The sequence below is a fragment of the Giraffa tippelskirchi genome, chromosome 12, assembly GCF_054371585.1.
Source record: "Giraffa tippelskirchi isolate mGirTip1 chromosome 12, T2T-mGirTip1v1.2.pri, whole genome shotgun sequence".
Taxonomy (NCBI): domain Eukaryota; kingdom Metazoa; phylum Chordata; class Mammalia; order Artiodactyla; family Giraffidae; genus Giraffa; species Giraffa tippelskirchi.
The window spans coordinates 98088179-98160267 of record NC_137286.1 but is presented as its reverse complement, the minus strand read 5'-3'; the positions used below and the strand labels follow the sequence as shown (position 1 = coordinate 98160267).

The 72089-nt window shown below is 39.6% G+C and overlaps 2 long non-coding RNA genes across 2 annotated transcripts; both read right to left on the bottom strand.

Annotated features, from left to right (window-relative positions):
* Positions 1 to 2865: 2865 nt before the first annotated feature.
* LOC145529421 (uncharacterized) lies at positions 2866 to 11539 on the bottom strand. The gene is made up of 6 exons (XR_014071206.1): positions 10900 to 11539; positions 8015 to 10121; positions 7063 to 7305; positions 5324 to 5507; positions 3757 to 3833; positions 2866 to 3125 (listed from the first exon to the last, which is right to left on the bottom strand). It is a non-coding gene; the product is annotated as an uncharacterized LOC145529421 (long non-coding RNA).
* Positions 11540 to 45296: 33757 nt separating this feature from the next.
* Positions 45297 to 65909, bottom strand: LOC145530449 (uncharacterized). The gene is made up of 4 exons (XR_014071780.1): positions 64862 to 65909; positions 55383 to 55572; positions 51267 to 51403; positions 45297 to 45765 (listed from the first exon to the last, which is right to left on the bottom strand). It is a non-coding gene; the product is annotated as an uncharacterized LOC145530449 (long non-coding RNA).
* Between the last annotated feature and the right edge of the window lie 6180 nt (positions 65910 to 72089).

The following is a 72089-nucleotide window of genomic DNA, read 5'->3' as shown; positions in this document are numbered from 1 at the left end:
AAGCAAAGAAGAGCTCATCTGTAATTCCAGAGATCGTCTGGTCTGGCTCTCAGTCCTTCCATGTCCTTTGATAAAAGCCAGTGAATCTACACAGACACTTGTTCATGATTGTTCACAGCAGTATTATTCATCATAGCCAAAAGGAGGAACAAACTGCATGTCCATCAGCTGATGAATAGATAAAATATAGAGATTCTTTGTTTGTGGCATATTGTGATATATTTCATACTGAATGAAATAATATTTAAGCATAACAAGGAATGGGGTATTAATGCATGTTACAACATGGGTGAGACTTGAAAGCATCATGTTAAGTTAAAAAAAAACAGACACACAAAACCCCCACCTATTATATGACTTCATTTATATGAAATGTCCAGAATAGGCAAATCTATAGACACATAGGGAGTGTATTAGTGGTTACCTAGGACTGGGTGACTTAGGGTAAATGGAAGTGACTATTAGGAGGTACAAGGTTTCTTTTCAGGGTGCTGAATATATTATAAAATTGTGTAGTGTATAGTTGTGTGAATATACTAAAAACCATTGAGTTTAGCACTATAAATGGGTGAATTTTATGTTATGTGAATTATATCTCAATAAAACTATTTCCCCAAAAAAAGCAATGGAAAAACTACAGTTCAGCTGAGATGAGAGACTGTTAATAGCTCAGGCTCTTTAAAGGGGAAAGCTTGGGTCTCCTTATCAGGCAAGGGACTATGGCCAGCCAGTATTATTGTTTTATGGCAAAAATATATGGTATTTTATTTTGTTGCTCAAATTGTTTTTCTTTGGCCATTGTAATTGTCCCATGCCTCCATCCTTTTGTTTTTTGAGCACTGCTTCACTTTCTGACTCTAGACAAGCTCAGGTTCTTCTTGTGTGATTTTCAGTGCCATTTTCATTTGATCTAATTACAGATATAATTGAGTTTATAGCTATTATATTGATATTTGCTCTCTATTTTCTCATCTGTTTTGTGTCATTCATTATCCCTTTCTTGCTTGTTTTGAGTTTAGCAAGTATTTTTTTTATTATTTGATTTTCTCCTCTATTAGTTCTTCAGTTATATTATCTGTTATGATTTTATTGGTTGCTCTTGAAATTACAATACATATCTTTGATTCATTGGAGTCTGCTTTAGATTAGTATTTTACCATTCCTCAAAGAGTAAGAAGCTTACGAAAATTCAAGTTCTGTTTCTCCTTCCCTCCCCTGTGCTGCTTTCATTATATGTTACTTTCACATACGTTATAAATCTCATAAAATTGTTGTTGTTTTAAGGAGCCAATATTTATTTCTATTTGTCCATATATCATTTCAGGTATATTTCATTCTTTCTTACAGTCCCTTGTTTCTTTTTGGTAACATTTTTCTGAAAATTTCTCTTTATTATTTCTTGTGTGTATACCTCCTGGCAACAGATGCCTTGAGTTTTTTTTGTTGGTTAGTTTCTTTGTTTGTAGGCTTGAAAACATCTTTATTTTGGTTTAAGTTTTGAAGGATACATATACTTAATGCAGAACTGTAGGTTGACAGATTTTTAAAGTTTCAGTGTTATAAAGATGTCATCCTACTGTGTTCTGACTTCCATGATTTTTTTGTGTGTGTATATTTTTCCTTTCTCAAGGATTATGTCTAGAGAGTTTAATAATATTCTTGACCAGCTGTTGTAGTTGTTTATATAGGATCCCAACTCTTCCATGATAAACATAACTGGAACTCATCTCTTCTTGGCTTTTGCTTTAATCATGACATAAGCCACTTATGTACTGTAATACAACTTTGTCTTGCTCTTGAGAGCTTAAAAAGGAATGTATTTGAAATGCCTCCATTAAGTGTCAGTTCAGTTCAGTCACTCAGTCATGTTCTACTCTTTGCGACCCCACGGACTGTAGCACGCCAGGCCTCTCTGTCCATCGCCAACTCCCAGAGCTTGCTCAAACTCATATCCATCAAGTTGGTGATGCCATCCAACCATCTTATCCTCTGTTGTCCCCTTCTCCTCCCGCCCTTAATCTTTCCCAGCATCAGGGTCTTTTCCAATGAGTCAGTTCTTCACATCAGGTGGCCAAAGTATTGGAGTTTCAGCTTCAGTGTCAGTCCTTCCAAAGACTATTCAGGACTGATTTTCTTTAGGATTGACTAGTTTGACCTCCTTGCAGTCAAAGGGACTCTCAAGAGTCTTCTCCAACTACTCTCTATCAAGCTGAAGAAAATTCCTTCTATTCTTTTCTATCAGAGAATTATTTTTAATCATAAATAGATGTTAAAATATTTCATTCACATTTTCCAAATCTGTAGAGACGTTATCATACATGGTTTTTCTCTTTTATTTCACTGTTATAGTAATTTCCACTGATTGATTTTATAGAGTTCAGCATTCTTTGCATTTCTCAGATTAGCCATGCTGAGAAATCTTGTTGATCATGACATGTTCATTTTTAGAGCTTAGTTTTTGGGTTATATTTACCTGGTGTATTTTTTCCATTATTTATTCTTATAATTTATGTATATTTTGTTCATATATTTCTATAGTAGACAACATATTACTGGATTTTTTAAAGTCCAATCTGGAAAACTGTTAACCCTATATTATGAATATTGGGAGGATATCTTTTTGTTTTCAAAACTCCTGGAAAATATGTGGACTCTAGTCCTCCCAGTGAGGTCTATAAGTCCTGATGACCCAAAGTCTTAGCAAAGTAAGAAATCTTCATCCTGATCCTCAGTGAAAACATTCCTCTGAGGCTTCAGTACACACTTCCTTCCCCTTGAGATTCAGGGGGAAGTTGTATCTCAGACCTGCTTTTCTTTGTCATAGAGAAACTACTCATGATTCAGAGAGTAGTTGGGAGGCAAAAATTTAGGATGCCGGTGTTGTCTAAAATTTATTTTAGATTCATATTACCTCCAAAATGCAAAATAATACTTGTTTTTTGTATAAACTTTGGAAAACACCAGATACACAGAGAAGAAATTGATAATACCTACAATCCAGAGATAATCAGTGCGCATCACTCACTTGGGGACTTGGTGTCTTTTTAACTTGAAAGTATCAAAGGAAGTTATTTAGGCAACAACCAAGACTTGTCCTCTTTTCTGTCTGAGTTTTGAAGGGTAGTCTTAAAAAAAAAAAAATCATTAAAAAATAAATAAATAAATGGTGTCTACAGGGGCCAGATTTCTCCCCCCAATTCCTCCAAGAGCCTGTTCTACCAGGCCCAGGACTCCATGCCCACATGTACCTAAATGACCCACAGTAACCAAAACACAGGAAGGAGCCAGGATCCTGCAGTCTGCCCACCCTTTGCCCACACCCTCTGTCCCCTGCACCACATATCCCCTGCCACAGCCCTCCCTGGGCCCCAGTGATGCTCCCTCCCCTGGTGGCTCAGATAGTGAGGAATCTGCCTGCAATGCAGGAGACCCAGTTTCAATCCCTGGGTCAGGAAGTTCCCTTGGAGAAGGTAATGACAACCACTCCAGTGTTCTTGCCTGGAGAATTCCATGGACAGAGGAGCCTGGCTGGCTATAGTTCATGGAGTTGCAAAGAGTGGGACATGACTGAGTGACTAACACTTTTACATTCACCAAGAATAGTAGCCAATTTTATGCAGTTCTAAGCAACAGATGGGCTTCCCTGCCAGCTCAGAGGTAAAGAATCTGCCTGCCAATGCAGGAAACATGGGTTTGATCCTTGGGTTGGGAAACTCCGCTGGAGGAGGAAGCGGCAACCCATTCCAGTATTCTTGCCTGGAAAATCCCAAGGACGGAGGAGCCTGGAGGGCTACAGTTCACGGGGTCGCAAAGAGTCGGACATGACTTAGCGACTAAAAAAGAACAACAAAGCAATGAACATCCCATCAGCATTACTGCATGGCCATACTAATAATTTACATTATAAGACATATCCCAATTGTAGAGACACTAAAATGTGAAAAAGAGTCTGTTAAAGTTGATGAAATACAGTCAGATATTTAAACTGAAAAGTAGCAAGTAGACTAGAAAGCTACTTAAGTTTTTCCATCTTTATCTTTTTATCGATTTACCCTTCTGTTTTATTTATAAATAGAAAAATGCCTCAATAATATTGTATTGGTAAAATTTGAGTGGTTTTAACTTTCTTCTTTACATTTTTAGCATACTGTAATGTTTTTAATATTGAATATGTATTATATAAAACTAATAAAGTTATTGTTCTTAAAAGCACAGCAATCGGAAAGCAAGCAAAAGCTCTAATAGCAGCAAGGTTAGAGGGAAGCTACTGAAATTTGAGTAAATTATTTTGGACTTTATACTACTCTTGTGTTTATAAAGTAGACACTTTGGAAATGTACTTTACACTTTTGATCCATAGAAAACTATTCCTATACCTCTATCAAAGTAGGAAAAAAAAAAGTAGAGTTCACATCTTTAGATGGTCATTCAACATTTAGAAAGATGCAAACACAAACAGCCAAGGAATATGTTTGAGGATTTAGGAAATGTGGAGAAGAAAGAGGAGACTAAGGTATGAAAACCACAAAATATTAATGAAACTACTCTGAAATACTGAAACGCATAAAACAGGAAGTTGAAAGATACAGGTCAGAGGGCAAATGTGGGAAGTTGGGACAAGATACTCCTCAGTTTATTGAACAAACAAGTGATTCTTGCAGTAAAAAAAAAAAAAAAAAAATCAGGGAATAAAAAAAACACATTCTAATTAGTATTTTCAGAGACGCCATAGTTATTGGTGGATTTTCCTCAACTTATTTATTATCAGTCAGTCTTCTAATTTTGAGAAGAAAAATATTGTTAACAACAAAAACACATTTTCTTCTCTCTCTCATAAATTCTCTCACACCACCGCCCTCCCCCACTCCCCACTACATTTCACCCCCACACAAACTCTACCAGCCCATCTTCTTCCTCCACAGGGCTTCTTTTCCTGCTCAGATTCTGATTTTTTCTCTGTCATATAACATTATAAGGAACATGTCTCATGAAGAGCTCTAAAATATGAGTTCTTTAGGTATCTATTTAGATTTGGTTTGGCAAAAGCAGTTTCTTTCGATTTTCTCTCCCATAGATCTAAGGAAGGTAGCTTTATGTCTCCACTGAGGCACTATGTACAAATATTTATATAACATAACATTAAATTTTAAAACATTGAGTGTATGTATTTTGCTAATATGTGCCAAGCATAGTGCTAAGTCCTTCATTTACTTTGTAGGAGTGGAAAACAGACCTAGACAGATTTAAACAAACAAGCCCCGTGTGGCAGAAACTCTTATGTCCATGTGTTCATGTATATTTTCCCAGCCTCCATTGCAGTTACCTTGGACATGTTGTCTGATGAAAAGTGACTAGTTCTGGGCAATAGTTACACATCCAAAGGGCCTTCCGTCCACACGCTCTCTTCCCCTTCATCTGCCAGCAGGAGGATGAGGGGGTATCCTTACAGCCGTTAAGATGGGAGCAGCCTGGATCCCTAGTGGTTGGTTGGAGGGGAGCCAACTCCTCTGCGATGACAGCAAGAAACAAGCCGTTACTGCACACGGACCCTGAGATTTAGGGCAGTTTTATATCGCCAAAACTAAGCTAATGACTGTGACTAATGTACCCACCACTGCACAGCTAGTATCTACAGAGGATGCAGGACTTGAAACTGCTCCAGGTTCATTGTCTATGCTGAGAGAAAGATAAACCGGGGAGGAAGGAAGGCACTGACTTGCTGTGAAAATAAAGACAACCAGCCCCATCTTACTGGAATGGCAGCAAGATGCAGTAGTTAAGACAGACCTGACGTGCCTACCACTTACTAGTGTGTTATCACAGGCAACTTACTTACCTTTTCTGAGCCTGACATCCTGCACAGTGAAGATAAAAATAAGCACAGGGAGTGGCATACAGTAGATAATTTAGCAGTCAAATGTTATTTATGATGATTATCTACCCCTACCCTTGATAGAATGAGAAGAAAATCAATGATTATAAATAGAGAAATGTCATGCTTAGTAGCCACACATTGATGTTTGTTTTGTAGTACATAAGAGAATGACTGAAAATTGTATGTGAAAATTAATGTTAAAAAAAAGCATAATTGAGAGAAATAGGACCATTTTGTGTCTTTTACCAGGGCTACATAAAGCCTTGTAATATCTACACAAATTTAGATAATGTAATAAAATGAATGCATCTCACACTGGAATAATTGTGAATCATTATTTTCAAAAGCAATGGGGCAATTATCAAATGGGAAAAAAATCTTAAAATTATCCTGCTACTCTATTGTAATATCAATATGGAATTTATGAAGCACAGCCTTTTTAGGCAGCAGTGGAACATTTGAAAATGTGGCTCTCACAGTGGAGAACTTTTTAAGAGAGGCTTGAAATAATTAGAATTCCAGAGATGTGTTCAAAATGAACATTAATTACTTGATATTCAACTTGTATTACCTTATGTTCATAATAAGAAGTGATTTGGAGTTCTGGAATACAAAGGTGCTTCATGAAATCTCTTTTTATTTTCTAACTAATCACAGTGAGCCTGAAGCAATTTATTATTCTTTTTACTTATGTAACCTCTGCTTCCCCGGCCACCACTGCAGGATGGCAGTGTTTCAAATGGGAGGGTAAGGGGGGGTTGGGGAGGTTCTGTTGTGGGAAGCTTGGTCTCAGGCTCTGCGGGTCTCTGTCACAGAGAACTCTTGATCAGAGCAGCCTGCTTAGATGACATGGCCCCGAATTCTAACTATGGCCTTTATGACCTTCCCAAGTGACTCTCTAGCCCAGTTTACACCATTTAATCCCAGTGAATTTACTCTTGACGTTAAGGGTTTGATGACTGTGTCATCTGCATCAAAAATGGGAACCCTTGATTTCCCATGTGTACATTCTTGGGAGAACAATGAACTACAGTATCTGAAATGTCACAATCCTGGAAAATCTATAAATTATAATCTCCTGAGGGATGATTAAGTATTTTCTCCGTATTCACAACCTGTGGTCTGTTGGGTTTGTGTTTTCCTGTATCAGGATTTGGCCCTCAGTAAGCAGAGCTGCTACTACTTACCTCATCGAAGTATCCCAGGCAGACAGAACTTATTATTTCCAAGAAAGTGCTAACTTGAAATATGTGGTTTTGATGTTTGTTATTATTTTGAATTTTTCTCAGTTTTAGGTTCCTCATTTGTAAACTGAGTGTAAAAATACCAGTCACAAAATTTGCACACCGCACATTGGGAGTACAAAAAAAGTTAAGTTCTCTGTTTTCCAAATCTAATTTTATTTTGCTGTGGATACTCCCATCCTGTTGCTGTAAAAATAAATAAATAAATTAGTAGAAAACAAAACACCACCCCCAAATTCTAAACTTTCTCATTAATGATAAATTCATCTCTTTCAGGCTGAAATAATTTCTTTCCAACTAACAAATCTCTTGTGGATATTGGCTCTATTCAAACTTTGAATCTTCCAGAAGAGTTGTTCTGCTTCTTTTGAGTTTTCCCTCCCCTTTCTTCTTTACAAGGTATCACTTAGGTGACAGGGGCCGTTTCTGTGCTCTGAGAGACTGACTGTAGAAACAGTCAATGGCAAGACCGTGTATTAAAAATAGAACTCTGACCCACATCCTGCAGCAGCCTGCCCAAGAGACCAACCTGGGTTGGTTTACTGCAGCAGTTTATCTGCAGTAAATGGCTCAGGAGGATAGCCTGCTGTTAAGCCAGACCTGAAGGAAGCCTAGTTGTTATTCCTAGTGACAGCCCAAGAAGCTAAACAGTATTTTCTAACAATCCACCCAAGTGGCCAGGACTTGATTAATAAATGACATGTTCTTTAACTTTTGTCACTGCTTCAAATATAGGATCAACTAGAGAAAGCCAAGTATGCACCTAACCAGCCACAAAGGACACCCAACTTCACTTAGCCTCATTACAGCACACCCAAGCCAACAGCCTCTGTCTAATCAGGGCATACCCAAAGCCTTCCCTTTCTTCCACTATGAAGGTTTCCTACTTCTTTACCTGGTGTTGTTCAGTTCAGTTCAGTCACTCAGTCGTGACCGACTCTTTGCGACCCCATGGACTGCAGCACGTCAGGCCTCCCTGTCCATCACCAACTCCCAGAGCTTGCTCAAATTCATGTGCGGTGTGTCCATTGACTCGGTGATGCCATCGAACCACCTCATCCTCTGTTGTCTCCTTCTCCTCCTGCCTTCAATCTTTCCCAGCATTAGGGTCTTTTCAAATGAGTCTGTTCTTCAGATCAGGTGGCCAAAGGATTGGAGTTTCACCTTCAGCATCAGTCTTTCCAATGAATATTCAGGACTGATCTCCTTTAGGATTGACTGGTTCAATCTCCTTGCAGTCCAAGAAACTCTCAGGAGTCTTCTCCAACACCACAGTTCAAAAGCATCAATTCTTCAGTGCTTAGCTTTCTTTATGGCCCAACTCTCACATCCATACATAACTACTGAAAAAACCAAAGCTTTGACTAGACAGAACTTTGTTGGCAAAGTAATGTCTCTGCTTTTTAGTATGCTGTCTAAGTGGTCAGAGCTTTTCTTCCAAGGAGCAAACATCTTTTAATTTCATGGCTGCAGACACCATCTGCAGTGATTTTGGAGCCCCCCAAAATAGAGTCTCTCTCTCTTTCCATTGTTTCCCCATCTATTAGCCATGAAGTGTTGGGATAGATGCCATGAGCTTGGTTTTCTGAATGTTGAGTTTTAAGCCAGCTTTTTCACTTTCCTCTTTAACTTTCATCAAGAGGCTCTTCAGTTCTTCTTCACTTTCTGCCATAAGGGTGGTGTCATCTGCATATCTGAGGTTATTGATATTTCTCCCAGCGATCTTGATTCCAGCTTGTGCTTCATCCAGCACGGCATTTCACATGATGTACTCTGCATATAAGTTAAATAAGCAGGGTGACAATATACCGGGTGTTAAATAAGCAGTTAAATATACCAGGTGTTAAATATAGCTGGTGTTAAATATACCAGTTGTTAAATATATCTGGTGGTAAATATACCAGTTAAATATACGAGGTGTTAAATTAGCAGGGTGACAATATTCCAGGTGTTGAGACCCTGTCAAAGTGCATGTGACAGTGGGTGGCTGACTCCCTTGCTAGAGCAAGCTCTGAATGAACAGCTATTGATTTCCCATTTAGTTAGCCTTTGTTTATTTCCGCAGCTCCCACAGCATCAGTGAGGAGTGACCAATCTCATGCCATCCTTTTTGTTGGGCACCCACTTCCCTCCTGCTAAGACATACTGAAAGTCTCTGGACATTACTCTTTACCTCGCTGCCTCTGCCTGTGCTGGTGTACTTGGAAGTCTGTGCATTTGGCATAGTGGGGACCAGCTGAGTTGGCCTCACCCTGGCTCTTTGGCGTGCAGATCTCTGGATTTGTAGTGAACTACCCTACCTAGTGCCTGCCGAAGCTGTGTGCCCCACAGTCTCTGCCGTGGACTCTCTCACCCCTCTCCTCAGTTAGGCTCCCAACTCTCAGGTACCTGACCACAATCCCTAGTGTGTGTGTCTGTCACATAAGAGCTAAGAAGGACGGAGGGACCTTCTCCTGACCTCTCTCTGCTGAAACATGCCACACTACTGTTTTATTCTGTCACGCTTGCACGCTGGCTTGAAGGCACCCTGCTAAGCAGTTTCTGAACAGAAAGTGAGAAAAGGTCCCCTTTACTTTTGTTGCTTCTTTGTACTATCTGTGCTTCTTTTCTTTTCCTTTGTTTTCACTCCAAGGATCAGGTCCACAGAGGTTGATGACCTACTTTCCAAGTCCTGGTTATACCCTGTCCTTTGTGGCTCGCAAATCTCTTCTCTCCCTTGCACAATCGGCCTGAGATGACCTTCCCCCGGTGTTACAGCCTCATTTTTCAACCTGTGAACTTCTCACCTATAGGTGGTTCATTCACTTCTCTTCCTTGAGGGCAATAAGCCTTGTGATATGCATTAACAGGGGAAGGCATGCAGACAAATAAACTTGTGTACAGGTAAGGGATACTATACTAGGAAATATTATAAAGATCTTATCTCATCACTTCTCTTCTGTTTATTCCATAGTGTGGTAGTGAAGATCAACTGTGGTCAAGTACGAGGAAATACTTTGCAGCTATAAAGGGAAGGCAAACATGAATTTGTTCTTATTATTTGAATCAGAACTTAGTCACTTGCTCTTGTCATTAAAAGAGTTTTGCCTCCTTGTTTATTGAAAAAGGATTCCTACTTATTTCTATCATTTTTAAGGAGAGAGAGTTCAGTTTAAACCTAGACTCCCCCCCTCCCCCGCCTCTGTGCTGGTCAAATGTGTGAATTTATATCAGTTTTCTTGAATTCAGTAGTTTCTCATGGTCATTTTCATTTTCACCAATAGAAACAAAAATGTGAGTTCCAAAGATTTTCACTGGATATTTTTTCCTGATAGGTTAGAGATAGGAAAAGTCCTCAGGGTAGTCAGAGAAAATCTCATCTGCTAGCTGGCAGTATTTCCTCACAAGGTCTGGAACTGAGGTTAAACCTTGAGGATGCTGACTGTGCTTGTCCATAAATATACAGGAAAGGAAGAATATTTCACAGTCCTTAAAGAGGGTCCAAGAGAGCTGAATTCCACCCAATAAGTGAGGACAGTCTGTGCTGATGGTGAATAAAAACTAGAACTGATATTTACATAACACTGTATAGTTTACAGTTTTTTATTTGCTATGTCTTATTTGAGCAAATAAAAATCTTCTGAGAGCAATATTATTATCATTTCCACTTTATCGATACAGCCAGACTCATCCTAATTTGTTATATTTTGACTATTACTATAGTTCAATGTGATCTTTTTTTTTTAGCCAGTTCCTTTACTTTTAAATGTGTGCATCTAGGGGAATGCCAACTCTGCTCACCTTGAAATTGAGAAGGTGGGAGAATTTCTTGTTCCACCTTGAAATCCTTCAACCTGGGGCAGCTGTGAAGATGAATAGGATTCCTATCAGCTTCCATCGTCAAAGCTTACAACACGTGAAAAACTAATTTATAGTCAACATATCCACCAATAAAATCCATAAATACGTAATTTGGAGACAATGTTTCTATGGCAATGTAGTATTTACCCAAGCAGTAATTATGGCAGCACAAATGTGTTAATGGCTAGTTAGAGAAATCACACCTGCTACTAAGTGGGTTGCAGTTACTCACTATCTTTTCTTTGCCAAATTTTATTGCTCAGATTATATGCTCTTTGCGGGTGAATTCATCATCACCACTTTTATCATTTATTATCTACTGAGTGCATGTAATGGGCAAAGGGGGTGATTTTTGTCAGGTTTTAAATGGAAGGAAAAAAAATTGGCTTTGGGAGTGGAAAGCTTTGCCAAACACAAGGGCTGGTGTGGACAAAGGAAACATGAAGCTGGACTGTATGGAGCAAATGAAGAAACTGAAAAGAGTGATTTAATGTGAAAGGTCACTGGGAAAGAAACTTCTTGTGTAATTGAGAGTAGAAAAGAAAAGAAGTAGGAAGTAGTATGAAGGGAGTAGGAAGCCGTATAAAGGAAGTAGGAAGTAGTAGAGAGGGAGTAGGAAGTAGTATAAAGGAAGTAGGAAGTAGAATAAAGGAAGTAGGAAGTAGTATAAAGGAAAAAGCATGAACAAGGAAAAGGAAAAAAGGGAGACCAAAGCAGAATATGAGAGAGAGATCATTCATCCATTCACTATTTAAACAAGAACTGAAAATCTGTTATGAATCTGGGAACTCTGAGAAGTTAACATCTTTTGATGGGGAAACTGAGGTCCACGAAGTTTAAATGAGTTCACAGACACTAAACTGCTGATGTTAACTTTGAATCACAGCTTCAATTCTGAGATTTGTGTTCTTTCTACCATGCTAATATCATGTTGCTATACCTCATGGAGGCCTTGTTTTTATCATTTTTCTTATAGATTTTTACATTTCTTGAATTGAAAAAAACTAAAAAGAAGTAGATATATGGAGTTCTACGTGCTAGAGAGGTTGAAAGCATTGCTAAATTTGGTTGGAATGAGGTCATACTGAAAATAACTTTTTTACAGTTATTTCACAATGTATATGTAAGTCAAACTATTACATTGCACAATTATATTTTTAAAGTATATTTCAGTGAAGCTGGAAATAAAAAAAGAAAATAATTTTCAACACCAAGTGGTGGAAGTGTTAGAAATAGGGTTGTGATGTGTTGAGGACAACCTTGAATTACTGGACAAGACAATCCAGACACCTGATTATCATTTGGTTTTGTTTTCTTCTCCTTTGATTCATTTGTAGGCATGTTGGCTTTTGGAGAAAATTCTTATTAGCTGCATATTTTGATTTAATAATTATTTTGTTTTCAATCATTTAGTATGAGGATGGCTTATTAAATCACAAAGCTAATACTTAGTATTTGTATGAGATAACTCTTGACAAAGTATTATCTGAATAGAGTCATTTTGTTAGTTGATGAAATGTTCTCCCAAATAAAGTGTTCTCAACCTTAATGCAGTGTGTCAACCTGACAAATTAACAAACCACATCAAATAATAAAACACTGAAAGTGCCAACTTGATCTTCACAGCAAATTGTCCAAAAAGATTTGGTAATTTTTAACACAAGTCAGTATGTTCTGTATTCTATAAATGACCTTCAAGCAGAAATAAACTTTCCATCTGAACTTCCTTAAGTAATTTTAAGAATAGTTCAAAAAGGGCCTAATAGCAAAATGAAATGGGAAGACATTTGTCTAAACAAATCTCCATTGTCTAAACAAATCTCCATGTCTAAACAAAGCTCCATTTCTCTTATATTTTTATAAATAAAGAGAAAGTATTGTCTGCTCCATTTACATTATTTGTGTGTGTATCATTATTTTATTGTCTATGACAACCCTATGCTGGTCAGAAGCAAAGCTCAACTCCTTTGGATCAAAGTGTGCCTTATACATGTGGCTCCTTTGCACATGAACACTTGGGGATCCTTTATCAATTATGATTATGGATAATCATGAAAAATATGTAACATTTCCAAGTAATTCTCCACATTCTGTGTTTGGTTGCTAGTGTCTTTGTAACAGTAAGAAAAGTTAACTAGATGTTGCAGAGGTATTTTTGTCCCAGATGCAAAATTTTCTTCAACACATTACATACTTATTAAGTATCTTCTATGCACTTGGTGCTGTGCATCCTGAGGTTGGAAATCCACGGGATATTATTTTTAATTGCTTAAGGAAGATTTACAGTCTCATTTAGGAGGTGCATCCAAAGAAAAGGAAACAAAGAGGTAATTGTTCAATCAACATGTATTCAAACGCTGAGCTATGTGACTCAGACAGTATGTACCCCAGAGATCAGAGGAAGGGGAGGTCAAGTTGAATTCGACTGATTTATGAAGTGAGCCTTAAAGAATTCTGAGCAGTGAACTTAGGACATACTAATGGGCTTAATGAATATTAGTTGAATGAATGGATAAAGTAGGAACAAGGAGCAATGGTGGGAAGGGCAAGAGCAGCCCCAGGAAGGTGCCTTCCTTTCCATGCTGACTGTCAGTATGTGGATTTTCACTGCTCAGGAATCTTTATTTCCTCCAAATAATTGCTCTGTCTGCTCTTTTATTTCCAACAAATTTGCAAGCCTTCTACCTCCTGCTCAAAAGCCCTCCAATTATTCCTATATGTCTAGTGGTTTAACTTTTAGGAGTCCCCTCTATGCTCTCTTCCTTCCCTTCACAGGGACTGAACTTGTAAAACACAGTGATTATCCCAGCTCCACAGAGAAGGAAATTGAAACTCAGATGTAAGGAAGCCAGCTGGGAAGTCTCTGCACTGACTGTGCCCACATCTCCAAATTATTATTTTTTAGTGGAAGATCACTGGAAAAAAGTTGTTTCTGCAGTAATATAAGTTTGAGAACCACTGCATACTCTCATCTGTGTAGGTTTTATAAAGCACATTCCTGTGTTACAGTCTCTGAGACACTCAGGAGTCCTGTTAGAGTGTGTTTAATGCAGCATTTATGATTACAAATCTTTTTATCCTGTCATCAATTATCATTGTTTCCCAGAACATCCGAGCATATATTTCAACTTTCTTCACCTTTAAACATGGGCTCTAGCATCTCTTCAAATCTTAGCCTTCACCCTCCTTTCCTACCATTATAGACACTCCTCTTTTTTTTTTTTTTTTTGCTGCACTAGGTCTTCATTGCAGTGCTCAGGCTTTAGAGCACAGGCTCAACAGTCCTGGTGCACAGGCTTTGGTTGCCCCACAGCCCGTGGAATCCTCCTGGACCAGGGATCAAACCCATGTCCCCTGCACTGGCAGATGGACTTCCAACCACTGAACCATCAGGGAAGTCCAGACACTCCTGTCTTAAAAGTGCTCCCTCCTGTGCTAATGTATCTGACTCCTTTTCCAAGATATGATGGGGTGAATTGCGCCCTCTCAAAATGTATATGTTGAAGTCCTAGCCCCCAGTACCTCAGAATGTGACCTTATTTGAAAATAGGGTCACTGCAGATGTAAGTGGTTACATTCAGATAAGCTCATTTTGGAGTCAGGGGACCTAACCTGCAATATCAGTGGGATCCTTATTTAAAGGGGAAATGTGGACACAGAAGTGCAAACAGGAAGAATGGCACATGGAAACGAAGGCAGAGACTGGGATGATGCTTTTGCAAGCCAGCTTCCATCGGAGCTCAGCTGGTAAAGAATCCGCCTGCAGTGCGGAAGACCTGGGTTCGATCCCTGGGTTGGGAAGATCCACTGGAGAAGGGAAAGGCTACCCATTCCAGTATTCTGGCCTAGAGAAGTCCATGGGGTCGCAAAGAATTGGACAGGACTGAGCAACTTTCCCTTTTTAAGCCAAGAAATGGCAGCAATGGTGTCAAATCACTGGACATTAGGAGAGTTTCAGAACAGACCCATGGGAACCAACCCTGCCTGCCCAGCACCTTGATCTCAGACTTCTGGCCTCCAGAACTGCAAGGCAGTCAATTTCAGTTATTTAATCTTACCCCAATTTGAGGTACTTTTTACAGCAGTCTGAGGATACTCTACATGCGGTGTTTCCCATGCTCACTTCTCCAGAGCGTTCCTCTCTGCCTTTCCATTCCTCCACTCTTAACGTCTGAATTCCCCAGGCCTCAGCACCAACATCTGCTCCTCACTGACTCTTCCCTTGACTTCCCCAGAACAACACATTGCCCCCCAGCCTGTATTCCCACAGCACTTTGTTTATTTCTCTGTTGGTTTGTAACCCCCTTGGAAATGGTCTTTTTCCTCTTTGTATTCACAGCACTTAACAGAATGACAGTCACCCTTAGTTAGGCTCCCAGTATATATGTTTGAGGGAACGGCTGAATGACTAATGAATCGTGGTGCTTGTTCTCCTGACTTACTGTGTGTCACAAAGCAGTGGAGTGGTGGTCATGATGGTCTGGTCTGAGATGGCACAAGTAGCTTTTGATGGAGTAAGTCCAAGTGTAGGATAAAGTGTTCATTAGCATCTCTTTGCAATGCTTTGCTAGAGGCTCAGATGAGATCAGCATGTTATGAGCACATTATGATGTGGTTCTACTGTGGGTGCCATTAGGTCCAAGTATCCTGGCTCCCAGCATAAAGCTTCAGTTTCATACTGAACCCTGGGGGGATGAAGCTGTGTCTCATGGGGCAAATACTTCATGATTTCAATTGGAACATTCAGGACCCTTAATACCTGTGATGGCTCTGTGAGATGTAGGAAGTTTTAATTAAAACCTTTGCTATGGATTTATCTGCTTCCTACCAAAACAGGAAAAAATCCTGGTTTTCATAGTTATATTGAAAGGAAATTTATCAAAATTTTATTGTTACTATTTCAGAAATGAATTTCTGATTAGAACATTGATGATTTATATATAATTGTGTCTTGTTATTTTACTCTGATGTTCATGCCTATTTTGTTTTGAGAAGTATATTTTGCCAAATTTGTAAATTTACAAAACAAAGCACCCATTTTGTTTCAGGATACTACATTTTACTCCTAGGGTAACTACCTGTCCTCATTTTCCAAGGATGGTCCAGTTTAGCATGGAAATCCCTGCATCCCTCAGCTGTGGGTAGTCTTGCACAGTTGGTTGCTCTGTCTGCACCCCAAATTTTGAATTTTTGTGTAGCTTAGCTACAGCTTCAATTCAAAAGTATGTGTGAGAACTTCTGTTGCATTATACACTGCGAGAGACAGAGAGATGAAATGCAGACGTTACCTTTAAGCTTCAAACCTAGTGAGCATAATGTTGGCCACATACACTGAAAGTCATAAGAGAAACATGACACACAATTGGACCAAGAAAGAAATAGCTTTCTGATAGGTTGTGACTATATTTTTCAGTCGACAATATGTTATCCCCATTCTATATAAAGTAAATGAGGCTCAGAGTGGATTTGACTTTGAACGTGCAGAACCAGAGGCAGTGTGACTGCTGCGTACTGAGGCCTTGTTATTTCCACCTCTGATTCCTAAGGAGCATGTGTGACCGCAAACAAAAGCTTCTGATATTAAGATTTCCTAAATAAACAAATTATAAATAAGGCATTTATAAAAATCACTACATTTAGGGGGTAAAGTTTACATATAGATGTATGTATATATATATATATATATATAATTTGAAAACATATATAACAAAATGTGTTGTGTGTCTATGTAAGTTTTCAGGCTGTTAGGGTCTCTGGACTTGGCTTTATAACCTTGTACAGGATAGTTCATTCTCCCCATGTGATTTTCCCTATCTGTAAAATGGGGATAAAAATACCTGACTTGTTTGGTTGTTGTGATATAACTGAATTGATCTTTGTAATGTTGCTGGCACAGTGCCTGGAACATCGTATATATTCAATAAATACTAGTTATCTTCCCTTCACTTCAGACTATCAGGGCATAAAAGAAAACGGTAAAAAGTGTTTGACTGTGGGCTACGAGCTGTAAGGGCTTCCCCGGTAGCTCAGCTGGTATAGAATCCACCCGCAATGCAGGAGACCTGGGTTTGATTCCTGGGTCAAGAAGATTCCCTGGAGAAGGGATAGGCAACCCACTCTGGTATAGAATCCGCCTGCAATGTGAGAGACCTGGATTCCATCCTCGGGTTGGAAAGATTCCCTGGAGGAGGGCATAGCAACCCACTCCAGCAGTACTCTTGCCTGGAGAATCCCATGGACAGAGGAGTCTGGCAGGCTACAGTCCATGGGGTTGCAAAGAGTTGGACATAACTGAGCGACTAAGTACACTCACAAAAGCTGTAAAGATCATTGCAATTTAACTTGTTCTTATTATAAAACTGGATTATTCAGAGTCAAAAATGCAAAAATTAAATTATTCTGAGCACAATAAGATGCAGCTTTCAATTATCCAGGATGATGAAGTAGAGGTTTAAATGGATAATCAAAAACAAAAGACTAGTACTTAACAGAATAAGGAGATTAGACTGCATTATATTCATATATTATTATCTTTTTTAACTCTGATAATCACCAATTAACATACAGTTTGTTTCCAGAGAGGAGACAACAGAGAACAGTGAGCAAACAGACGATGTCTCCTCAGCTGAAGCTCCTCCTCTCTGCCCAGAGGGGCCTTCCAGCTCGCTCGCACAGAGGGCTATAGAGGGTGACCGGGTGGGCTGCTCTTTGGGGTCCTCCCATGGAGAAAGTGAAAGTGAAAGTTGCTCAGTCATGTCCGACTCTTTGAGAGCCCATGGACTATACAGTCCATAGAATTCTCCAGGCCAGAATACTGGAATGGGTAGCCTTTCCCTTCTTCAGGGAATCTTCCCACCCCAAGGATCGAACCCAGGTCTCCCGCATTGCGGCGGATTCTTTCCCAGCTGAGCCACAAGGGAAGCCCAAGAATACTGGAGTGGGTAGCCTAGCCCTTCTCCAGCAGATCTTCCCGATCCAGGAATCAAACCGGGGTCTCCTGCATTGCAGGCAGATTCTTTACCAACTGAGCTATCAGGGAAGCCCTGCCATGGAAAGGTTTCAGCTTAACTCACAGCCAGCTGTGTCAGTTCAACAGAACCTGACTGGGCTCTGGCTTGTTGGCTCTCAGTTCCTTCTCTCCTTTGTCTCTGTTCTGCTCTGTACTATAGGAAACAATGTTTCCAGGCTCCCCAAATTACTTGGCTTTCAGGTAGCTTTGACTAGTGGGACCCGTGGGAGTCCCTGGAGAAGCTGGAAGGTGAAAGGAGGGGGAAAGGGAGAGTATTCCTGTTTCCCTCTGCCCTGGGTGGGTCTCCAGAGCTGGCAGTGGCTGCATCTTCCTCATAGTTTCTATTCCTGCCAGGAGGGCCTCTCTCTTAGCTCCCAAATGCCACCCTCTCCCACAGTTCTGTTTCCTGTAGGCAGCCAGCCTGCTCTTGGACCCTGAAAACACCAACCCTGCCTATTGTCACTCCAGTCTTCAGGGGTCACAGTAATTTCTTGATGCTGCTGTTTCAAGTTTTATCACAGTCCCCGGTCTGTCTTCTCAACTTTTCATCACTTTTGTGACCAGTTTCTTGTATTCAGTTCCCTTTGTTGAAGGACCCGGAGAGGATTCTGTGCTCTGACTGGTGAAATGCGTCTGGTGATACACTGGGAGAGGCCCCTTATACTGGCGGGAAGTGAATGGTTGGGATCAGCATCTCATTCCCACACCAGCTCCCACCGCACCTTCTTCACTTTACCCTACAGGGCCCCATTCTCCTCCCAGCTCTGGGAGACGTTATGTTCCTTTCTGCTGGGTGGATATAGAACAAATATGTCCCTTTTGTTTTTAAAAATTACCAACAGTTGGCCATGCTGCACGAACAGCAGAAGGCTGAGTATTAATAACAGAATTCAGTGAAGTAATCACATTAAACTTACAACAAAATGAGGATGCCATGTATTAATGGTATGCAGAAACATCACTGCCCTGCTCTGGGACTGGTGGGGCATATGACTGCTTAGAAATGGCTGCTGGCTAACTGACACTATTTGTTTTACTTTCACAAAACCTAGCCAATATTTCCTAGGGTTTTTGCTTTAATCGCCTTAGTTTTCTGGTCTTCGTAAAACAGCATCGATGCTTAGATTTGTTCCTTACTTCGCTGTCCATTTTTGGTTTTGTTACAGACAGACACTCACTGAGTACACTGTTCTGGTGCTGACGCCCTACCTTGAATGTGTGTGTGTGGTTCTTTTCCTCCACAAGTAAGAAGGGCCCTGAAGCACAGAGGAGCAGCCACCATGTCAGAGTTTCTGCCAGGCTTAGAGAAAGACACATTTAGGCTGTTGATGTCACAGGCATTATCTCATTTAATCTTCACAATAGTCTTGCAAAGCAGGTAATATTAGTATGTCTAGCTTAAACTTCTGAGAGGTTAAGTAATAACCTTACCCAAAATCATATACCCCGTAAGTCATAGAAGTAGGATAATACCCCAGATTTGTCTGATCCCAATAAAATATGCTCTTAATTTGTATAGGAAGCATGGCCTCAATGCAGGTGAAAGTTACAAAGTTACATAAAAGATAGTTTCCAGATAAAATAAAAAGAATCTAAGAAAGAGTGGGTATATGCATACATATAACCAATTCACTTTGCTGTACACCTGAAACTAATACAATATTTTAAATCAACTGTATGACAATAGAATTTTTTTAAAAATAGTTAAAATTTGTAAACTACCCATCCCTTCCCAACCTGAAAAACAAAAAACAAAACAAAACAGCTCTTTTCCTTTTATTGTCCCTGCCAAATATCCTCCCCAAGTCTTACTCTCCCAAGTGATCCCAACAGATACAGTACCACTTAGCACCTGAAATCAGATAATTAACATACATCTTTATGTGCAATTACTTCCTCCAATGAAGTAGAAGGTGCATGATAATATACTTCGGGTGGAAAGCAATTCTTCGTGAACTGTATCTGATTCCACACCTCTGTAGTAGATACAACCGTGTTTCTGACTTTCTCTTCCCTTGTCCTTTTCAGAAGCAATCTCCCAAAGAGGGGCGAGCTGTCAGCAGACCCACGCTGTTCAGCTATTCTCAAAATCCACTACTGAAGTCAGTTTCTTTCCTCGCTCCTATTCAGAGGCTTGCCTGCTAATTCTAAAGAGGAGAAGGTGGAGGGCTATGAATCCTTTCAATTACTTGCTTCTGGGTGAACACGGTTCAGGGAATGCTAATGGTACCTTCTCTAAATACCCTTTCCAGGAGACAGCATGAACAAAAGTCTGAATTCTCGTCCTCAGGGGCTCCGGTCATGCTTGCCAACGTGTAGATTCAAAGGACACTCTCCCCCAACACCTGCAGAGCTGTCCCCTACTATCTCAAGTTCAACTCCATCGTCCATAAAGACTTTTTCCCAAGCTAAAAGAGTTTTCTTTATTGATGTGTTTTTCTCTCACCTCTCTTTTTCTAACTGTTTCTGCAACATTCTAAAATGTCCATGTGATGAAAATCCTGTTCTCTAGGGTTACAGTTATTTTTCCTTTTTAGTCCATCAATAAAATAAGATTAAAAAGCAAAATTATATTATTTAAAGTCAGTTAGTGAGGCAGTTCTCTTAGAAATACATTCTTTTCCCGTTCCAACTTTAAACTGCTGAATATACTTCTGGGATTCTAGTTAAATTTTGGTTTTTAATCCTAAAATCTTAAATTTGTAGAATTGGGGTGGGAGATCATTTCTGAGAGAGATGGGCCTTTTCCCTTTAGTATCAGGATGAAACTGCAAACCATCTTCCTTGAAGAGGAGATAGGGAAGTCAGTATTAGCTTTTCCTCCTCCCTTTTATTTCTCCTTCCTTCATTTTTACATCTGTCTTATTTCCTTTTCCTTTCCATGTTTATTCCCCTCCCCTTTCTATTAATACTTGATCACATTCTGCAAGAACATTGTTAATTAAAACACTTTTAAAAGGACAATGACATATAGCAGCAAATCTGTCGTACATGACTATTAAATTATGATTCTTCAAACATAATTTCGCAATAATGTATTTGTAAGACTGGATGAGTCAAAAGTACTGTCTTATTAGGACAAATTTTTTAAAATATTAAATCATAACACAGGTCAAACTTTAAAAGTTTAAGCCACCATTTACATAACCCGTAGAAAACTTGGTAGAACAAGGATATACAGCTGAGTTTAAGGCAAGGGAGTGGTGGGTTTCATCAAACATTTCTCTCTGTTTCAAAATCTAATGTGTCTTATGAAGAACTGAGTTTCCCTGTGATCGTATTCCCATTGTTTTCCTTGAAAAACAGTCTTCTCTGTTTTATTTGGTTAATAAATAGGTACCTCCTGGCTAGTAAAAAAAGAGTAAAGATTCTTGACAGCTGGCCATCCCTCAAGTAATTAGTGTCCTTACACTGCAGATGAATTGTCTACTCGGAATATGGAGGTGGGAGTCTGCCCACCAGGGACTGTCACTCATTTCTGTGACAGGTTTTGCACGTAGAATGAGTACCAGTCCTGGTGCTATAGCCTCTCTAGTTTCCTTCATGCGAGTCAGCCATCAGCAGAACCAACCTTCCACCTGGGGCTGCGCCAGTAGCCATAGGACACACTGAATGGGCCTGTGAGAACTGGAACTGATTTAGACATGGGCAGAATATTTCAGCAGCCACCCTTCCTTCTGAGTGCCCTTTTTCTCCCCATTTTACAGACCCAGGGTGTCTGTCTTTATTTTCTCCAGTTTGAACTCTTCTAGGTAGTATCCTCCTCCTCTCATCAATCCAAATTCATTTGACCTAGGCACCACGTCTCAGGGACCTTATTGGGAATCTATGAAGTCAGCTGAGTCTGTGAACTAACAATAATATTACCCCTTGTAAATAACACAGTTTGACTTTGATTCATTTAACCAAATATTTATTGACACCTACTGTGTATCAGACAGTGTGGTAAAATTGAATATAGCAATAACTCAGAAGATATGGGCTCTGACCTCATGGATCTGAAGTCAAGGGTGAACAGGAAACATGAAATACAGACAATATGAGATGAGTTCTGATAAGGAATAGTGGCCAGAGTGTATGACTAGTGGACCCAGGCTTGTGGAGTCAAGAGGGCTTCCTGGAGGCAACATCTTCTGAGTCCTGGAGTGGGCACTCAGGCAAGCATAGAAGAGGCCTCAGAGGAGAGACTGAATAAAAGGGAGCACAGTGCATGGGAGGAACCAAGAAATCTGATGTTGCTGCAAAGTAGATTGGGAAGACAAAGTGGTGAGAGCAGATGCAAAGATGGGGCTTTCTTATCATCTGCATTAACCAAGGAAACTCTTTCAGTGGTGGATGCAAGACCTAGTCACAGCCAATGGGGGACAAATTTGGGAAGAAGTGCATCTTCTGTGGTCCCTCCATCCCCCAATATGTAAGCGACCCTTTGTTCTAACCGAGGTCATCAGCAGGTTCTGACTTAGACTCTCTGAGGGCTGTTTAGTTATCACATTCATGCATCTCTCAACCCAGGTGTCAGTAAGTTTCAACACATACCATTCACAGATGAACAGCCGGAGAGGGCTTCCCAGGTCACAGGTAAATTCCTAGACATAGGAATCCCTGCTTCTTCCCCTGGTCTTAGAGATTCAATTTGATCTCTTCCTCCTACAACTCCTTAGAAAGAAGCTGTCCCATTCATGGGCATAGCTTGCTTCCTTCTTATGTTCTGAGCTAAGCAACCCTGCCTGTGGTTCAGAGCTGTGCAGCTGATGGAAGGGAAACCAACCACAGGTTAACTCATGCAGCATGGCGCAAAATATGATCTGGTACAATAAGATTCTTGCTTTCTCTAACCTGAGCTGAGAAATGGAGAGACTGGATAATGGAATTAAAGGTGAAAATAAGCTAGTGTTTTAGTCCGGATTGTAATAAGACCAATTCATATTCAAGTCAGAGTTCACGGCAGTTGTTCCAAGGATCAAATATATTAACATAAGTGAAATACTGAGAATAGTGCCTGGCACAGAGCATATACTCAATAAGGGTTAGCGATTACTATTTTCTATCTTGATGCTGGCAACATGGTGGGAAATAGCCTTTCGGTAGAGAGAAGCATGTGGAACAAGCAGATTCACGGAGAGAAACTGAAATGCCATAAGGGAGAGGGCAGACCCAGGCCTGATGCCAATTTAGTTTCAATTTCAAATCACATGCATCCTTTATATAGATGCTCTGTCCCTTAAGGTAGCCTGGGAGAGATGCTGTCCTTTACAGCTAAATAAACCCACTATGAAACTCCCTAGTCAAGGGAATGGATTGCCAAAATGAGTTACTGTTCCTAAACTGATTTGTAGTATTCAGGTACATAATGTCATGTCAAAATAATGAGCTAGTCTAAAGTCCTAAAGCTCCAGAGCATTGTTTTCACCCAAGTATATGTTAATCTATCAATTAATGTAATAACTTCAGTACCTTCCTCAGTACACAGATGAGCTGATACAATTTGTCCTGTGAATTTTCAGATTCTGCTTTGTAAAAGGTTGGAATAATGAACTAATTGAAAACTTTCCCCCAGAGGCCAATTCTGTTGCAAATCCCTTTGGCAGCCCAGCTCCTGGAGAGGCAAAAGGAATATTCGATGGTATGAGACACTAACAATAGGTTAAATCACTTGAAACTTCCAATTAAAGAGGAATAAAGTAGGCAGGAAAATAATAATGATTCCAACACTGTGAAATACTTTGTTATGAATGGAAATACAAACATCATTTTCTTAAAACTGAAATGAGTATTATGTTCTCAGATGAGAGTCAGAATGAAGTGATGAAACAGGGTAAGCAACCCACTTGGCAGCAGCAACAGAGGAGGGCCAGATAAATAGAGAAATAATTGAGACTTATGTTTCAGTCAGAATTGTCTGCCTCTGCCTCTAAAGCATGAATTATGCTCTTGAGCAATGCAATCAATCTTTTGGTGTCTGAACTCTGACTTCCTTCTGAGGTTTTTCTTCATTCGAATCACCATGCTATAGTTAAACTTTTCCTTATTTCATGAGGAAGTTCCTGTTTTCCTGTGGCTGGTGATTATCATCTTAAATGGACCTCTCTGTTAAAGAGTTCAGGGTGAGCCTGTCATCATAGTTCTTAGAAAGGGGCTTCTTCACCTGTGCCGAGACTGATTCAGCCACTCCTCTTTCTCTGTGGAGGTTTTCATAAGGAACTTCTCAAACATTCACAAAGGAAGAGAGGCTCCAGCAATGACCTCCCAGTTATCCGCTGCATGACTCAACCTCAGATAACATTTTGCCAACACTGCCTGATCTGTTTCCCCAACTTATTGATTCACTTGTTCGTTTTTGCTTGAGTGTTATAAGGGGATCCCAGACATCTCACTCCCCTCATAAATACTTGGTATGCATAAAAGGCATCAAATGACTTTTTAAAAAGCAGAGAGGAAACTTTGAAAAATATTGGCTTCCAAGTATCCAAATTTTACCCCTCCCTCAAGGCCTGCTTCTGGCTTATAAATCTTCTCAAAAGGGGGATTCATCATCTGACCTAAACACTTGAAAATACATTTCCTGCTGTCTTGTAACATGTGCTACATTGACCAGATACAACATTGCATTTTGTATTTTCATCTAACTTCTCAGGAATTTATGTTGTTTCCCAAACTAGAATTAGGAAGCAATGTGGGATAAAGGGAAACTCACAAACTTAGAAAGTCTCAGGTTCCAATTGAGATTCCGCCATTTTACATAAGTCTTCTCTGCCTGAATTTCCAGAGCTGAAAAATGGAGATGAAACCAGCCCTGTTACATAAGAGACCCATATTGTTACCTACACTTTAATATGTACTTATTTTAATAACCTGATTTTTTTTTTAATTGTTAATTTTTTTGGCTGTGCTGGGTCTTTGTAGCTGAACGCAGGCTTTCTTTAGTGGCAGCAAGCTGGGGCTTCTCTTCCTTGCGGTCATGGGCTTCTTCATTGTGGTGGCTTCTCCTGTTGTGTAACTTGGGCTCTAGAGTGTCAGGCGTCAGTAGTTGGGGCACACTGGCTTAGTTGCACCACAACATTTGGACTCTTCCCGGACCAGGAATCAAACCTATGTCCCCTGCATTGGCAGGTGGATTGTTAACCATTGGACCACCAAGAAAGTTCATAACCTAATGTTTAAATCTGGGATCAATTATATTTAAAATATGCAATACATCCAAGCTTCATGAATATATTTCAGCAAGATCAGAAGCACTGACTGTGAATTTTTTTAAAATTCTTTATTAAATTTGCTACAATATTGCTTCTGTGTTCTGTTTTGGGTTTTGGCTGTGAGGCATGTAACTTCCTGACCAGGGATCGAACCACACTCCCTGCATTGGAAGGTGAAGTCTTAACCACTAGACCACCAGGGAAGTCCTCTTGACTGTGATTTTTAATACAGTAAAATAGCATAAATCACACACACATACAAACACACACCAGATTCCTGTGAAGATTAAGTTATTAATGAGATAATAAATGTGAAATGCTTGGTTCATAGCAGATTCAATAAATGGGACCTAATATTATTAGCTTATGATCTTCTTCCTAGAAGAAGAGCCCATGTCATACAAAACTTGTTTCTTTCTCTTCCCCCCGCCCGCCCCCCACCCCCCAGGATTTAATCCTGTGAATTGCACACAATTGGGATAAGCTCAATTAATATTTGGTCTTTTGATTTGTTGATATACCAGGTAGACTAGTGTTTAAAAGTTAGTAAGAAAAAAAAAAGAACTTTACATATGGAGTATTTTCTACGGTATATGGCAAAAAGTTTTGACATGATTTAGAGTCACAGATAAAAGGATGAGACAGGATGTGCCCTGAGAGTCAGGTGTGAATCATATTACAGCCACACAAACAAGGATTTTGAAACTTGCCTCAGGCCACAGAAAAGGGCCTCACAGCTGTAACTCATCTCATGGTTATAACATTCTGATTTCACTTTCTCTAACCTCTTGAAGCTATGAAAGAATCTACTGGGCAATTTAGCAGAAAACATAGACAACCTTACCAAGATTTTTGCATTCTGTTAATCCTCCTTCAAACATGTTAGCAATTTCCCAAGTCCCACCTCATTGGATTCATCTAGTTTCAGTATAAATGTCTTAGAAAGACTTGGGAACCAGACCAGGGATTTGAATGATCTCTCAGATCAGTGTGTTTTGCACGCATGTGTGCTATCTAGAGATATGTGACCACAGCCCCAGAGAGCCATGTGAGGTAACTGGAGATAACCTCTGTTTCCAACAGAAGTATGCACCTAAGGAAAAGGTGCTCAGAGGCTCAGGCATGTCCAACTCTTTGTGAAGGAAAATGTAAACAGGTTTAATTGTCAGCAGTAAGTCTCAGCTGCTCTGACCCTCCATGCACTTTATCCTCTCCTTGGAACCCAGAACTCTGTGCTGTTTCTCCAAGAGCTGCCAGGAGGGGCCACTGGTATTTCCCTGGGGTCTATCAGTTCAGTTCAGTTCAGTTCAGTTCAGTTCAGTTCAGTTCAGTCACTCACTCATGTCCAACTCTTTGCAATCCCATGGACTGCAGCACGCCAGGCTTCCCTGTCCATCACCAACTCCCAGAGCTTGCTCAAACTCACATCCATCGCGTCGGTGATGCCATCCAACCATCTCATCCTCTGTCATTCCCTTCTCTTCCTGCCTGCAATCTTTCCCAGCATCAGGGTCTTTTCCAGTGGGTCAGTTCTTCACATCAGGTGGCCAAAGTACTGGAGCTTCAGCTTCAGCATCAGTCCTTCCAATGAATATTCAGGACTGATTTCATTTAGGATGGACTGGTTGGATCTCCTTGCAGTCCAAGGGACTCTCAAGAGTCTCCAGCATCACAGTTCAACAGCATCAATTCTTTGGCGTTCAGCTTTCTTTATAGCTCAACTGTCACATCCTACATGACTGCTGGAAAAACTATAGCTTTGGCGTCTCTGGAAGTTGACAAATTCTTGTTCTGTATTATTAACCAGCATTAGTTTAAATTAGCAAAACTTCTCTCCCTCCGTCTGCCCTCTCACCTGTCAATATTTATTGATTCTCCGTAGTGTTCATGGCTGCATTTAACTTTGCTTTTCCCCCTTCTCAACCTCTCCCTGTTAACAGGGTTATCCTCCAACTCTGGGTTGAACAAATGCAAAGACAAGACTCTGGATCCTCTTCCCCTCCCGTTGTTACATTGTTTGTAATGTGTTAAGAGCCACTGCACATTCGGCCCCTGTAGACAACATACTCAAAGAACAGAGAAGGGAGGAGCTTGACAGAAAAAAATCTCAAGCTTGAATTCAGTAAAGCTCTTAAATTGAAAGTTGAGGAAGACTCAGGGCTTCCCTGGTGGCTCAGATGGTAAAGAATCTGCTTCCAATGCAAAAGACCTGGGTTCAATCCCTGGGTTGGGAAGATCCCCTGGAGAAGGAAATGACAATCCACTCCAATATTCTTGCCTGGAGAATTCCATGGACAGAGGAGCCTGACAGGCTACAGTCCACAGGGTCTGAAAGAGTCAGACATGACTGAGTGACTAATATTTTCAATTTCTTTCAGGATGACAGCTCCTCCTTAGAGTGTTTCTTCCTAGAAGCAGGTGTACAATGCCCAGCATTACTTTGGGGCTTCAGTAAGCATTCACCAAGAGGTAATGTGAATGAACTCTACCCAGAGGGACATAGGAGTAGGTGGGGATGAATCAGAGGCACAGTGAATTGTGAATTGGCCCTTTCCTGATGTGACTCACCTCCCTTCCGGCTGACCTGCCGCCCAGATTCACTGCAGCCTTGTTGGTTTCTAAGGAGACAACTGAGTGCTAGGCAGGAGCAGATTGTGTGGACATTGTGCTCCTGTGGTTGTGGACCCCATTATCCAGTGATCCACACATGTGAACCTGTTGGCTGGGGGCTTCCCAGGAAAGCCTTTGTGTCTTTAAACGGCATTAGAGCAAGAACGCAGAAAAAGAAATATTTCTAAGGTTATTCGCAGACTCACACACCTGCTTGCAGTGAAATCCTTTGTCTGCTCATAATAGGCACTTGATTTATGTTCTGGCCACAGAACTGTGCTAAACACCAGACACATTTAGAATAACTGGGTTGAGGGCATGGGGAAAGGATGCATCAATAAATAAATAGAAAAAAAATGAAGAATGTTCCAGAAGGAAATGCAGGTCTATGGCACATCATTACGTACTAACGGCTCACATGTCTAGTGCTTACTATGTGACAGATTCTGAGAATAATGAGATCAGTAAACCTGGTCCCTCCTCTTGAAGAGCTAGTGGGTTTGGAGGCGCTGACCTGCATGGAGAACAACTCTTCTACTCCTCACAGCAGCCAAAATAGTGGGAAGGTGGATCAGCCCAGAGTGAAACCCAACATCCATATCACATAGACAGCACTGAGGGAGCCTTTCCACTCCACCAGGCTGCACAGAAACTAAATTAGCCTCCTAAACCAAGCGGTAGGTCCTCATCCAACTTGATTGCTTGAAAGAGCAAATTTAAGAATAATTTTAATATTGTCTGCCAGTAGAGGGATGCTTCCACAATACTTCAGAAGTTTCTTCCCTTAAAGAGTGAGCTCTTTACCCCCAGTATCTTTTGTACATACCAATAACTTCAAAATACTTTATCATAGGCAATAGAAAGGGAACTATCAATGGAATCAGTGTCAAAATTATCATACATTCTAAACTAGTGGATTTTAAATTTTAATGAGTTTTTATTGACTATTTCGTTCTCTTAATTTTTTTATGCCACTGATACTTTTCATCAAAAGGGCATGGAAGCACTGTATATTTTTAAAGGGTAGGAAAATTTGAGGAACTAATTTTCCATTTAACCTTAGGTTCAGGAGACTTAAATCTTTGCAAAGGAAGTATTTAATTCTACCATCAAAATCAACCTTTCACAGATTTAGAAGTTTTAAGACAGTCTAAAGTAACCTGATCACCTTAAAATGAATTTCTGAGAAACAGTAATTTTTTTCCCCCAGGGGCCATTTTTAAAATATGACTTGATGTTATGGTTGTATGAATGAGAATCTGAGGTACTAACTTCTTATATTCATTGCCTTTCCTTTTCCTCAGAAATTACCCCTTATTGAATAAGTTTATTGTGTGTAAAGGATGTCTGTACCTTCTCTAGGCCTGGGAGGCAGCAGAAATGGAACTTTGAATTGGATTGTACCTGCTCCCCTGCTTTCTTCCTTGATTCCTCACTCCCTTCCTCCCATTAGGAAGCGGTTTTGAACTCCACAGTTGACCACTTATTTAGACTTCTATGTTTACTCCAGGTTTCTTTGTAAGGTGTGAATGAAAATGGAATCACAAGATCCTACCAAAGAGTCAAGACAGCGAGGATCTCCATAAATGAGTAGGGGAGAACTGAGGAGTGGAGAGAGATGAATTCCTATTCTTCATCTTTTTACAAGTGTCACCAACCTAGGAGTTGAGAGATCATACATTTACAAAGTGGGTATTTACTCTTGGGGGTATGGCATGGCAGGATGGGGGGAACCAGCAACAGGAGTTTCAAGAACTGCCTACAGTTGGGCAAAATCACCTAACCCAACGGTTGTTTTATAATGAAGTGTTGAATAGCTCATGTAATCTACTGAATCCTGTTCTGAAAGTGAAAAATAGAACGATTGTGTGGGTTCAGAATGGTTGTAACCATATTGTTGTCGACCCTCCTCATAGCATGGCTGATTGGGAGCTGCTACTGCCACTGTCCAGTCTCACAAGAGAGTATTGGATTGCATTATCAGTAGCCCAGGAAAAGATCCAAAGTCAATTTTCGAACTACGGTTTTAGCTCTGTGATAAAGTCGAAAAATCTGTAAGTTGAACAATCATCATAAGTTGGGACTATCTGTAGTTTCCAAGAAACGGTAAATAGTTACTCCAATTAAAAATGTAGGTTGTGTTGGGAGGTTACAGCAAAGTGGTGAGAGACAAAGATGAAAATACAGAGGGCAGGTTGTGATATATCCTGAAAGAGGCTGGCAAAGGGCAATGGAGAGCCATTCATTTCTCTTTTGAGGGGGCAGGGGGAGGGTAGAGTGAGGAGAGGATAAGCAGGCAGAGTCTAGAATCAAATATCTGTTTTCTTTCTTTCTTTCTTTTTTGATGTGGACTATTTTTAAAGTCTTTGTGGAATTTGTTATAATATAGCTTCTGTTTTATGTTTTGGTTTTTTGGACATGAGGCACGTGGGATCTTAGCCACCTGACACCCCTTGCGTTGGAAATGAAGTCCTAACCACTGGCCTACCTGGGAAGTCCCACAAATATCTATTTTCAGTAATCTTTTACAGGCATGTGGAAGATGGTGTGAGGGAGAACTCTTGATCCTTGAACTCTCACTCCCTGTTGTAGGTTGGTCCCAAGAAGCAGCTTCAGAGATGGAGACCTGCAGGCAGAAGTTTGGGGGGCTTGCCCTCAGGATCCACTCCTACGAGGGAATGATGGCAGCAGGATTAGGCAAAGGGAGAACTGCTACTGCCTTCAGGACAAAGCCTCAGTTTATCCCAGAGGGAGCCCCAGAGCTGGTGTGGCTATTCAGAGTTGAATCAGATTCGGCCAATGGGGTCAGGCTTTATCCCTGTATCGGTAAGTCATTGGACAAAGAAGGGAGTGTGACCTTGTTCAGCTGAAGCCAATCAGCTGGGGGAGTGAGTGTTTCAGCTCAACCCAACCCCATCCCCAGTCCATCCAATCTCTAGAAAATGGCACCACAAATTACTTCATTAATCATGCCAAACCCTGGGGATTTCCTTGACTTCTCTCTTTTATTTTTACATCACATCCACTCCATTAGTAAATCCTTTTCCTGTCAGCTCTTCCTTTAAGGTGGTTATAGTCAGAGTACTTTCGTCATAGTCCTCACCCCCTCATCTTCCACTGAGGCTCTTATGATAGACTCCCAAATGGTCTCCCTGCTTCCATTCTTCCTTGTTTATGATCTCTTCTCTCTGTGTCATTATATCAACATCTGGAACCTAGTGATTACTCAAAATATGTTAAATGAATGCATAAATGACCTCAGAAGGTAGTGATCTCTTTAGCTATGAAGGAACCACTATTATGGTAAAATGGAGAATTTGCTAGTCCATGGGTAATGTAAGGAGGAAAATGAGAAGAAATTAAATTTTTTATATTAAAGAATTTTTTAAAGGGTAAAAATCCCATAAATATCAACACATGTCAAACATATTTCAAAGATTTTAGTTAATTTAATAACTAAGAACCAGTAAGAAGTCATAACCAGTTCAAAGATGAATTCAAAGTAATGCAGGTATAATAGCAATAAACTGCTGAAATTAATTTTTTTTTAATAAATTTATTTATTTTAGTTGGGGGCTAATTACTCTACAATACTGCAATAGTTTTTGCCATACATTGACATGAATCAGCCATGGGTTTACATGTGTTCCCCCTCCTGGACCCAAACACTTGTGAAATGGGCTTATTGGAAAGGAGGCAGGAGGAAATCAATTGTATTTCCATCTTTTCTTAAACTTTTATCTCTGCAGACAAGAGGCATTTCCATTTCTACCAGTTATGTGTAACTCAGAGGGAAATATAATAGTTCAAAGACAGTGAAAGTTGTGGAGACCCTATAAAACCAGCTAATCTGGAAGGGTGTTTAGGAAACTGTTCTGCGTTGAAGATACCCAATAATGTTTCTGGGTCATTTTAAAGTCTTTCACACTTTTTTTTTTCTGTCATGGGTAAGAAGAAAGAGGGGGAAAATAAAAAAAGGAAATTTCTTAGGCGGTTTTGGCTTATGCCGGTTCTCCTGGAGAAATTATTAATAGCAAGATATTTATTCTCAAAAATGCCCTGGTTTGGAAGGCAAGATATGTAATTACCCTATTTGAAAATCTTTTTTATTTTATTATTGTTCACTTAAGCCCACTTGATGGAATTCCTCGGTGGTCTGATGGTTAAGGTGCTGTGCTCTCACTGCCAAGGGCCCAGGTTTGATCCCTCATGGGGGAACTGAGATCCTGCAAACTCAGGAAAAAAAAAAAATCGCTTAAAAAAATACCAGCAGATTCCAATCAACAGGCACTTGACTGACTCACCTGAATAGAAGACAGGTAAGGCTTCCCTGTTGGCTCAGATGGTAAAGCATCTGCTTACAATGTGGGAGACTGGGTTCGATCTCTGGGTTAGGAAGATCCCCTGGAGAAGGAAATGGGAACCCACTCCAGTACTCTTGCCTGGAAAATCCCATGGACGGAGGAGCCTGGTAGGCTACAGTCTATGGGGTCACAAAGAGTCAGACACAACTGAGCAACTTCACTTTCTTTCTTTAAGCTCGCTTAAACAACAAAAGAATGTCGTTGAGATAGAGCTACACTGTGAAGGATTAACAACAAGTCAGTTAGTATTTTATATCTAAGTGGTTGGAGTTACGGCAAAAAGTCAATGATGTGAGTTTTGAAATGGGTAGAGTTTAGAGCAGCCATAGTGCTGGCAGGCTGTCTCTTGATCGGGAACCATGATCTATTCATCTGGATAGATTCAGTCAGGCTCTGATTTCATTAGTCCTAGGACCCTCTCATTCTGGGTGGTAATCAAAAGCTTGGACAGCTTCACTTTATAAAACAGCGGGGATTTTGTGCTTTTTCATTTAACACTCCAAGGTAAAAACCCATAATAATGTTGTTAGAGAAACTAATACAAGGTATTAGTATCCTATGGCTATCCTGTTCTGAATTCATTATTTCTCAAGCTAGACAAGCTGAACAAATGTCTGATGGACTAATTTGCTTTAGATTTTGTTTGCTTTTAAAACATTATGAAATTTTTTTCTTGTTTCTATAGACTGACAGTTGTAAGAATCTTTTCTTTCCTCTCTTCCCTCTGGTTTACCCTTTGGAGGGGTTTTTGAGTTCTGTCACGTCTGCCTTCTCCTTTGGGCTTCATGCTGGCAAGCAAGCAGCTCCCAGAATTTTTAAGAAAGCTCATGAAATAGAAAGTGCTTTCCTCTAAGTGTTAGAGGATTTGCTTATTATTTTTTTTTTTCATTTTCAAACTAGGAAGTCACATTGTGAACCATAAAAGGAACTCATTCCCGAAGGGATTGAGGCTAAACTTAGAACCAACTATTTATGAGCTGTCTGTAAACGGAATCACGTTTGAATCCGTTCTATGAACAATAGTAAGAATAAATGTAAACATAGCTACTAAAAAGTTTGCCTTTTGCAGGCTCTAATCAGAGTGTCCTCTTTACTGAGGGGCAAATGAGGACTCCGTGGGAGGTGTTGGCTCACCACTGGGAAGCACTCCTTGAAATGTAAGGTCAGAGGGTAAGTCCTACTGTGGGACTGGACGTGAGTGTTCGCCTCAAGTATCAGGGAATTCTGACTGAGTCTCTGACTTGTATCTGGCGAAAATCCCCCTTAGAAATATTTTTGAATCATTGACATTTGCAGATCAAGTTATTTTCCAGGGAGGGCAGGCCCCTGAGGTGTGTTCTCAAAGAGAAAAGAAAACAATTCGTGCAGCACCAACCCAGGCGTACTGAACTCACCTTCTCAAATGAGAAGGTTCGTGCCCCAACCATTTCCCAAAAGATTTCTCTGAATAGTAATAATTTTAACTAACATTTCCCTTGCCCTTTAGGGTTTGCAAAGTGCTTCCCACCCAAGATGTCATTTCAGAAGCTCTCAGCTTGGATCTTAACAATATCACCTTGGAGGGCATGGAAAGATGGGTCAGCAGCCCACGTCACAAGACTACCATTTCCAGCTACCCTATTCCTAACCTTTGTGCTAGCGAGTCCCCAGGGATAAAATTCTTCTGGAAAGGGTTATAAACTGAGGCTGTTATTACTCTTCAGAGTTCCTCCCTTTCAGGTGATTGTTATACATAAGTACTCACTGAGTTGTTATATTAGAACCAGTTTTAGGAGTAAGTGCTAATTAAACTTGAAGGTGTTTTTTAAAACATCACAAAATAGCCAGGGCTCTACACTTTGGTTTCACATTCAGATCAATGCTAAGATGGGTCAGACTTTCTAGCAAACAATCAGACTTCATGTGTCTCTAAATTCTGAAAGTAGTTACTTTATTTAAACATTCAGTGAATATTTAAGCACCTATCCCACCATTGCCTCCCATTTTTAGAATATACAAAGATGAATAGACCCTGCCCTCTGCCAACTTACAGTCTATTAGAGGAGAGAAGATAGGCACACAACTCAGTGCAAAATGTCAAAAGTCTAAAAAGATGAATTAGAATCTACTTCTGAATGAGTATAATTAGAGGAATCCTCAAAAGTTGGGGTTGAATTGGGCCTTGATGAATGGTAGGCTTTCTAAAGATGGATGAGAAAAGATACACCAAGGGGAGGAAACAGCAAGATGGGACAATATGCGATGTGTATCAATTACGGTGGGAGCACAAATGATGATAAAGAACCCCCTGAATGGACAACATTCTTGTGTAGCTCTGTCAAATATTTTCTGTGCACAGCCAGGAAGAACAATAGTTGCAAATACAATGAAAACTTAAACCTATACTACATATTGATATGGAGTCATAGTCACATGTATATTAATAGATAAATATTTATTAATGGCTCTAATAAACTATAATTATGTATGCACACAACTGACACACACACTTATTTTTGTAGTTTTAATTTTCCTCTTTTTTCTTCAGAGAAAAGAAAAACGGTTTTCATATTATAAAAGTAATGCCTTTTCTTATATTATTAAGCAAAAAAAGAATAAAACAAACAGCCAAATCTTATCACCCAAAATAATCTGTGTCCATATTGTATGTATATTCTTACTACCTACCTTATATACATATTTCACATATACAACACATATGAAACACTTTCCCTGTCCTTAAACTTTCTCTACAAGTATTTCTTTTGCTACATGATATTCTATTATATACGAGCACTATGATTTTGTAACCTATTTATAATTGTTAGATATCTAGGTGGTTTTATGGTTTTTCTCTTAAAATATAGACTTATTGCAGTGAACAGCTTTATAATTAAAACTTTGCAACATACATGAGTATTTCCATAGGATAAATACCTAAATGACTAGAAGTGAGATACCTGTTTCTGGAGTGTGTGTGTGTGTGTATGCACACATGCATGTGTAGTCAAATTCTATTCCAGAAAATTTGTGCCTTTCTTTCCTGACTCCCACCTGCAGTAAAGCTATATTACTTCTGAAAAAAAATGACACAATCCCTTAGGAAGATGGGATAGTCTGGAGCACAGTGTGATGTTGACATTTGGGCAGAGACATTAAATCGCTAAGACCTGTGTGTAGGGACTCATCCAGCTAATAGATCTCTCACCCAGAGAACCTCTCCTTTATCCATGAATAAGCATCAGTTGCTATTCTCTGCATCATGGATTCCTCTTCATTACCACCTCAGCCTTGAAAACACTTCTATCCACTCCTGATATAAGCCATCTGAAAAGCTAAGCTTTGCTGCTATTTTTCATTATGCTCAGCCTGATCACAGAGGCATACTGTGGCAATCATGAGTTCTAACCAGGCGGTAAGTACGGGAGATTTCATTACAAGTGCACACTTGCATTGCATACCCCTTAATCTCTGTTACTACTCCCCCAAGTAGCACATGCCCTCAGTTTGGACTGTGACAATACTTTCTTTGTCAGAGGAATGATGCTAAGAGAGTCAGAGAAGCTGCTGTTGCCAGGAACCTGTTTGCTGGCACCCGAGGCAAAGGCCATTTGAAAATCCCATGTGCATTTCACTTGCGCCATTGGCACAGGCAGACTTACTCAAAAGAGCCATGTTAATGCAGGTTATGGTCCCATCCAGCTCACTGGCTTTATATTTCCATTGCCTCTGGATGTTTAATGAAGCTTCTCTTCTACCTTCTCTCCTGGTTGTATTAAGGCTGAGGGTACAGTGGGAAAATGCCCTGAGACCTAAGTCATCTGAAAGGCCCGCTTGCTACACTCTGATTCTTTTCAAAGCATCTATTGGCCTGGAGTCATGATTATTGAGCAAGGATCATAAATTAAATTAAATTGAATCACATGTAGGAAACGTCTGACCTGTATGAAATATAGCCAAATGGAAATTCCTGAATGAGAGTGATAAGGAAATCAATTCCATGGCTGCTAGCTCATTAAACCCAACTTCAAGGTATTTCCCTGATATCTAGCTGCCTGGTATAGTATTAATATTTACACAGGGCTGTCAATGGGTAATGTGCCAAGTATTGTGAATATTCTTCAAAACTGTGTTAGTCTAATAATGCTTTGAGTGGGATGCTTCTTTGTGGCAGGTGTGTGCTGATGGAGAAAAGTAGAGCCATTAGTTATAGGAGGTTACCTACAGTGGACAAAAATGCATAAAACAGTGACCCCACAACACTTATGGGCAGGAGTATTGTGCAAAATACTTCACATCTAAAATAGCAAAGCCACCAGCCAATCAAAATGGACACTGGCATAATCAGAATGTGCAGCTATAAAGAACTGATACTTGTGCTGACATGCACTGCCCGGGTCTCAGCCCTCATGATGTAGAAGCTGTAATAGCAGTATAGTAGTAGTTGCAGTAGTAGTAATAGTAATAACTATCATTTATTGAGGGCTTACTAGGCACTGCTTGTGGGTAAGTGTGCAGATACCAAGTCTAAGTCACTTCAGTCGTGTCCGACTCTGTGTGACCCCATAGACGGCAGCCCACCAGGCTCTGCCGTCCCTGGGATTCTCCAGGCAAGAATACTGGAGTGGGTTGCCGTTTCCTTCTCCAGTGCATGAAAGGGAAAAGTGAAAGTGAAGTAGCTCAGTCGTGTCTGACTCTTAGCGACCCCATGGACTGTGGCCTACCAGGCTCCTCCATCCATGGGATTTTCCAGGCAAGAGTACTGGAGTGGGGTGCCATTGCCTTCTCCCGCAGATACCAAAGCAACACTGTTAATGAGTACCTATCATGTGCTATTACTGGGGATGCACTGGACATTGCTTATAGTGGTTTGATTTAATCTTTCCAACAATTCTGTAAAGTAGGCATTATCAACCAGATTTCAAAGACTAGGTAACTGAAGCTCTGGGATATTAAGTAATTACTTCAAGTCTGCTCAGCTGGCCACCAGAGTGGGAATCCAAACACTCTCTCTCCAGCAGCCCGTGTTCTCTCGGCTATGTATGTTGTTGCATCTCCTTGGAAAACAGCACTGGTCTTTTTTCTGCCATCAGCTGACCACTTAGTCTCTCTAGTGTCAATATCAATATCATAAAATTAGGATAATATGTCTTCCTTAACTATTGCATAGATTTTTTTTGAAAGAGGAAATAGGATCATGTAAATGAAAGCACTAGGTAGTAAGGTTCTCAATGATAGGAACCTCTTCTTGTCATCATGTCCTCATGTTGAATACTGCCTCTGCACATAGTAACTTATTAATACATTTTAAATCCATGCTTAAGAGTCTTAAGTCCATGTGATTTATTATTAAAACCTGGTACCTTTTGTACCTTAGTTGGTGAGATAGGATTTATATATTGTCAGGATAATATTCCAAGGTAACATATGCTAAGTTTCAAATAAGTTGATACAGGTGGCAAGTTGGGGCAGTGATTTTTTGACGTGGGTAAGTTGAGCATTGAAAAAAGCAGATTTTAGGTAGGGCTTGTCTTGCTCCTTGGGGTAGGTGTGCAGGTAGACCAAAACTGTGGATATGTGGGGAAAAATAGGTAATGGTATTTCAGAAAAAGAGAAAGGGACAATTGAAGACATAGGAGTCAGAATGTTAAATGTGTTTGGAGATTAATAAATAGATCTCTTTGAGTATATCAGAATAGTTATTTTTCCATAGCACAAAATGCCAGGAGGGACAAACATCAGAGACTCATGGAAACAGTATCACTCAAACTGAATATGCTCATATAACCAAAGTTGGTGCTTCCATAATATCATAAAGGTATGAAATAATGCCTCTTATCCTTCTTGTAAACGATGTTCTTTATTGTGAATATACTTAACACTACTGAATTGTATTTTAAAATCATTATTATGGTCAAAACAAAAGACAGAAGCCCTGCAATACTCTTTAGAGATGTGTCCAGAGAGCCCGAAATTCCATAATGATATCAATTACAACACTTATCACTCTGCTTTTTAATTGGTTGTTTTCTTTCACCTCTCCTGCATTAGCCTGTAACTTCTTTCTTATTGGTCTTTGTATCTCTAGGATTTAGTGCCTGACGAATAGTATATATTCAACAGTAAGTGAATTACGGGCTTCAAGTAAGAAAGGATTTGATTGAAGTAAATTGCATTTAGCTCAAAACATTAAAACCTTCCTAAACACTATTCAGAATGAAGCTGAAGAATAGTCTCATTAATGAGGGTACACAAACCACTTGCTGGGCATGATATGGTTAAACAGCAGAGCCCCAAGCTGCTGTAGCCCCTGGGACATTTTGATTATTCATCAGAGGAAGTACAGTAGCATAGTCACTAATTTCTGTGCAGAAAAGGAGACTTTTTTCCAAGTGAATTCAATCTCAAAATTGTTCTATTCTAGGCAAAAAAAACAACAACAACAACACAGAGATATCTACATAATTTTCACCTTCATTTCAGTTAAAAGAGCACACAGAATAAGACAAGCAGAGAAAGGAACAGACAGGACTCCCCAGGTGAAAGGCAACAGACACACTGAATGTCTTAGCATTAAATTAGTCTATTCCGTGGCCAACTAGAAACAAAAGGAAGTACAAGCTAGAGACATAGAGACATACAAATAGAACTGATGAAAACACTGCTCTCATAGGAGAAAGAGAGAATTCCCTACACTGCATGGAAAGAAGAGAATATTTCAAAGTAAACCAGCTCATGCCATGGAAGACAAGAGACTCAAAACGGAGAACCCAAAGTGATTGCCATCACCCATGTTTGGTCAAGTGATTCACCAATTTCTTTGGAGGAGTATTAGGTTAATATTAGAACCAAATATGAGAATATGCATAAACGCTCAGAAACATTTGCTTCCTTTGTTTACATTCAAAGCATAAGTTCTGCAAGTTCTCACCAAATTCTCCTGTGATCTTTAGTAGATCCTCAGTTAAAATAACCCATACAGGGATTGTTATATTGGTTTTCAGGGTTACATCTGATTCTCTGCACCTTTTTCTCTGGCCCATCCTTAACTTTGCTTTGAAAGATCCTTGAGAGCACAGAGACAGCCTCAAAGCTGTACTTATTAGTCACTAAGCAAACTGATCAATGATTTCAAAATACTTTGCAGAAGTTTCTCTGAGGTAAAGTGTATTTGGGCTGGATTGAAGATGATCTGAGAGGGGTTCATCCCAGGGTTATTTCCTGAGCCCCTTTCCTGCAGCAGGGATGGAGGCAGCAGTTGGCTTCTGTTTCCTCTACTACACATCTCATAACAGAGATTTTACTCTCCTTCCATCTCTGCCTCCCAAAAGAGGCTGCAGTAATCACCCACACAGAATGACCCAGCAGGCGAGGGCACTGGGAGGTTGTGCATGACATGCTTTTCCTAGAGGTGGAAACCAGTGATCCATTCACTCATTCATTCAGATTTTAATCCATCTGACAATGACAGTCTGAATGAATTCCATCATGTTTGGTGCTAAAGAGACACTGATGAAAAGAATAGATTTGGTCTCTGCCCTTATCATACTGACAGCCCAGCAGTGAGACAGAGTCACAGTGAAACATGAATAAAAGTAAATGTGGAAAGTGCTTTAGTAGGGGGAAAGTAGAATACTATGAAACACACAGCAGGAAAATAATGTATTGGGGATTTTGGAGTAGGAATTGGGGATTAGGGAACTTTTTGCAGGAAGTGACTTTCATACCAATACCAAAGGCCATTAAGAAGTGTTGGGGTGTAACAAGGAAAGAGGAAACCTGGAAGCTAGAGAGTGTGATTTTTATGAATTCCGGTAGTAAGTTTCAACTCCTAGTCTCAGAAAGTCACACAACCACACCCTCATAATTACTGTTAGATAAAAACTTGACCCAGAGCTCTGTATACTGATATGCCCCTGATTTATAATCTAATAGGTGGACTGTAGAAGTACCCAAAAGGAAGTAATGGGAGTCAAAGGAAATTCAAAAACTCAACTCATTGATTCAGCAAATACTTAGCGAAGTCCTCCTGTGTGCCAGGCACTCCTCTAGCCCTGAACACACAGCAGAGAACAAAGTGAAGCCCTTGCTCTCGTGTACTTATGTTCTAAAGAGAGAGAGAGAGAGAGAGAGAAAATAAATAAATACAGATGCCAAGTGGTGACCATGGCTACAGAGAAAAATAAAATAGAGCAGAGAGAAAAGGAAGAGAGTTACAGAGGCCAGGGTGACCACAGAAGGCTTTTCTGATAAGTTTGACATTTGATAAGTTTGAAGACCTTTCTGAATTGTGTGATGGTAGTCCTGCCTGAAGGAAGAGCATTCCAAGCTGAGGGAATGATGTGTGCAATGATCCCGAGGCAAAATTGTGCTTGGCCTATTTGCTAAACTGCAAGGAGGAGAGTGATGGGGGTTGAGGGATGGAAACTGAGTTCAGAGCCCCTGGAGAAGAAGCCCAGGACCAGATTACACAGGTTCAGTCCACCAGAGACAGGACGATATTAAGGGAATGAGCAGATCTCACTTAGATTTAACGAAAAGAATCACTGTGGCTGCTGTGTGGACAATAGAGAGTTGAGAGCAAAGATGTAAATACAAAGATCCTTTAGAAGGTTGTTAAAGTCATCCACAGTCATGTTGTGATAGTCTGTTAGTAGAGAAGGTGCTGAAAGATGGTTGGATCCTTACAAATGTAGTGCCTTAGGATTTTCAAAAGATTGAAAATAAATTGAGGGAAAGGGAAGAGTCAAAGATGACACCCATAGTTCTGGAAGTAGCCATTTGCCAAGATAGGGGATTACCATGTCAGGCAATGTGAACACTTTAAAGCCTTTTGCTATGCACTGCCAAAACATTCTCAAGACAGGTTGTATCTTGGTTGGTTCTAAGACCATCCTATTTGGAAACTCCTTCTAGGTTAGCGTAAATTTGCACCTTTTAGGTGCAGTTCTGATGAACTTTTTATTTGAGCTAGGATTGTGGTCCTCTTGTGTCAGGAGGTGGGGAGACACATGGTTAAGAATTACTTAGCATAAATAATAGACACTCTATTTACATTGACTGAAATACTGAGAAATGAAGAAAGGGACAGATAAATATACATGATATTCCTTATTGAGCTTTGCTGTTCTCTTCTACCCAGGTGACCTTAGCCATTCTGTGTGTTCCACTCTTCACTTTTTCACCCCTTCTCGCCTTTCTTCAGAGCCACAGTTCTTGGATTTCAGGCCAAGAATCCCTCTTTCAGAAAGACCATATCAGATAGCCATCTTCTGTTACTTTGAGGAGTTGGAAGGTAGAAGGGGGAGAAAAGGGTACACGAACATAAATAGCAGAGAAAAGAGGGCTGGGCATGGTCTGATCTAAGAAGAAAAAGAAGACAGAACCTTCAGAGTTTAATGAGCACCATCTGATAATGTGTAGCACAAACTGAAAAGTAAGCACTGGGAAAGGAATCCAGTCTGGCCCCCAAGAGTGTGATCCAGTCCTCATTTTGGTTGTAGCCTCAGTTAGACCCAGGGGTTAGTATCTCATAGGGCATCACCAGAACCTATGGCATTCCTAAGATACTAGGAACTGCCCAGCAGTTCTGCATAGATCTTCCAGACATCTAATTTGTCTCAAACTAAACCAATAAGCTATTACACAAGTCCAACCATTATTCAGGCACCTGTGTTGGCTCAGATGGTAAAAAATCTGCTTGCAATGAGGGATATGACCCGGGTTTGACCCCTGGGTTGGGAAGATCCCCTGGAGAAGGGAATGGCATCCCACTCCAGTAAGCTGGCTTAAAGCTCAGCATTCAAATAGCTAAGATCATTGCATCCAGTCCTATCACTTCACGGCAAATAGATGGGGAAAAAATTAAAACAGTGGCAGATTTTATTTTCTTGGGCTCCAAAATCACTGCAGACAGTGACTGCAGCCATGGAATTAAAAGATACTTGCTCCTTGGAAGAAAAGCTATGACAAACTTAGCATACTGAAAAGTAGAGACATCACTTTGCTGACAAATGCCCCTGGTCCATATAGTCAAAGCTAGGGCTTCCTTGGTAGCTCAGCTGATAAAGAACCCTCCTGCAATGCAGGAGACCCCAGTTTGATTCCTGGGTCAGGAAGATCCCCTGGAGAAGGAATAGGCTACCCACGCCAGGATTCTTTCCTGGAGAATACCCATGGTCTGAGGAGCCTGGTGGACTGCAGTCCATGGGGTCACAAAGAGTCAGACACGACTGAGTGACTAAGCAAAGCACACACAGTCAAAGCTATGATTTTTCCAGTAGTTATATATGGAGGTAAGAGGTGAACAATAAAGAAGGCTGAGCACCAAAGAATTGATGTTTTTGAACTGTGGTGCTGGAGAAGACTCTTGAGAGTCCCTTGGACTGCAAGGAGATCAAACCAGTCAATTGGGAGGGAAATCAACCCTGAATACTCATTGGAAGGACTGATGCTGAAGCTGAAGCTCTAATATTTTGGCCACATGATGCAAAGAGCCAACTCATTGGAAAAGATCCTGATGCTGGGAAAGATTGAGGGCAAAAGGAGAAGAGGGCAACAGAGGATGAGATGGTTGGATAGAATCACCGATTCAATGGGCATGAGTTTGAGCAAACTCTGGGAAGTAGAAAAGGACAGGGAAGTCTGGCATGCTGCAATCGGCAAAGAGTCCGATACAACTTAGCAACTGAACGACAACAGTGGCAATAACCATTATACAAAAACTGCAGCTACATATAGGAGTATAGCCTCTGAGATCTGAGTCTTCCATAGTCACAGTGAAACTTTTCAAAGATTATAAAAAAAAATACTTCTAAGTTTCCAGTTCAATACTTAATACCATATCAGAATACTGAGTCTAAACTATTCCTTTGTTCATCATTCTCACCATTGGTAACTATTTTATTTATTCATTCACTAGTGTTTGTCTGTCGTATCCACTAGAGAGTAACCCAGAGGAGGCTAGGGACCGTGTGAATCCTATTCACCATCAACTCCCCAGTGTGTAAGACATAATAGACACTCGATAAATGGTTGTTGGCTGCTGAATGAATGCACTGTTCATCCATAACAGAGGTTTGGGGCAAAACTGAGGACAATCTTTTAGCTTCATGGGAGACCACAATGATATTATTTGATGTAGCATTACTCATTTAAAATTTACACTGTACTTACTTCCAAACTAGAGATTAAAATATACTATAACACCTTTATCTGCAGGATGTAAGTCAGCATATAAAGATGAACATTTTAAGACATTATTTTATGAATATTTACCTGAGCAGTGCTCTAGTTTAGTTTTTTTTTTAAGGAATGTATGCAATTTGCATATGTTATTTTTTAAGTCATCTTCCAGCTCATGCCCCTCAGAAGTAAAGATGTTTATTTGAGTTACAGTGGCTTAATCTTTTCATCATAAAATGCAAGTGACACATTCATTAGGTTTTTGAAGTCTTTGTGGCAAAAATACTGGGTTCAAGAATTTATATTTCACTGTATTTCAGCAATATATTCATACACGTGGAACTGATAGCAGACAACACCCTATCGTTCAAATCCAAAGTCTCCTAATAAGCATTGGAAAATATCATATTAACATGTAGATTATAATGATGTTTGGCCTCCCATGTCAACATTCAACATTCATTGGTTATTCTGAGGTTAATAACCACTGGTTATTTATTCCAGAATAAACCAAACTATCAGGAAGTCTGGAATCTTTCTATGAAATCTGTTGACCTTTCTTCAGATACCACTTAACCATTTTTAAGGAATGGAAAACAATAATTGGATGAGCAAATTTATATTCAGCATAATGCCTATCAGTGGGCATTACCACGAAGAACTTCCAGTAGAAATATCTATTAAATTATGACATTCTTGATGGACTTTTTTTAGAGATGGTACTTCATGGTGCCCGTTAGCATGGACACACTTAGCAAAACCCTAGCTAGAGGCCCTTTGTTTACAGCAAAGACCTTCTAGCTACTCTGCTGTCCAAGGTCTTGCCTCTTTACCATAGGACTGGCTCTCAATCCCAGGCAACCTGCAACTAAAGAGCCCCTTCACGTCAGTTCTGCTCCCAAAGTGGGCTCTGACCACTAACTGTCTCTATATCACTTCTTTGGCACTGAGTTCCATTACCTGGAGGTTCTTAGGGTGGAAATTTGTCTGGAGGGATTTGCGTGTTTTTCTTTCTGTAATTTAGTTGTCAAGTTGTGTCTGACTCTTTGCAACCCCTGTCTGTAGCCCACCAAGCTCCTCTGTTCATGGGATTTCCCAGGCCTGGAATGGATTGCCATTTTCTTCTCCAGGGGATCTTCCTGATCCAGGGATCGAACCCAAGTCTTCTGCTTGGCAGGCGGATTCTTTACCACTGAGCCACCTGGGAAGCCTGATCTACATACTTTCTGCTAACTCATCTCCATATCTCTCCATTTTTCAATTGTTTTATTTCAAAGCACATATTGAAAAGAGTAATGCTCTGTAATTTTGTCTGCCTTTTTTAAACCAAATATCATTTTATGAGATTTTTTTTTCCTGTCATTAAGTGTCTTCCATAAACTACTTTTAAGTGGCAGGATATACTGTAATTAAACCATCTCCTATTGTTGTGTGTATGTGAGTGTGTAACATATATATATAGTTGTAATGAACTTTTTTGCACATACCTATTTTTTGAAGCTTTAAATTTTTTTCAAGATTTCTTAAAAGGATGATTGTTGGCTACAAAGTTAGGAACTTTCCTGAGCTACTTGATAGATTATGAGCTAATTACCTTTCAGAAATGTGAACTCTCACTTTCACCACACCCTTGAATATTGATGGTTACCTTGTAGAAAATTTTGTCAGTTTAATAAATGAAAAATGCTGTTTTATTTTGATGCAAATTGAGAAAAAAATATACATTTCACAGATGTTAAGTTACACACATTTAAAGAGGTTCAGACTCCTTAATAACCTATATGTTATAACCCAGAGGTCACGTCTGAGCTGCTGACCTTTACGTAGTCTTCATGTCCCATTAAGTGCTCTGATACTTAAAGCCTCAGGTCACTTTCAGTCTTAATTGTATTTTATTATTCTCCATTGTTGCAGAATGTTTCGGTCAATTTAGCCAAAGGGTCTCTCTTCACCTTTTCTTCACTGGTTCATTTCCAGTTATAACAATGACAGATTTCCTGAGAGGTTGTATTAATTTTATTATCATCACAGTGATTCTTTTTACCCAAATGAAAGTAGGAGTACAATGTTAGGCTTAGAGGAGAAAGAGTTCCTGTTGTTCACTGAAAAGGTATATATTCTTTTTATAACTTTAAGTGAAAAATGCTTGGGCAGAAACTAAAGGTCAGAGATTCTCAGGTTTAGCAACAATTGTTTGCATTCCATATCATGTCAAAAAATAAATAGAAGGTAATAAAACATCAAATTTCTCTGACATTTGCTGAGGGGGTATCTGCTGCACTATTTTAAATTAAAGATCAGTCACCAAAATGCCTACTGCTTCATCACCACTCATGTTCGGACGGAGATGTGTCTTGAGTACCTAGATTCTCCTTTTTCCCCTTCAGCGGGACCCCAACTTCTGAGAAGGATGCTTAGCCGCTTCATGTTCTCTCTCCTTGTATTAGAATTGACTGTTGGTCAAGTTCTGAAAAAAAATATTTTATATTAAAATGTTGCCTCCATCAGAATTATGTGTTTTCCAATAATATGAACACTTCTCAGGTATCCACAAGTGAACACACTCTTCAGGTAAATATTTTGTCATAGCCAACTTCCCAAGTACCATCCAACATTTTATTAGCCATGGAATGAATGACAAGTCTATGCTTGTTAAAGGTTTTTTGCAGTAGAAGCTATTATCCCCTCTATGGGAGGAACCTCTGTGACTCCACTGTGACAGTAGCTGCCATATGTTGAATGTTGAGCAGGTGCCAAGAACTGTTCGTATCATGTTTAACCCTCACAACAACCTTCATGTAACAGGTGAGGAAACTGAAGCTCCAAGGAACTAAATAAGTTCAGCTGTCAGGTGGTAGAACAGAGATTTGAGCCCCCATCTGATGGTGGCTCAGATGGTAAAGCATCTGCCTGCAATGCTGGAGACCTGGCTTCGGTCCCTGGGTCAGGGAGATTCCCTGGAGAAAGAAATGGCAACCCGCTGCAGCACTCTTGCCTGGAAAATTCCATGGACAGAGAGGCCTGGTAGGCTACAGTCCATGGGATCTCAAAGAGTCGGACACAACTGAGCAACTTAACTTTTTCTTCACTCTCTGACTCAAAGGCCTATTCTTCACTATTATACCCTATGATGCTTTCAACTGAATGGTAGACAAGACATTTGACAGTCTCTCTTGTCCCACACACTCTTCTGCCTGTGCCCTTGCCAATATTCCTTAGAAGTTTGAGTATATATCCTCTCTCCCTGATTCTGGACTGGTCCTGTAACTGATATATAGAATGTGTAAAAGTGATTCTGCATAACTTCCCAGAGTGATCCTTAAGACATCTCCAGCTTCTGCTGTGGTGTTCTGGAACCCCTGGAATCCAGTTGCCATAATGTTAGAAGACCAACATGGAGGAGAACAAAGATTCCCCCAACCCTGGGAAAGGAGACCAGCATCCAGGGCTAGCCACGTCATTGGCAGGGTCCAGTGCAAAATCAAAACGTGGTCCCCAGCCAGGGTCAGAGTCAGTCTCCTTCCCTCATGTCCAACACCCTTTAGAGGAAGAAAAATTTTTCTTTAACCCTCTTAGGGTCCTTGGCTGGGTCTGGAAATTAAGCTGATAAAGGCAGATTAGCAAGAGAAATACTTACAAATAGTATTAAATTTTTACTATTTAATAATAGTACTTTACTATTTTTACTATTTAAATTTTAAATATTTGTTGAAGACTTCACAAGAGAATGAAGACTTGCAGTAACCAGAGTAGGAAGCTTTTAGATCTTTTAGACAAAGAAATAATACATTTGTGAAGAATTGACAAAACAAAGAGGTCTGAGCTGGGGTAGTAAATGGTGAACAAGTAACTAGAAAGATAAAAGTTAGTATAACAAGGTTTGTTTGTAGAAATTCCTTGGCACCCCGTCCCCCATCTCTGGTGATAAGAATGTCTCCTTTCCTCTGGTCCAGGCAGGGTATCTTCACCTGGGAGTTTTTAGACCTGTTTCAGGGGAAGGTGAAGAGGAGGTAGGTCAGAGTGACCTTCCTGCTTTCACCATTAAAAAAGAATTCCTTCAGGTTAAGATATTTAACTCTTAAGAGCCCCTTGGAGAGCAAGGAGATCCAACCAGTCAATCCTAAAGGAAATCAGTCCTGAATATTCTTTGGAAGGACTGATGCTGAAGCTGAAACTCCAATACTTTGGCCACCTCATGCAAAGAACTGACTCATTTGAAAAGACCCTGATGCTGGGAAAGATTGAAGGCAGGAGGAGAAGGGGATGACAGAGGATGAGATGGTTGGATGGCATCACCGACTCAGTGTACATGGCATCACCGATTCAGTGTACATGAGTTTGAGTAAACTCTGGGATTGGTGATGGACAGGGAGGCCTGGCGTGCTGCAGTCCATGGGGTCACAAAGAGTCAGACATGACTGAGCCACTGAACTGAACTAAAGTGAAGATATTTAATATGCCAAGGAGCCATACTTGTGGGTTGCATGTCCTAAACTCTATTAGGCTCAATGGACAGTGGTTGGGTCATCCCAAAGAACTGCTGTCTCCACAGTGGGGCATGTTCAAAACCTGGACTAGCAGGGGTCAAGAGTTGTCTACCAAACCCTCCATGGTCCTGTAATCCCAGGTGGGACTGAAGCCTTACTGGGGTGCCCCAAGATGTTGCATGACCCAAGATGACAGCACCTTGGGCTCCCTCAGGTCTGCACCCTGGGCTCCTGCCAGGAGTAGAGGGCAACAGCAGAACCCTGGCGTTCCTCTCACAGATGTGACAGGGCAGAGGGCAAGATTTGTTGGGGGAAGGTATGGGAAGGAGGAGACAAGGAGTGGGAGCATACAGGCAGCCAAGAAACCATCCTGGAGCTTCGGGGAGATAGTGAGAAATGAGACTGCACATGAGCCAAGTCTCCCGCCCCTGGGGCACATGTACTCAATTTCCCTTCCTTCTTCATGTACCAGATACAAATGGAAAGAAAAAAAATATGAATTTCAAGATGGCAACCATGGAGCAATAAACTCCAAATGTGGGACCCTTCTGATAATGGGACCTTCTGTGATGCAGAGATCACACATGTACCCAGTTAAGCTGGCCCCACCATCAACTGCCAACCTGTGAGCTGGGACATTTCGGTCCTCTAAGCCTTCCCAGAGCCCTAGGTAGAAAGTCACCCAGTCAACCCACAGAACCATGGGAAGTAACAAGCAGTTGATGCTCTAAGACACTGTTTTTGAGGTGGTTCATTAGACACAGTTGATAACCTGAACAGCTGTCTTCATCATCCTAGGCATTTATGGGGTCACTGAGAAGTACAAGATATGATTTCCACTCTCAAAAACTTAGTATAATTAGATAGAAAAGGACACATACAAGAATTCTTGGCTAATAATAGACAGCATATGATCAACTAAGAAGGAGAAAATTGGAAAAAGTAAAGACAGTTTGGGGCTTCCCTAGTGGTGAAGAATCAGCCTGCCAATGCAGGAGACAAGGATTTGATCCCTGGGTTGGGAAGACCCCCAGGGGAGGAAATGGATACCCACTCCTGTATCCTTGCCTGGAAAATCCCATGGACAGAGGAGCCTGGTGGACTACAGTCCCAGAGGTTGCAAACAGTCAGACACGACTCAGTGACTAAACAACAGCAACAAGACAGTTTAAATCAGAAAGTGCCTGGAGAAAGGTAAGTTAGTATATTCAGAGAAAGGCTGCCTCCTCAAAACCCTGAGCCAGAACTTGAAGCCTGTGTAGTATCTCGATGGTCGACTACGGGGGACCCTGCTTGACTGACTACTCCAGTCACCAGAAGGCAACCTGAACACACATTTAAACACGTAAAATCCATTTCCTGGATTAGAAGCCGGAACAGTCCAGCTTCCCAGACCTCATCCTTACCTCCTCCTTTCTCTCCATCTCTTGACCAAAGCATGACTTTTTGCCTCTGGCTTTCAGTCTGATGCACAAATCAATTTTTGTCAGCCTCTGATCTTGTTTTAGCTTGGTGCTCACAGGTCTTTCTTTTCTCCACAGCTCAGAGACTTAAAACCTCTGAGATCCTCCCCTGCTGGAGCTATCCTACATCTAGGACCCTACCTGGTATAACTAGTTCCTCCAGTGCACGCACAAATTTGAAGCTCATTAGTATACCAACCTAACTTGGAGAATTTACAAAAGCAATATTTCCCACATTTATTTGTCCATGGAAACCTCTTTTCCCAGATTGTATTTCAGTACTTTGGATTATTCAGGAAATGCTGCTTTAGACTAAATTTCTACAAGTTGACTTGTAGCATTTGTATGTTTTAGCAAACTCCCCAGATGATTCAGATGTGAGCCAAAATCTGAGAAAAACTGTTTTAGAAATAAGTGAAATTGAAGGTACAATAGTCCTTCCGTAACTTTTGATCAGTCTCACTCACTCATTCTTTAAGACTCAGATATAAAACCTCAAAACTCCATAACTTTTCATAACTACAACTGAATTTCTTTGATACTTGACAGTTATTGTAATTTAAATCTGAGGCATATAATCTTTGCTTAAACATTTTACATATTGGAGCTTTATTTACTCTGCCTCTGCATGGCACTGGGATTAATGAAACATGAATTCTTTTAAGGCTATTCAACTAAGTGGTTTGACCTGTTTTTGTAATATGTTTTCTAACATTCAATGCAAACAGCCCGATATAGTAGATTTTGGAATGAGACTGGCCTGGGTTTTAAATATTGGTTGCAGCACCTACTGACTGTATGACATTGGGCAAATAATTTAACATTTCTAGGCCTCAGGTTACCTGGATGAAAATAAAAATAATACTATCTGTTTTGAACAAACTCCAGGAAATAACAAGGGAAAGGGAGGCCTGGCGTGCTACAGTCAACGGGGTTGCAAAGAGTCAGACACAACTGAGCGACTCAACAACAACAACCAATCTACTTCACAGGCTAGTTTTGCAAATTAAAAGAAATTCAATTTATAGCTAATAAAAATGCCAGTGCTTCAATAAACACCAGTTTGCTCTGTCTTCTCCCTTAGGTGCCTTGGTCCCATGAAGGGCAAAAGTGGCTAATAATATTGTTTTACCTGTCTGCCAGGAAGTCATATAAACAAATAAGATTTCATGGGTTGAAAAATGCTTTGAAAAAGTTAAAGCCGTTTTATAAATGAAGATGACAGTATTTTCTGCTGATGAGATCTGAAGCTTCTTGAGGGAGAATTATTTCCATTTTAAAATATATAACAGTTTGGTTTCAACTTGAAACCAAAATAAAAACATTTAAGAGGTATATGTATCTGTATATTCATTAAATATTTATTAGTGATGGTGCTAAATTAAAAGTTCTTAGCTCTAGACTAATACATTGCTATATTGGTTTTATGTATGTTTTCTACTTTCAATCTTTTGTATAAATTTTAAACAAATCTGTGAATACCCTTCCCCTGCCCCCTTCACACATACAGAAAGTTTTTCACAGTCTCACTGCCAGTTTTAATGGAGGTTAAGGTTTACATGTATATCTCATCTCATTTCTGGGTTTGTGCAAAGTTAAGGCAGTAAATATTGAAGGGAAATGGAAAATAAAACTCTTGGTTATGGTCAGTTTGTTTAATATAAATGACCCCTACGCATTTTTATTTGAAGTTAAATCATACCCGCATGGGCTTAGCATTCATAAAGTCCTTTTATAATTCTCACAGATTTTGTTAAGTGAATACAGAATCCCACAAAGACAAAATAATACTATTATTAAAATTGATAACCAAGGACTAAAAATTTCATTACCCCAATATATCACTTAATGTTGAAAAACATAATGCAGGTTCTCTGAGTAAGATTGTATTGACTGAGTATATAATTTGGTCTATTAGTATGCTCCATTATTTTGAATTTGTTAAATCCTTGAATAAAAATCTCTGTGTTAGCAGTTCTTGGCTAAATTATAAAAAGTAATAACAGCTGCATTATCACCTCCTAGGGAGAAGAAGGTTTGTCACAGTGAGTAATGTTCTTCCTTCTGAGGCGCTATCAAGCACTCTTTACATATCCCCGGCATCAGGCACTGATTTGATTTTCCTTGAACAGACGATATATATTATCTTCAGCTTCTGCTGAGGAAAGGAATGTGGTCAATGACTTCATTTTTTAAGTTGAATTCAGGGTCTGTGTGCCCTGCCAATCTATTAACAGTTAAACATGTGGAGACGTGCCTTACTCCAAGAATAGAGGCTCTAGTACTTTTCCATAGTCAGTCTAATAAAAAAAGTATATATTATTTCTGTTTACAGGTGGGAGATCAGAGACAAGTCAGTGGGAGAGGCACACAGCTACAATTCTGTCTAGATTTCTTTCCTCTGAGGTGGGGGGAATGACTGGGAGAACTCTTGATCCTGGGTGGTTACCTGAAGTGGAGCTAGTGAAACCAAACTGCTGGTGCACAACCTGACATACTTGCCAAAAAACATCATCTTCAATGGGACCCTCATGTCTGAGTGGGCAGTTCGGGTGATGCTGCAAGGAGCTAAATCAAGAATGTCTTGGAGTGGGGAGGCAGACATAGTTTGCATTCTACCTAGGGAACTCTCACTTTAGGGAACTCTGCCAGGTGATCTCTCTGCATGATCACCCTCAAGACCTCTTGGGAGAAAGGAACTCAAAAAACTTAAGACTGAGACTCAGGTCCTGGGACATCGGTACTAGAATTTTTTTTTTTTTAATTCTAGTGAGAATACTTAACCTAAGATCTGCACCCTCAGATCTGAGGGCGCAGATCTTTAAGTGCACAATATAGTATTGCTAGTTATAGGCGCAATGTTGTACAGCTAATCTCTAGAACTCATTCAGTTTATATAATTGAAACTTTATACCCATTAAAAAGCAACTTCCCATTTGCTCCCCTCTGTCCCTAGCCTTTGACAACCACCATTCTACCTTCTGTTTCTATGAGTGTGAATATTTTAGATACCTCATATAAATGGAATCATGCAATATTTGTACTTCTATGGCTAACTTTACTTCTCATAATGCCTTCCAGGTCTGTATATGTTGTCATAAAGGTCAAGATTTTCTTCCTTTTTTTTTCAGGCTGAATAATATCTGTGTTTGTATATAGCACATTTTATTTATCCAATTGGGACTTCCCTCATAGCTCAGTTGGTAAAGAATCCGTCTGCAATGCAGGAAGACCCCAGTTTGATCCCTGGGTCAGGAAGATCCGCTGGAGAAGGGATAGGCTACCCACTCCAGTATTCTTGGGCTTCCCTTGTGGCTCAGCTGGGAAAGAATCTGCCAGCAATGTGGGAGATCTGGGTTCGATCCCTGAGTTGGGAAGATCCCCTGGAGAAGGGAAAGGCTACCCACTCCAGTTTTCTGGCCTGGAGAATTCCATGGGCTATATAGTCCATGGGATTGCAAAGAGTTGGACATGACCAAGTGACCCTAAAAAAAAAAATATTATCCAATCATCTGTTGATGGACATTTAGGTGGTTTCCCTATCGTGTTGTTGTTGTTCAGTCACTAAGTCACGTCCAACTCTTTGTGACCCATGGACTGCAGTATGCCAGGCTCCTCTGTCCCTCAGTATCTCCCAGAGTTTGCTGAAATTCATGTTCATTGAGTTAGTGATGCTATCTAACCATCTCATCGTCTGCTGCCCCCTTCTCCTCCTGCCCTCAATCTTTCCCAGCATCAAGGTCTTTTCCTATGAGTTGACTCTTCACATCAGGTGGCCAAAGGATTGGATTGTAGGTTTTCATGTTGCTGTTTTAGCCAACCTTCTGTTTCAACAGAAGAGTTTCCTTTAACATTTCTTGTAAAACAAGTCTAGAGATGATGGATTTCCTCTTTCTCTTTTGCCATGGGAAGTCTTTATCTCTCATTTTTGAAGGCAAGTTTATTGCTATTCTTGGTTGATAGCTTTCTTCTTTCAGCACTTTTTATATATCATTCTACTCCCTTCTGTCATGCAAAGTTTCTCGTGAGAAACTAAAGATCCTGCATGCCACAATGAAGATCAAAGATCCCAAGCACAGCAACTAAGACCAGGCACAGCCAAAAAAAAAAAAGGTCCAAAAGGCACAAGGTAGAAGTACTTGATTTCATGTTCCCACTTGGCATGCGTGTATGCTCAGTCACTAAATTGTGCCCCACTCTTTGCCACCCCATGGATTGTACCCTGCCAGGCTTCTCTGCCCATGGGATTTTCCAGGCAAGAATGCTGGAGTGGGTTGCCATTTCCTCCTCCAGAGGATCTTCCTGATCGAACCTGAGTCTCCTGCATCTCCAGCGTTGGCAGGCAGATTCTTTACCACTGAGCCACCAGGGAAGCCCTTCCCACTTGGCAGCACAGTATTGACCTCTGACTTATCCTCTGTCTAAGCTCTGATAGATCATGTTCTAAGTTGCTAAAAAAGGAAATGATAAGGAAGTTGAAATGCCAGGCTTTGTTTTATGAAGTTAAATAAAAGAGAGTTAAAGATGAATATGGATGGAGAAGCTTCCTATATTACACTGGGATAAACAAATTTAACTCTGAGGCAATGAAATTAGATAAACGCCTGCTGTTGTAATTGGTGGAAGAAGCACCTGCCATATAAAGGAACAATGGAGAGGCAAGGCATTTGGAACCAGTGGAAAAAATGCAATGGCCACTGTGGGGAGAGTAGTAAGTGGAGGGCTTGAGTTTGCTGTCAAGTAACCCTGAGGTAGTCAGATATCACTGGGCCATAGCCACACAATTAGTCTTCCCAGTTTTGTTGTCTTGAGAAAGTGAAAGTGTTAGTTGCTCAGTCATGTCTGACTCTTTGCAACCCCATGAACTATAGCTTGCCAGGCTCCTCTGTCCATGGGACAGAGCCACCAGGGACCCACGTTTTGTAACTGCTCTATTGGGTACCCTGATCTTGATTCCTCTTCTCCTCCCACTGCCTCCAACACTGGTGTGGCTTAGGATCTAAGACCACTGTGTATGACCCCACGTGAGCCCCTTTGGGGAAGCAGACCCAGAAATTCATTCAGCAAGAGAGCTGACCAAAATTGGAGTTTCTCCCCTACAGAACTCTGACTAACAAACACATTTTGCACGCTGCTTCAGGCCAACTTCTGTCATATATCCATGGTCACAGCTACATGCCCAGCCCAGGCACTACTCCAAACCCATCCACACTGGTTACCAAAGGCTGTCAAATGAGAAAACAACAATTGATGGCTTTACAAGTTTTTGCTGAAAGCCCTGTCCATAATGATCTTTATTCTCTAAACCCTAGAACACAAATAAAACCTATCAGATATAACTTGACCTTTAATCATATTTTATCTAGTAGATAAAACAGCACAATAGCTGGCATTGGAGTCAGAACTGGATCTGAATTTTATTTCTATCAATGTGTGTGTGACTTTGAATGAGTTTCTCAAACTTTGTATCTCTGGTCAACAAGTACATTATAAGGGAAGGTACACATTTAGTGAAATACTGTATGTTAAGAATTTAGCTGAATGTCTAGCATCTGGTAGGAACTTAAACATTATTAACTACCATCATTATTATTATTATTTGTTCTTGTTCCCCGCCCTCCCCCCTTATATTATGAAAGCTTCAAAGGCAGGGTCATGTTAAACAGTTTTTTTAATGACCATCACAGCATCAGAAATAGCACTACTGTGCTGCCAAATGGGAACATAAAATCAAGTATGTCTACATTTTGGAGGATATTTTTAAAGGTGATACTCCATCTGGAAGTGGCAGCGTTGATCTCACGGCCAGTCCTTTTTTCTGCTTTCGGTCCAGTGCCTCCTGCTTCCCCAGGGACTATGATCCATCAGTGTTCTACCCCTCTCAGCTATTGAACACTCGGTCTCTGCAAGCCCTTCCCCTTCCATTTAGAATGAATTCATCTCTCCTCTCTCTCGAAACTGTCATCTCATAGTCCTTTTCCCATGGCACCATCCCATTTCCCTCTTTACTGGTGTCCTCGTATATGGTGGAAGATTGTTCCACAGGTATTGCTGTCATATTTGCCCCATTCAATCACTTTTTAATTCTGTTACATAAAAGTTGCCCTACCCCCATACTGAAAAAACTTGTTCACCTTGTACAAGTAACCTCTGACTCATCCAATTCAAAGTCTTCTTTCCAATCCTCCTTCTCTATGAACTCAATGTGTGATACTGTTGACTTTTATTTCCATCTTAAGATTTTCATCTTGTTTTGTTTCTACACCGAAGTATTCTCTATATCCTTCTTGAGTTTCATGGAATATTTCTTCCAGGATCACATACCTAATAAATGACAAATAATTCTTTCCTCAGGAAACTTCTTTTTTTTCTAAACATTTCTCTAATTCTACTGTTTACTTTACATCAATGCAGATAATTCTATTATAAAACCAGTGTTTCACTCCTTACTTGTGGTTGGAATTGCAGTTATCAGTATTCTGACATATTGTGCTAACTTGGTACCAAAATATTGACATTTTTGTTGTTTTTATGCCATATTTTGGCATTTAAAAAATCTGAGTTATTTATGCTTTAAAATATGCTTATAGAGCTATATGCTTCATTAAATTTTGAATTAAAGAGAAACTGATTTTAAAAGCATCCGGATATCACTGATGATGTTTAAAACTGGTTTAAGCTATTTCATTATTTTTATTCCAGTTTCTCAGGTTATTTGTAAAGTTTGACATCTTTTCTTATGTATTTTGGTCACTTCAGTTTTACCCACAATCAGGATACAACCAGTCTATGTCCAGAGGTCCCTCATGAAATTGTCTTAAAATGGGTAGATATGAAGTTATACCAGAGTAGAAGGTAGAGTGGGAAAACAGAGAGGGAAAAAAAGGAGGCCCAATTCTTCTCCTGGATTCTGATCATGTTCTGTCACCAGGACAAGAATCTCTCCATTCCAAAACACCATGGCCACTTGCGATATTAAAAACATTCATTTCGCAATTGGACTTTAATGATGTCCCCCAAATAAAAGTAAGTGCAATGTCCCCTCTAGTCCCATCCTCAAGTTCTGGGCACAGAGCAGCCACTTCTGCTGCCCTAGGAGGACGTGTCTGCAGCTCCACACCACTTTGCTTTTCCCTCCATAGTAGTAGCCGTTCTCGAAGGGCTTCTCTAGTGCTCTCTTACATTCATTTATTTTAAACAGGATGTTCTTTCCCAATCAAGCTACCTACTACGAATCAAACTAGAAGGAACAAGACCTTAGCCTTGGGTCTGGTCCCTAGACCTCTTTCTGCAGGATCACAGAACAAGTGTTGAAGATATCTCCCTTGTGAAAAGTAAGTTTCACAAGCTTACTGTAGACCTACTGCATTATCCACCGTTGAAGTGTGTGCAATTCCTCTCTCAGTTTCAACTCTTGTTCTCGGATGGCTCCCTGAGCTTTGCAGTGACGACTTGGTCCTTATGTTGGTGTTCTGAGGTCCATCGGGTGCTCTATTGATTTCCTATGTTTCCTTCTGTGCAGATGCTGGTATCGTACAAGTAAGTAGCTGTCAGTGGTTGGTCCCCACCTGCTCGGCTTTCTGGGTTCATGAGTACACTTCATCCTCTGGACTTTTGTAGATATTGGCTATAGATTTTGGGTTTTGTTTTCCTAGTTCTCTATATTTATGTGGCGATTTGAGAAGATTTAAAAACCATGCTAATGCTGCCATCTTTTCTAAAATTGAAAAGAATTTTAAACCATGTAAACATAGCACCTCTTAAAAATTTATATTAAGTTACTTATAAACAAGATAAAGGAGACTTCTGGCCTTGAATATACACAAATTCTATCCTGTTACCTTATTTTATTTTCTTCATAGTCTATCAGTTCCTAAAATTAGAATTTTTCTTTGTCTTTTCTTTTCCTATGATATTAATTTCATGATTATAGGAGATTTTTCTCAGAAGACATTTACTTAACTACACATGTAATATACTATCTTTTCAGTAGACTAACTGACAGATACTACACCATCCAAGTAACCAAGTATTAGGATAATGGATATATCATATAGATCCTAGTGTTGTATATTAAGGATACTGTATCATTTCTGAATTATTCCTCCCAAAACATGCTGAATTTAAATTAGAGAACATCAAACAAATCCAAATAAAGGGGCATTCTATAAACCAACTGGCCAAAGCTCTAAAATGTTAAAATGTCATGAAAGATAGAGAAACTGACCTAGATTAAAGGAAACTAAAAAACCAGGATTAAAAGATGCAGTGTGTGATGAGAAAATAGACCATAAAAAGGAATATTTTAATTTTGCAATAATGGACAGCAATGAGACAAATGGAGAAATCTGAATCAGATCAATAGATTATATAATAGCACTCTATCAATTGTAATGATTTGATTTTGATAATTGTGCTGTGGGTGTGTAAGGAAAGGTCCATAATTTTAGGAAATGCACACTGAAGTATTAAAAATAAATTGATGTATGGCTGTAAATTACAGTTGTTATTCACAGTAGTTATGTTCTATAAAGTTTTCATAAACACTGAATTGGTAAATACTTAGCACTGCTCGTAGAGGTATTAATGGGTTATGTTCCTACAAGCCTCTGATTACATTTCCATCAACTGGCCAGCATATGATCTGATTTTAAGTCAGTTATTGTTTAAAGATTCTTTATTTAATATATACAGTATACACTATGGGCTTCCCAGGTGGTTCAGTGGTGAAGAATCTGCCTACCAATGCAGGAGATATGGGTTCAATCCCTGGGTTGGGAAGATCTCCTGGAGAAGGAAATGGCAATCCATTCCTGTATTCTTGACTGGAAAATTCCATAGACAGAGGAGCCTGGCAAGACAGTTCATAGTGTCCCAAACAGTTGGACATGACTGAGCTACTGAGCAAGCACGCACGCACACATGTATATACTATGTATGTTATATAATACATGTTATAAATATATTCTATGTATAATGTAATATATATGGTATACTATATATAACATATGTGTGATACTATATAATGTATAGTATATAACATATGCTAAACATATAATAATATCTATATATTTTTATTGACTCATTAGCATTGAACAATGCCAACAGCACTATACCTCATGCCTGAATAAATCTTATCTAGCAAAAGTATTTCTCCCTAAAACATATATATTTATATATAGACACACACACACATATATGCATTATCATTCTACCTCTCTATATGTATGTATGTTATTATACATTACTTATGTAGACATATTTTATTTATTTCAATTAATACTTGTATAAAATAAGTTCATATAAAGTATGTGTAATATTGTATATAAATATATCTATATAGAGCGAGAAAGAGAGAGTGATAATGCACATGTGATAAATATTAACATTTTAGTACTCTGGTTGAAAAGTATACAAGAGAATTCTTTATACTAACTTTCCAACTTTCCTACAATTCTGAAATTATTTGAAAATTAACCATTCTTTTAATTGAAATTTTATTCCCCTTGCTTGTCAATATAACCCAAGCATCTAGTAGAGGACTTGATGTATGCTCAATAAACACTTCTTTAAAGGTAAAGGATTAATATCAAGCAAGTCATGGTTAGGAATGCTAGAAAGTTAGGCATACTCTCCATAAAGATGATGGAAGTACATGGGAATCAGTGATCTCTGTACATGAGGACAAGTGTAGAGAAAGGCTGATTTAGCATTGTTGTTTTCATCATTCATTAGGAAAATGTTATACTCTCCATCCTCTCATCTTCTCCTACAGAGATAAATTATGATTAGTATACTCTTTCTAGAGAATCCCACGGACAGAGGAGTCTGGCAGGCTGTAGTCCATAGGGTCACACAGAGTTAGACATGACTGAAGTGACTAAGCAGCAGCAGCAGCAGATTAATTTTAGTAATAGTCATGTGTATCAATTACTGTTGCTGACCTGAACTTCCTTGAAATTGCAGCTTTTTCAATTATTTATTACATGTTGCGGCATCCACATGGCCTTTGTTTGATCTCAGATACAACTTGTGATAGCTCCAGGTCTGAAATGAACTTGGCCCAGGGTTTTACTTACTCAATGTATGTCATTTAGTATTCTGCCCATCTAAGCATTTTATTTTAGAATCAACCATATGGAATTTTGATGCCAAGGCTTATCTTAATTCTGAGGTATCTGATAGCATGGTAATTACTACAAAGCCATCAAGTACTAGCAAACAATTTGCATCTCCTTAGGGACTAATTTTCCTACAGGACAAATAGCAGTTGTCAAAGGACTAAGAATAATTTTGTTTACAAGCACAGATTTAGAAGCCACTAAACAAGTACGAACATGCACTGGAGATGTGACTTTCACTCTTAAGTATCTGACTTTAAATCATTAAGTTTTAAATGCTCATAATGAAAAAAAATAGCATTTCAGCTCTTCTGATGAGCAGAAGGAAATTAGGCCTCTGTGATTCTTCTTGATCCATTAATGGGAATGAATTTTAGGAACTCTTACTTGTTCTCACCAACTTGGTTATAAAAGCACTCAAGACTAGGAAGGGAACACTTTCTTCCTTGAATTAATTCATTTTAGTTCAAACAAATTCAGTAAACATGAATCAATCACTTTTTTGTTCAAGACTCCATGCATACAGGCTTAAAAATATTCTTCCTGCTTTCAGACTGCTTTGATTTTCACTGCCTCTGGTGCAGCCTTAGTCTGAAGCAGCTCTGTGTGCCCCTTTGAACTGCTAATATTTACTCAACTGCCTGGTTGCTCTTTCTCAAGTGAGATACTTAAGATTTTTTTAAAAATTCAATTTATTGCTTGAAAATCACAATTTATTCCATCCCAGACACCAACATTGTTGTTCTGTTTGACTGTGTAGAAATAATTTTTGCTATAATAAACATTATGAGTTTGTCCATTAATAAATTACCCTACTGGAAAGAGCATAAAAGATTTATCTCATCAGAGACTGTTATGTTGCTAAAGCTGCACACTCATTGTATAATTTCCTACCCTAGAATTGCTTTCAAAAATAAAATAAATTAGTATTTAAATTATGCATGGCATATAATGTTTTGATGTTTCAAATTGTAGACAGACCTAATATTCATAAGATTATTAAATAAAAATTTTAAAGTTAGTTTAGGTACCTGTTAGTCATTGAGTTTTTTCATTGACCACTTTTTTCTTTTGGCTTGTAACATTAATTAAAACACCCTCATGCTGAGAGGTTTTTGCCTCCCTCAGTGACTTTTCCTGGAATTGATATGTTTTGACAGACAGGGGCTATATTGCAGTAGTTATAGAAGTAAAGTTGAATTAGCTATGTTCATATTCCCTGAAAATTTTCAATATCTATACACTATCTGAGCTTACATGATGGCTGTCAAAAAGACTGTTGCCTGAGACAAAGAATTGCCTTATCATTAGAGCTGGTACCTTGCTAACTCATCTGTTTTATTAATAGCATTGAGCTATATCTAATGAAGTGAAAGTATCATATTTTATAGCTCCAAGCCTAGTAGTAAATGACCACGTAGAATAAGGATTTGTAAACACAGTATCAAATAGAGACATGCTAGTTATTCAGTTATGTGAATAATTTTAAGTATTAAGAATCTGCATGAGAGCAGTATTTTATTTTACTTGCTAAAATAAAATATTAGCAGTATTTATTTTATTTGCTAGAATAAGTGATCATAATTTTTTATTTCGTTAACACATTTTTGTAATAAAGCAAATATTTGTAATAAGGCAATATTTGTAATAAGATTAAGACTGGACTTTAAAGTAACAAAACCTTCTTAGCAAGGTGGCAAGTTTATCTAGTTTCATGATTGCTGTGGTTATCAACTGCACCAGAATCTCCATCAACTGTGAAAATATCTCCAAAAGAACGAATGTGTCATGACACTATCCATTCATTTACTGTATTAAGACCTAGTTAAGAAAAATGGCAGCATTTTCCCTCACTATCTCTAATTTGTCAGTGTGAAGAGAGATGTTTTTCTTCACTATGAATTAGGTTTCTGGAGCTTTATGGTACATAAAATTGTATGTATCCTTTTCCTTATCCTTTACTGTTTGATCCCAAATCTCCAGATATTGATTATACTGCCTCATAATCATTCTCCCTAAGATTTGGGCCCTGCTACTAAAATTGCTATTCACCAAGTCATCACTTAATGGTAAGAACAAACTGCTGCTGCTGCTGCTAAGTCGCTTCAGTCATGTCCGACTCTGTGTGGTCCCATAGACGGCAGCCCACCAGGCTCCCTCGTCCCTGGGATTCTCCAGGCAAGAACACTGGAGTGGGTTGCCATTTCCTTCTCCAACGCATGAAAGTGAAAAGTGAAAGTGAAGTCCCTCAGTCGTATCCGACTCTCAGCAACCCCATGGACTGCAGCCTACCAGGCTCCTCCGTGCATGGGATTTTCCAGACAAGAATACTGGCATGGGGTGCCATTGCCTTCTCCGAAGAACAAACTGATACGGTTTCAATTATCTGCAAAAACACCTTGAAGAGCAAAACCACACGGGACTGTGCTAATTTGAATATTCATACTTGGTGTCTGACTTAAAAACTATTTGTTTATATATTTTTGTAGATGGAAAGCATTCTCTCAAAGGTATTATTTTCAGATAATTAGAAAATTGAAGGATTTTAAAGGAAAATAAAAAAGCAGTTAATTAAGTAGCTTCCATGGAAACCAGCAAAAAACATTAACCGGAACAGAGTAGGGTAGCTCAGATAGGACTGGATATACCAAGTTAAAGCTCCACTCTTGCCTTTGAATGAGTATATTTTTCTGCATACTTAGCTATATAATACATAGCTTGAATTTGCTTAAAATGATCTACTGTATCATTTAAAGGGATGTGGAAGTTGTTCAAGTGTAAAGTTTTTTTCCTGGCATAGATATTAAAAATAGGTAAAGAAAGAGTGATGGGATAGAAGGCTGTTTTCTAAAACATGGCAGTTATTTTGCTGGGAAGAAAATATGAGGTCAAAGAACACTGTGTCTACTCCCCTATTTAATAAACATAAGTCCTCTCTGAATGCCTGCCAGGGCAGTCTACTGAAATATTGGCCAGTCTAAGTGTAGAGAAGTACTCGTCTTATTTCTGCATCGCTTCAAAATATTGATGTTTCTGCAGTCTTTTTCTTTGAGTTCCAAAGTTGACCAGAAGAACTCATTCACATCATTTCTTGAGCATTGGTAGGACGCCTCAGAATATAGTCAGTAATTGTCTTTGGCACGTGAACATCCAAGGTGACTCTAGATATAACTGCCCAAAGAGCCATGCAGTCTCTGGTATCCTTATTGAAACTTTCTCCATAGCTTTTTTTTTTTATGGAGAGATTTCTCTCTCCTCCACTTTCTTCCTTCTTTTATTCCTTTCCTTCCTCTCTTTCTTCCTCTTTCCTTCCTTCCTTCCTTCCTCTTGATAGTATTGAAAATATGGGAATAAATTATGTTATTGGCTTCACAACTCTTTATAACAGAGGGAAAAAGGGTGACTACCAGCTAGTCTCTTCTTTCCCTTGCATCCCAGGTGGGCAGTGGGGCAGCGGAGGGCCTTACCTGGCTGGTGCAGGCTTACCTGAGTGTGGGTGCAGCTCCTTGGTGTTGCACACCCACAGCTGTAAGATGTGACCCTGTGTGGAGCAGGCCTGGTTTCAAGGTGAATCCAAGAGGGATACAAAGGAGAATTTTCTTTCTGTTGAAGTCTTAAAGTCAAATCTCCAGATGGCAAAGGGAAGCATTAGGCAGATGAATAATAACGATAAATGTTTATGGCTGTGCTAATAAAGCTGCATTCTGTTGGTATGTATCAATACTTTATGCACCAGGAGAGTGGAGCTAAGATTCCAGCATTTCAAGAACAAAAATAGAACCTCTCTCACTTGCTGACTAGCATTTGAAGATAGAACTTTTAATTCTGCAGTTGAGGCTAAGGCATGACTGACAGATACTACTGGGAAGGAAAACATGTGGCTATTACAAATTATTCATGTCTGATCCTTTCTTAATGGCAAATTTTGAGATTACAAGAATAGTTGGTTTGGGGGCAAGGATGCACAAAAAAGAAGGAAAACCTAAAAAGTAATGTCAGAGAGCTTGGTAGGTTGATGGAAATTCTCTTAGACATTTAGCCTGTGAATAAATGAAGATTTTTACAAATCAAATGTATGACTTTCCATGCAGTAAAACATTATCATTCTAGTGTTTTACTAGGACATGTTTAAGAGAGAGATGATTTATCAGGAATAACCACCTATTAAAAGAGTAATGGCAGTGGAATTGACATTATTAAAATGTACTCTAAAGCTGCCAATTAAAAATGGTTACTGTGATACTGATTCTAGAATTGACAGAGAAGTGGAAGTAAATAATAGTTTAGAAACAGCCTTTAGTATATATAAAAATGTACTACATAAGGAATGAGCTATTAAATATCCAAAAGGAAATGAATAGCTTATACCTAGTCCTGAGATAGTTAACATATGAGAAATAATTTGAGGAAAACTCTTGTTACAAAACGTAGGTGAAACATAACAAACATCCTCTCAAATACATAGTCGAGCTCCCAAGTAGGTGAGGGAAATTTCTAGTTGTTCAAAATAAAGCAAAAGCTAACAAATGAAGGACGAGACAGGATTGATTGCAGATATTCTGCTTGAAATTTTCCGTCTTTCTTTTTTCCTAATCAGACTTCTTCTCAACCTTGAATCTTCAGTTTTAAGGAAACATAAGGAAATGGCAACCCACTCAGTACTCTTGCCTAGAGAATCCCGTGGATAGAGGAGCCTGGTGGGCTGCTGTCCATAGGGTCGCACAGAGTCGGACCTGACTGAAGCGACTTAGCATGCATGCATGCATTGGAGAAGGACATGGCAACCCCCTCCAGTGTTTTTGCCTGGAGAATCCCAGGGACGGGGGAGCCTGGTGGGCTGCCGTCTATGGGGTCGCACAGAGTCGGACATGACTGAAGCGACTTAGGAGCAGCAGCAGCAGCCTCTTTTACTCTATTTACCTATATCTTAGCTCTTAAAGTTTTATTGAAATGATCTTTTTATATGTACTTGTCAGTCACTAGATAATAAGATCCTCAAGGATCCTACTTTTTAAAAATCCTTGCATTCCTAGAAGTTCACGGAAGATATGAACAGAGCAGGTGCTCAAGACATGTTTGCCAAAGTACAGATAAGTTTCAAAACACAAGTAGAAATCTCATAGCTGATAAATGTCTCTATCTGGTGTGACCTTCAGTTGGACACTATTAGCCCCTCTATACTTATGGTTGGTGTTCTAACCATTTTTTTGGCTGCTTAATTTTTTCACTTATTTACTTTTTTCAGCTTTATTGGTATATAATTGAATAGAGCACTGTATATGTTCAAGGTGTACAGCATAATGAGTTGACTTACATATATTATGAAATGATTATTATAATAAGTTTAACATTCATCATCATATATAGACAAAAAGTATCTTTCTCTTGTGATGAGAACTCTTAAGATCTATTCTCTTAACAACTTGCAAATATATCATCAGCAGTGTTGAATACAGTCACCATGTTGCACATTATATCCTGTACTTATTTACCTTAGAGGTGAAAGTTTTAACCTTTTCACCAGCTTCATCCAATTCCCCCTTCTTGTCCTTCTACCCTCAGGTAACTGCAAGTAATTTCTTTTTCTATGAAATCTTTTCTTAGGTGGCTTCATAGCCCTGAAAAGTCTTTTTTTGATGGGTCAAGTCTCCTTTCCTCAGCTTCTATCACGGGTCCCAGTCCTGCCTTCTGGAGCCATGGCATGTGGTCTCTCTTCTCCTATGGAATAATGTTTCCGTTAGGAAAAGTTGGTCCCCACTTAGTCTCCTCATCAGCAGGCTCAATGCACTTCACTTGTCCATTTCTTTTTGACATCCTTTCTCAACTTTACATACACACATCATCATCTCTATCGGTCAGCACTGTATATAGGCTGCCATAGCAGGAAGCATGACAAAAGTGGTGTATACAAAATAGCTGCTTATTTTTCTGTCACATGGAAAACTCAGAAATAGGCAGTCTTGGCAGTGCCATCAGAGACCCAGGCTTCTCTAGTCATCCTTAGCACGTGGACTTTGTCCTCATGCATGGGGGGCGGGGAAGTAAAAGGAATGTGGCTGTGGGATGTGTGCTCTTAACAGGCCTTTCTCAGGAGGCTCATAGTCTCACAAAAGTCTGATTGACAGTAACTGTATCACGTAGTTGCAAGGGATGCTGGGAAGAATAATAATTCAGCTGGGCACATTTTCTCCTTCTGACTGATAGTCTTGAGACAGGCATTAAACTAGATACTCATTCTGGAGAGATTTTTTTTCTGTACTTGTTTTTCAAATTTATAATTGCCTTTTTATTCCAACAATAGTTAAGTTAAAAAAATAGATAAGACTAAATAATTCGAGCTCTTCCTTCTTCTGGACCATGTGATCTGATTGCCTTCAGATGTGATGGCGATATGTCCCACTTTCTAGGACTCTGAATTTCAAATCACATATCTTGTGGCCGCTCAAAGTATTCTCAGACTTGTCAGTCCATGTATCCTGATTTCAGTTCTAGAAAATGTAGTTGGTAGATGCTCTGATGGTTCTTCAGCTCTTTCTTATCAAGGGAGATATCAGATCTTCAATGAGAATTATGGAGTCAGAGAACACTATGCTTGCCATTCTATTTAATGACAATGAGAAATTCCAGTAATGAAAGGGGTAAGCAATAACACAGTCTGTAAGCTTGTATTTTTAACCTGTGTAGATCTTCAATGAGAATTATGGAGTCAGAGAACACTATGCTTGCCATTCTATTTAATGACAATGAGAAATTCCAGTAATGAAAGGGGTAAGCAATAACACAGTCTGTAAGCTTGTATTTTTAACCTGTGTACAAGAAGCTCACAACCTTAATTTTCACAGCAACATAAATATTATGACTATAATTAACCATGAATATTTGATGAAGTTGGAGAGCATTATCTACACTTGCTTAATATCACTGGGTGTCATTCTAAATTTTGGAAGCTTTTTAAATATGGAAATATTCTCTGTGTGCTGCCAAATTTCTAAACAAATGCCTGGTGGAAAATTACACCTTAGGCAGAACAATAACCCAAGTAAATAGGTAATAATGGGTACGTATTTTGCACATTTATCTCAACACACAGCATTAAAATGTCCCAGGACATTAAAGACTGATTTTTTATAAAGAGGATTAAAATAAGCATAATAGCCACGCTTAACTGAGAGATTGATGTGTTGTAGAGAAATACTCTTTTTTTTGCATGTGAAAAAGAAAGTGATGCCTTGTTAAAATGCCAGGGATTCTTAAGTTGGTAAAGGGTGTTTAGTCACTCAGTTATGTCTGACTCTTTGCGACCCCATGGACTATAGCCCAGCAGGCTCCTCTGATAATACAAATATTGACTTCTATATATATTAAGAGTATGTTTTATCCTATACATACATATGTGTTAGTTGCTCTGTTGTGGCCAACTCTGAAACCCCATGGGCTGTAGCCAGTCAGGGTCCTCTGTCCATGGAATTCCCCAGGCAAGAATACTGGAGTGGGTACCATTCCCTTCTCCAGGGGATCTTCCCAGGGATTGAACCCAGGTCTGCTGCATTGCAGGTGGATTCTTTACCATCTGAGCCACCTGGGGGTGTCTTTGACAGGCACCAATTTGCAGGTGGCATTTGAGTGTTTAAAGGTGATCTAGAGATCCAAACTCTGGTAATCCACTATGTCTCTAAGGCAACTTACAGCCAAAAGACCTGTTTCAGGAAAAAAAAAAAAATAAAGATGTGTGTTTACTAGATTTTTTTTCTAATTTTGCCTGTTCAAAAATTAGAAAAACATTTTCTTCAAAATGTGAATTTTCTTTATTTTACAGTAAAACTGTAAATTGCAGTGAAGAGGATTTCTGACACCATGTATTTAAAATATTAAGGCAAATATAGCCAGGTGCACCATAGCAGATTCTCTTAGTCCTCAGGAGTGATTTCCCTCATGGTATAAGTCATTATTTTAGACTCTTAAGACTGTTGGGTAGCACTTGGCACTTCTGGGGTCATTAGCACTGAAGATTGGCAGATTCATGATGGCTGTAGGTTATTTGCTACTTGTCCCATTGAGAGGAGGAGTCTAATTGCCTCCATCAAAATACACAATAACCTTTGACTTGCTTGACTGATACACATGGAGGAAGTGATACTATGTTGGTTCTGAGGCTAGCATTTTCCAGAAAAAAAAAAGGGAGTTCCAGAAAAACATCTACTTCGGCTTCATTGACTACACTAAAACCTTTGATTGTGTGAGTCACAACAGACAGTAGAAAATTCTTAGAGAAGGGAGTACCAGACCACCTTACCTGTCTCCTGGGAAAACTGTATGCGGGCCAAGAAGCAACAGTTAGAATCAGACATGGAACAACTGACTGGTTCAAAGTTAGGAAAGGAGTACATCAAGGCTGTATATTGTTACCTGGCTTATTTAACTTACATGCAGAGTACATCATGCAAAATGCAGGGCTGGATCAATCACAAGCTGGAATAAAGATTGCTAGGAGAAATATCAACAACCTCAGATATGCAGATGACACCACTCTAATGGCAATGAAGAAGAATGAAAGAGCCTTTTGATGAGGGTAAAAGAGAAGAGTGAAAAAGCTGGCTTTAAACTTGGCATTGAAAAAACTAAGATCATGGCATCCAGTCCCATCACCGAATGGCAGATAGAAGGGGAAAAAGTGGAAGCAGTTGCAGATTTTATTTTCTTGGGCTCCAAAATCACTGCAGGTGGTGACTGCGGCCATGAAATTAAAAGATGCTGCTCCTTGGAAGAAAAGCTATGGCAAACCTAAGCAGCATATTAAAAAGCAGAGACATCATTGGAAAGGACCTTGATGCTGGAAAAGATCGAGGGCAGGAGGAGAAAGGGAAGGCAGAGGATGAGATAGCTAGATAGCATCACTGACTCAATGGACATGAATTTGAGCAAACTCCGGGAGATGGTGAAGTACGAAGAGAATGGTATACTGCAGTCCATGAAGTTGCAGAGTGGGAATAGACTTAGCCACTGAACAACAAAAACAACTGACTAATAAAAAGTGCCCTAACAGCACACTTAGCACAATAAAACACAAATCTCTGGCTCCATTTTTCTTTCATTCAGCCTCTGTCAGCAAAATTGTTTTGGGTTGAAGGTGCACATGAGAAATATTCCAACTGAACGATTTGCCTGCCTTGAGCCCTCTCAGGACTCCCTGGCTGTCCAAATGTATTTCTGATGTTTCCCAGGAGGCCAGTGATTTACACAACACATCCTTCCCCAGACCCTAAAGCCAAACACTGACATATTCCAGCACTCATTTCACATTGCCTTCACCCAGGAAGTTTTCTTTGTGCACTGAACTTGAAGAATCTCTCCAAGTGCCCTCAGTACTCTTGGTTTTAGATGTGTGCTGTGGAACGGAAGTGTTTTGCTAATGCTTAGCACGACACAAAGCTGTTTCTGCAATTTCCCGTCATGCATGCCTCCCGGCTTGAGCTCAGCAGCTCTGCGCTGTGGGGAGAGGTACCACACGAGCACAGATGGAGTGGGAACCGAGGGAGATTTCTCTGGGGCTCAAAACTCATTCTGCCATATGCTCGTCTCTCTCCTTCCGAATTCTCTCAGTCACACTGGCCACTGGCTGGCACAGAGTGACAAAGATGGAGAGGCTTTAATCACTGGACAGGCTTCCATTTCTAGCCATCTCAATAACTTCTTTCTATGAAAAAGACAAGCACCAATTAGTTATTTACTAGGGGGAAAAAGCATATTTCTCTCTACTGTAAATTAATTTTTCCAGGAATTCTGTGTGATCCCAGAAAAGCACTTTAAATTAGCCTGTTTTATGTAATAGAGAAATGACTTTAAAATCCCTGACAGATTAAGATACAGTTTTATTACCTGTCAGTCTTCCTTTCCTTGAATGACTTAGTGGGCATAACATTCTTTATCCATCCCTGCACAACTCAAATTACAGGCTTGCTTATTTTTTAGTTTAAACATACATAAAATTTATTATCACCAGAGCAGTCATGAGTCTCAGCTTCTTATACTATCAGACCTGTAGAGTGTGAAAAAAATTTTGTTCTTTTGCCTCTGGTAGTTTTACAAAATCTTCAAGCCCATCTTCAGTTTTTCTTCCTTCTTTATTTCCTCCTATTTTTTTCCAATTTGTGTTAAAATACAATAAAAAAGCCCAAATTATCTTAATTCAATATCCCTGTCTTTAATACTTGCTTCCAGATAAATTACAGTTTGATGAATTTTAAGGAATCAGCTTTTAAGTTCCAAATGTTATTAAAATGGCAGATACCAGACTTTTCCAGACAAAAAAGGCAGCTCATCCAAGTATCCCTTACTGGATGTCTTTATTCAGCTTGGAGATCATGACATGAGCTAACTCCTACAATCATAGAAGCAACCATTTTGGCCAAGAGTAGTGACTATGTTATTGAGTAAAAATGGCCCAAGAGGTGTTTTGTGAAACTAGGCAGTGATTGTTCCCCATGTCTACTTTAAGAGATGAGAGGTATCCCACATGATGTTACTTTATACTGTCTAAAAAACTTACCTGAAGCTTAGATATTGATGAAGAAGTCACCGGATGTTCTTTCTGGTCTTGGCTCTCTTTTAGGTAAGTTACTTTGCAACTCGCAGGGACAGGATGAACTGGTAGACTTTTGTCCAATAGAAATGCAAATAATCTCTGTCCAGTGGACCAGATATCCCTCAAATTATGGCTGATCGCTCTCCAAGTCATTAATCAGCTTTCTATCTAACCCAGCACTAACCTTGTCCTAACAGTTTCAGGTTCTCCAGGGCTCCATGGACTGGCTTTACATTATGTTGTTTCCCTCTTTAATAAGTTAAATATAATACCTGACACATTTTTATTTTACATCTGTATGAGAGTCACAGTTTTACCTTTTTAAAACTTACACTTTAATAATTACTTTATCCCATCATGGATTCAATATCCATCAATTTATTTTGGCATTCCTCCTAATCTCTGTATATGCCTTTGTTTGGTCTGTTCTCTAAATTCTTGTTTAATTTTGTGTAAATTCTGTGCGTCTTGTTTATCATTGTATTACCTTCTTAAGTTTAAAGAAATGCTTTAAAATTCTGCTTTTCCGATAGTGTTCTATTTAATTCATGTCATCTGCTATACCAGACTCAATCTTTAATGTCAGTTTGACACCATTAGGAACTACCTCTTTTTTTTCTAACTGTTTTTCTCTGGGCTTTTCTAAGCTTTGATATGTCTTTATGAAAGTTGGGTGAAGAGAACTTTTTTTTTCTGGATGTAGTCAAGAGCAAAATTATCAGAGAGGGAAAAAGTGGAAGAATTTTCACGCTGTACTAGATGCTTGACATACTTAACGACATAATCGTCAGTACACTCAGTGAATTGTACGTACTATCACCATTCATAGTTGAGGTAATTGACACTTAAACCAGTACATCTGGTGAGTGGTAGACCCTAGATCCAATTCTAATTCTGTCCAAAGCCCATGTACTTTCTGTGATTCGATATCACTTAAACGAACTTGACATTCTCATTGCAATTAACACACTGTGGGTACAGTAAGATGAGGTGCCCCCCTGTGGGCTGAACAATACACTGAAAGTGCTGTTCAGTTCAGTTCAGTTCAGTTGCTCAGTCATGTCCAACTCTGCCACCCTATGGACTGCAGCACAACAGGCCTCCCTGTCCATCATCAACTCCGGGAGTCTACTCAAACACATGTCGATTGGTGATGCCATCCAACTATCTCATCCTCTGTCATCTCCTTCTCTTCCCAACTTCAATCTTTCCCAGCATCAGGGTCTTTTCAAATGAGTCAGTACTTCGCATCAGGTGGCCAAAGTATTGGAGTTTCAGCTTTAGCATCCATCCTTCCAATGAACACTCAGGACTGATTTCCTTTAGGATGGACTGGTTGGATCTCCTTGCAGTCCAAGGGACTCTCAAGAGTCTTCTCCAACACCACAGTTCAAAAGCATCAATTCTTCGGCACTCAGCTTTCTTTATAATCCAACTTTCACATCCATACATGACTACCGGAAAAACCATAACTTTGACTAGATGGACCTTTGTTGGCAAAGTCATGTCTCTGCTTTTTAATATGCTGTCTAGGAATGTGCTGACCTGGTGTCAAAATCACATGAAGCTCAGGATTTTATCTTCAGGGTTAATAGTCTTGGGAAGCAGCAAGCTCTGCTATTCCTTTTTTCTTGTTTTAGCCTTGATACCTTTTGATGTGTTTATAAGCCTCCAAGATTACATACACGGGCCCAAGTGTTGCTGCAATTCGAAGGACACATACAGTCGTAAAAATTAGGTATTAGTAGATGTTGGTGAATTAAAACCAGGCAGTCCCAACAAATAAGTTGGCTTGTACATGGGAGAAGTATCAAGAAAACAAAATGAGGTGTCCAGATTTATTAGATACAGTAAGATGGTTGGAAGAGCAACCAAAAAAATAGCACCATTCATAGTCATTATTCACATGTGCCTCTAGTTTGTGGATCTGATTGGATATCTTAATTTCCCTTTTATTTCTTTTTTATGGGAAGCAATCTATTTGCTGAAAGAGCCCCTGCAGACCTAAGTGGTAATGTATTAATTTGTTTCCTTCAGCATCACCCATAATAAAAGAGATCACTTTGTTCTTCCTCTGTTTTATGCAAATATAATTGCTAAGTTATGGAATTAGCAAATAAAAGTAATTGGATTAAAGA